Below are 60,279 nucleotides of genomic sequence, written 5' to 3'. Positions count from 1 at the left end.
CCAGTTTAGGTGTTACAATTAAAATAAGCATACTCTTGCATTGAATTTGCTAGTCCGATCAGAGTAGGGTTTGGGTAAATCGACCTGTTACTGTTTAACTATGCTGCAACTGTTTGTTTCTATAACATAGCCAGATGTGTCAAAAAAAAAAAAAAAAGGCACCATCTTTTGCGACTTTTAGTTAGACGATACTCTCGAGTCTCAAAAAACATTTGATCATTAGATTGATACTAAAATTTGCAAATAATGAGTAATGTGGCTTCAAGAGCCCAATCTATAGAGTGTTGATATACCATAACACCACAAACTCATATTGAACGGTAACAACAAAGTATTGGTAGCGAAAATGCAAAAATCCCATTACATACCGAAGAAAAAAAAAACATAAAACTAGAGGTCCAGATGCATGAGAAAAAATCCCCAAAAGACAGACATAGCATTTGCCTCTCTTATAGAACAAATAAGGAAAACGCATCAACTCAACCTCTTTCTTTCGATCAATAATATTTAGACAATGCTCTTTTTAACAAAGCTAATGGCTCCATCGTGTACCTAGAAAACAAAAACATACTCGATGGTCACTTTGGTTTCAAATGGAAAACCAAACACAATATCATAATCACAATCCCAAAAAAAAAAAAAAAACAAAACAAAACAAAAAACAAAAAACAAAAAACAAAATCCAATAAAGCTCGGTGAGATCTGAAGAAATGTGATGATAAAATAAACCTACACTACCATAGAAACCTAATTCTTCAAATTAAACAATAAACACTGCTAAGTAGAAATTGTATGACTATCAACCTGGTTGACCCGTTCCAGTTCATTTGACCCCTTCCTCATCTTATATAAAAACTATAATTTCACCTATTTGACCCTTCTTGAGAGTTGTCACAACAAACCAATATGTAGACAGCCAAAATTGCCACTACTAACTGTACCCTGAGTTTATTAAGTTCACCCCTCAACTCATCCAAATCCAAACCAACACTAACACAAAATTATAAAGTATAGTAACAAAAGCAACCACTTAAAACAAAACAAATAACACAAAAAGAAAATACCTTCTAAGTTTCAGCAATTACATCCTTGACTTCCACCTCATCCTTAACTCCAATTTCATCCAAAGCATCACCATTTTCAGCAGGAGGCTGCACCTGTTCATCTTCAGGTAACGGTTCTTCAACATAATCATTCTCAAACGCATCAGCAGGCACCTCATAAATCCTAACTTGCGGCTTTTGCGGATCCTTAACCAAAACATACTTCCCTTCATTCAACTTCATACACAAATCCACAATCGCCTTCACAATTCCCCACATATTTGAAGTATTCAAATTAATCTGCCCTGCAAACTCCTTCGGTTTATACCCAACAACAGCTAATATCACATGATTAAAATGATCTCTTGGATGAACCCTAGTCACATACCCCAATTTCATCATATCAGCATTAGCTAAAATTGCTTGTGCAGTCCATTTCGCAATCTTATTCGCATTATTCTTCAATTCAGTCGCTAAAACCGCACCCCTTTGAGTATCTAACTTCCTCCTCCAATCCACACCCGAGAACTTCGGGTCAAACTCATTCAACGCGTTCAAAGTCAAATACGATTTCTTATCATTAACATCTATATAACTCTGAACCTCACATCTAACAACCAAATTCGTATCATTATCAAGCTTCCACCTCCTATAACGATACCCAACCGAAGCAACCTCCTCACCTTCACTCGCAAACGGATTCGGCTCATCGAAACTAACCTTACCCCCATCCCTAACCAAAACCTGCTGCGAAAAATTCTGATTAATATACGCAGCTTCAACCGACAACGAATGAGCCGAGTTTATATCATCTTTCGCTTCAGGTAACGGCTCCTGCGAAGTCTCATTAACCGACAACAAATCAAGCTGCGAACCATCTCGTTTATCAAAAAACAACTTATTACCAACACGTTGAATCACAATATCCCACGAATAAACCGACCTAGGCGCGCACATTAAGGTCGAAAGTATCGCATCAGTAGCGAAAACAGTCGCTTTATCCTCATTCGCAAGTCTACGAATAACCGGATCATCAGTTGTAGTAACTTTAAAAAAATTCCGATTTTTAAACCGCTCTAAACGTCTTTCGTTTTTCGGCGTCGTCCTATCGTAACTCTTATCATAACTTTCGATCGAACCACAATTAACTAAATCCTCAGGCTCAGGAACAGTAAACGATAATTTCGTAAACGTAGAAAAAGGTATTTGATCTAACATATTCCATTCAGGTTGAATATCAACAGACGATTTAAAAACAGCAGATTCACGCCTAGGGTTATTACCTCCTGTACGATTCGCGTTATACAATCGATCACGCCTAGCGCGTTGTTTTTCAGCTTCACGCTTTTTAGCTTCAACTTCTTCATCACGGCGTTGTGGTAACTGATTGCGGTTGTTTTGAAACCGCCATTTAGGGCCGAATTTAGGTCTAGGTGGTGGTTTGCCGTCAACTAAACGGAACGTGTTGTCGTCGTCAGCGGTGAGTCCGCCGCCGAATGAATCGTCGGTGGTGAAATCGAAAGCGGAATCGGCGGCGGTGTTGTGGCGGTGGATGTTGCGGTTGTTAGGGTTGTTGTAATTAGATCTGGTCCAATCGGCGATACGGCCGAGTTTATCGGAACGGGAGAACGGTGCAAACGGAACGTTGACGGGATGGTTTGGAAGGATTGGGAGTGAGGAGTCTGTGAACTCCGGTGGGCCCCAGCCGTCGGGGTTGAACGGAACATCGCCGATTTCAAAACCTACCATGATTAGGTTGAGAGTGAAAGAGTGGTGAAACTTCTGGTATTTTCAGAACAAAAAAACCCTAGCTGCTTGATGAATGTGATATTACACATAAGCCCCCAATATATCATGGTATTTATATCTGTTGCGAATCTGTGCTCTAGCCCACCAACGGTTTATTTAATTTGGGTCACTTAGTTTTATTTTGGCCAAGCTAAATAATTTTCAGTCCAATTAACGTGATTGATTTGGTTATCAATTTTTTTTTTAATATCAATTTTGATTTTGATGTATTTAAAAATGTTTTTGGAGAATGGAGTAGTGATTAAAGCACTCCTAACGGGAGTTTCATTGTTCCAACCAATTTAATTGTCAAAACCAGTGTTGCAAGAAACCCAATCCTCACCGATTAATCTTAGATTAATCATTTTTAAGAGACACTCATTCCGTTTAAAATCTGTTTAATTAATCGGTGAACGTCAATTAGTGGGTTAAAATCAAATTTGGTAATCAAAGTCGATCAAAGTTAAAATTGGTCAGCATTTTAACATGTATTTAAACTAGAAATTTGTAGTTTTTGAACAAAATGAACAAATTTAGACAATTATGTTAAAGTTAAAGTTTATGTTTATGTTTATGATCTTCTTCTATATTTACACATATAATGTTTTAAAATTTAATATTAGAATGCATAAAGTACAGTCTGATTAATCTCTGAATTGCAGATTAATCATTTCAAAGTCCCGACCGATTAATCCTCGATAGCGAATTTTGCAACCTTGGTCAAAACCATAATACCATTGGCAACATGTAGTCAATGCACTGTCAATGTCCACTTGCCAATCATTTCGTCTATTTTTAGCTTTTTTGAATTCCGAGTGTGTGTGTTTAGTTTACTTGTACATATAGCATTAATAATTGTAAATTGATTTTATTAATTAATTTAGTGGGTTTGTCATGATTGAGAGTAAAATGTGATGAGCTATGAAGATCATGTTCCGGTTGGTTTACAGTTGACCTTTAATCAGCTTACCCAAAACTCACAAACTCGTTCAATAATCTGGGTCGGGCTTAGATCAAGTTCTTGGTTAAGTGTAGGGGTGTTCATCAGTTCAGTTTTTGGTTTTCGGTTTATTCGGTTCGGTTTCTTTGGCTTAGATCAAGGGATTGATGACATATATTGACATACACACATATATTCGGTTCGCTTCACATTTGTGTACAATTTATATACATATATTTGGCAAGCAACAAAATGGGCAACATCGTACGTTTTATGGAAACACCGAAACCTCAATATATTTAGCAAGAAAGTTTGGTGCACCAACACAATCCTATGCGAAATACAAGCCTAAACATATGCGTGGATATCGAAAAGATCAAAGAAATCAACTCTCGAATGGCACAAATGTCTCATCAATCCCTTCCACTACACATCGTCTAACCCGCAAAGAACGGGCACTGGCTAACTCTAGTTTAAAAGCCCCCTTAAATAGTCGTATAGCTCACGGATGCTTGTCTTGGGCCGCATTATACACTTGGTTAAATGGGTAGTATCGTCCAACTTTGTCATCGCATTTGCGGTACTGTATGGGCGTTTCTCCCCAGCTCGAATTATTCAAGTGCCGCGGTGTATAATGTTCCCTCGATAAAGTAGTTCGTGAGATGTAGTTTTATACTCCAAGACACAATGTATAGTATATAGGGCTTTGTAAATTCTCCAAGTTCTTAATGAAATTTTTACTTGCTTTTCAAAAAGAAAAAGAAAAAAAAGTCGAATTGAAATGGTTAAAGTTTCAAAAATGTGAAGCGAAAGAATTTAGAATTTAGAAAAAAATAAGAAATTAAAGTTTTAAATGGGATTTTAAATCCAAGTAAACATACTCTTACTTGAAAAGTTAAAATATCTAATCAGAACCATATATAGCATATGTATACAAATAATATTAATAACTTAATATATTTATTATATATTGTAATTGTAATATATTTATTATATATTGTATAAAAATTGAATATTGTTTTATACTCAGTTTTCGGTTAATCAAATTCAGAATTTTCAAAACCGAAAAACGAACTTGAATCCAGTTTTTGGTTTCGCTCTATCCGGAAACCAATTTTCAAATTCGGTGTGATTTCAATTTGGTCTTCGATTTTGAATGGTCTCAAACCAAATATTGAATAATCCTAGTTAAGTGAAACATTTTGTATATAGTTGACCTGTAGTCGTTAGGATCAAGAACGCACATTGAAAACTCTTGAATACTTTTTAACTATCAAAAAAGCGAAAAACAGATATTTTTGGCAAAAATAGAACACGGGAACAAAATAGAAGGAATACAAAATGTGTAACATATGCACTACACCAAAACAGCTTCAATTAGAGTCATCTTTAAAGATTATTTCAGTTAGTTCTAACTTCCAATGAGCAAATTAGTATTTAAAGTGACTATCAATTAGTATCATCATCATTTACCAGTCTACAAAAATCTACATAAACTGAAATGCTATTTCTAGCATGACGACTTCGTAAGAGATTTACCCCACCAGATATCATAAACAATATCATCAAAATCTTAAAAGTATTCAATCGCTTTTTGTTGCTACTGTTCATTTGTGTCCGTTGTCAATCGTTATTCTCCATATAAATACGTTCCTTGCTTGATTCTGCATCCCAACAACGTTCTCTTATGAAACACAAAACAGATTTATGTATCAAATTTAAGGTTTCAACAAAAGAATGTTTAATCTAAGGTTTCAACAAAAGAATGTACATAAATTTAATGTATCAAATTTAAGGTTTTAATCATTATGTCTGAAGATTCACGGATTAAATGACTAAGGTTGTGTTTGATAAAACAGAATGGTTCAAAATTTTAATGATTCAAAGGTTCTAATTGAATGACAAGAACGTGTTTGATATTATTCTCAATAAACACTAATGATGTAAATCACCATATTAACCTTTTATTCAAATGATTCAGAGGTTCTAACCATGTTTGTATTTCTTATATAATCAGTTAATCTATTATTTTAATGGATAAACAAATCATTAAGGAATTACTATAATTACTAGTATAAGCGAACTAAATATGAAGAGAAGAAAAGATAGATTACCTCAGTCATCAAAGATATTTTTCATCGCATCATAATTAATTTTTGAGCTTGGCTTCTGCAACAAGACCAATATAACAAGTTGATTAAGAAACATTGTTGAAACAAAGGTTTTGTTAGTTTTCAGACAAAACATTTCATTAATATTATGTGCATGAATATCTTATAATTTGGAAACAAACCTCCTTTTTGAATGGTTGAACAGTATCTTCTGAATCAGTTTGGGCAGCCTCCGATTCTGGATTATTTTCGTCCGCCTGATTCAACATCGGACAAAAAGGCATGAATACCACCAGAAAGTTAACAACCCATGTATAAAACAATGTAGTATTAGTTCTATACATAAGTCTTAAAAAGTTTATTTATAGCGGCCCATTAATACATAATTTTAACATATTTGTCTAAAAACATAAGCATAGTCGTTCATTTGTTCAAAAACTCCAAGATTCTAGTTTAAATTTATATTAAATTGTTAACCAATTTTGACTTATACCAACAAATCTGATTTTGACCCATTAACAGACGACGTTTGGCCGATTAATTAAACGGATTTTATCGGTATATTCTTAAAAAGGAGTAATCGGAGTTTTTTACAACAGCAAGTTGATAACCAAGATTATATCATTTTAATGAACTATAACATATACTATAATACAGTAATTCAGATCTAGCAATAATAATGTTACACTTATGACACATACTTTGTCCTAACTTAATCGATTTAACATTCACATCGTTTGTCCAAAGAAACATGAAACGATAGTATACGTTTATATATTTAGTCATTCCTTAAGCATTTAAACAGAGACGAAACAATCATTCTATTGTGTAGTCTACTTTATTAAAGCAATATAAACAAATGATCCATTCCAATAATCAAACTAAAAACAATGAAAAGAAGAAATTGAATACCTCGTCATCAAAAATATTTTTCAACGCATCATAATTTATCTTTGAATTTGATTTCTGCAAGGAAAAAAATACGATGAAGAAACAGTAATTACAAAATCCGGGATGTTTAATATGAAAGTAATAATAATACAAACCTTTTCTGCAAACACTTTAACAGCAACATCTGCAGATTTCTTGACCTCCAATACTCGCTTCCTTTTATTTTTCTGGTTTCAAATTGAACAACATAAAACTCAGAGGTGACAATTTCAACCCATTTACTTATGAATGGGTCGATTCAGTTTATGTCCAAATTCTCATAGCTCAAATGGGTATTATGAATAAGATTAACTTAAAAACAAACAAGCAAAGTGAGTCAAACGGGTCGAGAGTCAGCAAGATGTCTTTTAACCATAAAACCTCATAGATCATTCTATTCAAGAAAAAGTATATTAATATCAAAATAATATACATTTAGAGATCATATTTGACACAATAATAATTAATAAAAAGCATTATTATGTTAGCAAAAACATGTATCAACATTACCCCTTTTGACCCGTTATCAACACGGTAACCCACACCGCACCCAATTTGCCACCTGTACATAAAATCTACTCATCAATATATTTTCCAAAAATATATCTTGATGTGAAGTTATAGGAACTAAGAAAGACATGCCTCTCTTTTGCTTTCGCCTATTTCCTCTGAAGTCCCCGTATTAAGCTTATGTGAAACACCTTGTCCCTAAAAAAACCAAATTACTTATTTCATTAGCCAACATATTTCATTCCTCTTAAGTACTAAAAATAAAGAAATCAATAACTGTATTACCTGCACATAATCCTTGTTCATACGTTCCCATATAATCTTCTTATACTGACTTTCTTTCTCATTGTTAAGATATGAACTCATCTACACAGCACATAAATGTACATATATAATGTTATCATGACGCCAATATAATTGCCAACTATCATAGTATTAACCAACTTGTTTTATGACAGATATTGCTACTTCAACTATCATAGTACTAATTTATATCTTCTGAAAGATTTGTAAATGTTAGAAAATAAATCCCAAATGGAATCTAAGTTCAATTTTGTTTAATACAAATGTTGTAAAAAAAATTGTATATGTTTGAGTCTTAGATTAATAAAAAAAGAATTAAAAAAAAAAATAATAAACACAATTAAAAGAAATTTCCCTTCTTTAGGTGTCATAAAAACTAAGCTTCAGCACCTATGTATGTGAGAAATTTAATTTTCAGTAATTTCTTGAAATAACTGGGAGTAAATATAATAGACATATATAATATATAAATATAAATACAAATAAATCAATAACTGGTGATGCAAATAGTTTGGGGTACCTCGGAATCATCGATATCAGATAGGGTATCTGTTTCGTCATCATCAAAAGTGGAGTCGCTAATTTTGTTGAGTTTTCCAGCTGATTTATAATGATAATAATGTCAAACAAACACACAAAATCAAAAAAATAATGAAATCAGAGAAAACAAAACAAATAATAAGGAGACAATAACTTACAATCACACTTATATGATCGTTTCATATTCGCTTTGAGTTCAGTCTTAAATTAATCGAGTAACAATTATAGGGTTTATGATGAGCTAGAAGTTTCGGCGGGAAATATACGATATCAGATGGGAATATAAAACATTTTGGCCTGTTTTGTTTTTTTCGTCATTAAGTCCTGAATAAATAAAAATAAATAAAAGATATTTGTGTGTAATTTTTTTTCAGTTTGGATACCCAGGTTAAAAAAAAAAAAAAAAAAAAAAAAATTGTGGGGAATTTGGTGGGCAAGATTGTAGATTAGTTAATGAGCCTTTTGGTGTGGATAATGGGCCTGTACAGGTTGCTGATTCTGGTGGGCCGAATGGTCATCTTGAATGACTGGTTGATTTTGTTGGGCCAGATGGGCAGGCTTATTCGGAATTGGGTTTCAATATGGATTCGGTTGTTGTTGGTCGGTTGAAGAATAAAGGTGTTTTGGTTGGCTCGGGATGCGTTTGTGATGAGGAGTCCGCTCCAGCAGGTGAACTCTTCGAAAGCTTTTAAGGGCTCCCTGGATCGGTTCTTGAAACCCCTCCAGTCGTTGGTAAATTGGTGGGACTATCGTCGGGACCCTCTTTTGAATCTCCTAAGGACTATGCATTCTTCTCGCGCGGGAAAATAGGTGTTTCATCGAAAGAGTGAGGGCAAGGTTTCAAGGAATGATAAAAGAGGAAAGTAACTTTGCTCGCAGTCATTTTTTGGTCGAATGCGAGTTGCGTCCTTTCCTTTGTTCGCTTGGTTATGGGATGTAGTTATTTTATTGGTTTCTCTTAGTTATGTTTTGTCGGTTTCCGTTTGGCTTCTTGGTCGGATGTTTTTGTGACATTAGTCGGGTTTTCCGTTGTTGTACTTGTTTATGTGTTTTGTTTGTTTGGCTTCGGCTAGGTAGGCTCGCTTTTAGATGACTGTCAGGTTTAGTTTACTCTAAGTTATGCTTTCTACATGCGAAGCGGCTTGGTGCTTTTCTCTGTATCGTTTCATAGGTTCTTTCACCGTTTAATGAACGTCCCTTAGTTAGAAAGTTAAAGTTTTTCGTCCAAAATAAAAAAAGTGAGGGATAAATTATCATTGTTTAATTTATACTACTCTTATTCATAACATATGTCTTCACAATCACACTATGCTACAGCAGCGCCAACTCACCATTTCCTTCGCATTAGACCATATATATCAGTCTGCCAGTTTGAGGCGTTAGATGAGATGTAACCAACATGGCAAAACTAACAGAGCCTAACGACGCGTCAGTTGTGGGCGCATTGGACTTTTGACGCAAAAAAAATCATCACTTTCTTTTTCAGCCAATCACTCATTTAATAAATATTTTTACTTTTTTATTTTCCCACCTAATTTTCAATCAAATTTTATCACATCACTCTACCCAATTAAACGATAAATCAACCGAACAAACACCCAACTACACAGTAAACTAACCGAACAAACACCCTAACTAATAACTACTCTGTATGATTATGATTAAAATTACTTTTCGATTATTGATTTAGATTTACATGAGGATATCATATAATTCTCTCTACAAATCAACCATTAATTATTTGAAATTTTAATAATAAATTTGAACTTAACACTTGTAACATACTCAATTAAAATAACAAGACCAAAAACAGTTTCAAAATTCATAAAGTTAATATGAATCTTATACACCATTTCACGATCAATATATAATGCTAAACGTATAAACTTCCTCTTACTATACCTATAGTAAATTATAAATTTTAACAAACATAATAAGATAAGAATAAGAAAAAGAATAATATTTATAGTAGAATATCTCATCATACTTCTTGTAATCAATACTCAACATATGCCTCATCACCATCATAATCATAACCATAACCATTCACTTGGTGTTCATCATCATCACCTTCAATTTCATCATCATTATAATCCATATCATTTGTATCTTTACCTTTATTGCTTGATTCTACATTCTCATCATCAACACGGTTCTTTTTCATACTTGGCTGAAAGAACACGAATAGGATTTTTTAAAAAAAAAATAAAAAAATAAAAACAGATTCCAACAAAAACATGTTTCATCCATCTAAAAATATAGATAACTCCATCCAATGGAGAAAATTTCAGACCCATTTGACCATTACAAAAATTGAATGTATTCAATAATTCATATAAGTCACAAACATACTTTCCTTACTACAGGATATTTTTGATATTCTAAAGCAGTGAAAATGATTATGACTCAAGACTCAAGAGTAAAGTCAAACTAGCTACTCTTTTATCATAAACCGTAACATGTATATACTTATGAATAGAATCTACAAGGTTGCAAAAATGGCTACTCGGGCAGTACTCGGTCAGGACTTTTTAGGGAGTACTCGGCAACTCATGAGTATTCGCATGTTGACCAAGTTTGACTTTGACCAAGTTTGACCGGCTTTCCAAGTAATAACGATTTTTGACCGATTTTCCGCATAATCCTGAGCTTTGGCCGAGTTTTACAGAGTTTGACCAAGTTTGACCGAGTACTCCCCGAATTGCAAAAAACGAGTACCGAGTAATTCCAAGTAATCTAAACCAAAGTGGACAGATCAAACAGCTAAAGTGACTCTTGAATCATATTTGTACTACTAGTCGTTTTTTAAGTATACTTGACAATTGTTAAGCTATTTAATTTATAGATTAATTTATGAAATTCCACCAGCAAACTAATAAAGGAGAAAATAAGAATTTGCTTACCTCGTCATCATCAAAGATATTCTTCAATACATCATAATTAATTTTTGAACTCAGTTTCTGCAGCAAGACCAAAATAAAGTTGATGAAACACATAGATATAGTTTCTTTTATATTCCATGCTGGAAATTACAAGTGTATAATAACATATACGCATTACCTAATACAAGTGCGTGTTGTGTGTGTGTGTGTGTGTGTGTGTGTATATATAGGGGTAGGATCAAGAGGGAAGTAACCAATCGGGGGGAAGCGGGGGGAAACAAAACATGAAGAAAAAAAAACGTTCATATTCTTCACGAACAATATTATCTTGAATGTTATTTTTGCCGATCGTTTTCCCGCCTAAATAATAACATTCATCACGAAGTGTCTCTTCTAAATGTTCATATTTTCGTGTGATCTTGATGCCAGAAAAAAAAAAATTAGAAAAACGAAAAAAAAAAAAAATTTTGCTTCCCCCCGATTGGCTGCCCCTATATATATATATATATATATATATATATATATATATATATATATATATATATATATATATATATATATATATATATATTAGATCTTGGGACAAACCTTTTTTGTGAATAGTTGGCCGGCAGCTTCCGCAGCAGTTTGGGCAGGTTTAGCGTTCTTAGCCTCCAGTTCTCGCTTTTTTTTATCTCTCTGGTTTCACAACAACAAAAAAATAAAAAAATAAAAACATGTAATCGAGGATAACCATTAACTAACCATGCATGAACTGATGTGGCCCAAGTTCTATAAAAAATTCTGAATTAATTCCTATAATTATTATCAACTAACCATGCATGAACTGTTGTTCAAACTTTGAATAGGTACAACCAAGAGTTGTAAATATCGACTTTGAGTTCAAATAGAATACTTAAGGTGGCAATTTCGACTTGTTTACTAATTGATGCTTGATTTGAGCAACTCTGGATGTACGGGTAAAACAGACGAAATTACAGTTAGACTGCGACATACTATTGATCAGATATAATATTAAGAGACAACATGTTTCGGGTCACCCCATTTCGGTCCCTGCCGAATTTTGCCAAATTTAAACAGTTACCCAAATTTTACAATTTCCACCTCCGAAAACTATTTACACATTGACCCAATTTCCAAATTTATAAATTATAACATCAAAAATAAAATAAAATATGTGTACCTCTTTTTTGGTTGCAACTGCTTCAGCTGCTGCAGCAGCAAGTGCCTGTGCTTCACGTATTTCCTCTGAAGTCCCGGTATATAGCTTACGTGCAGCTGCTGCTGCTGCTTCCTTAGCTGCTTGTTCCTGAAAAACCACTTTACTATTTTAATACATATATATATATAATATATATATATATATATATATATATATATATATATATATATATATATATATATATATATATATATATAGTAGAGGGATCAAATGAGAACTTTTTTAGTGTGAGAACCCTGAGAACCAGGGAATTCGAGCAAAAAAAAGTGGCGGCCGAACAAAAAATCAACATATTCGAACATTTTTTTTTTTTTGGCGGCCGAACAAATTTCCAGATAGTCGAACTATTTTGGCTAGATGCAAGTTCTATTTGTGTTCTACATCTTATGTAGAACAGGATGTACAACACAGCATGTAGAATATGCTATTCTACATCAATTTTCATCAAATTAAGTTAGGGTTTAGATTTAAGGTTTAGATTTTAGGGTCTAGGGTTTAGATTTTAGGGTCTAGGGTTTAGATTTTAGGGTCTAGGGTTTAGATTTAGGGTTTAGAATGAGTTTTTTACACGAACGGTTTAGAGTTTAGGGTTTAGGGTTTAGGGTTGAGGGTTTACGGAGTAAACCCGATACCCTAAACCCTAAACTCTAAATCGGGCTAAATAAAAAAAAAATTTGATTTTTGAAAAAAAAAAAAACAGGTGAAATTCGAACAAAAAAAAGAAATTCGAACGTGTTCTACATTTTTGTGTTCTATCTTATGTATTCTACATGCATGTTCTACATGTAGAATCAAACAGATATGGTGATATTAGAACAAAAAAACTAGCGGCCGAACAATTTTTGTTCCAATTCGAACGAATTTGCGTTCTACAATTTTGTAGAATCAAACACAAAATGTAGAACATGTGATTAAATGCATCTAAATATTTGTTCGACTCAATTTTTTTTGTTCGTCCGCTTGATTTTTTGTTCGAATTTCTTTGTTTTGTTCGTCCGCCAGTTCTCAGAGTTCTCACAGTACTAGAGTTCTCAGTGGATCCTCTCCCTATATATATATATATATATATATATATATATGTATATATATATATATGTATGTATATATATATATATATGTATATATATATATATGTATGTATATATATATATATGTATGTATATATATATATATATATATATATATATATATATATATATATATATATATATATATATATATATATAGAGAGAGAGGGGGGGTTGCAGAAGCGGGTTGGGTTATCTAAGAGACTGATGAGAAGTTTAGACTGTAATGTGTGTGTTATGTGTTTTGAAGGTGTGTAGTATGTGTTTTATGTAGTGTTTGTTTATGTAATAAATAGGAGATATGATAGGTAACAGGAGGGGGAAAAAATCAATAGATTAACATAGTTTAAGAATTTGACCAAATTTTGTTTTACATAATAGTAAATATAATCTATTTATTTCTACAATGACTTAGACCACAACAACAACAACAACAATACCCAATCCCACGAATGTAGGGTATGGGGGAGGTGGAGTGTAGACAATCATTCCTCGTACTCTAGACTAGAAGGAAATCCCTACTCCACTTGCGGGTATAGAACCCGCGACTAGATAAGATCGTCCCTCCCTCTACTCGAGAGCCAAGAGATTGCTTCCTAAAGGACCTCCGGCCAGAACTGCTCATCCAAACGAAATAATGCGGACATATGTACCTGTAAGAGTTATGTGCGCCTAGGGAGATGCAACCATACGAGGTAGCCATAAAAAAAGACTAATATAGTAGTGAAATTAGTTAAGGTAATTACCAACACTAGACTACAATACTAAGGTAATGAAATTAGTTAATTACCTGCATGTACTCTTTGTTCATCCGTTCCCAAATAATCTTCTTAAGCCGACTTTCTTCCTTGTTGTGCAGGTAGCAACTGACCTACTCCACAAAAGTAAGTAAACTAGATTTAGATACATTAATTTCAAAAAAAAAAAAAAAAACATAATTACTAAGATAGTCCCTGTGGTTTCATCCAAATTGCTGAAATAGTCCCTGGGGTTTATTTTTGATCTACTTGGTCCTCGTGGTTCTCAAAATGTTACTGAGATAGTCCCAGTGGTTTCACCAAATTTCTGAAACTCCAGGGACTATCTCGGACTATCTCAGCAACATTTTGAAACCATGAGGTCTATCTCAGTCAAATAAAACCCTAGGGACTATTTTAGCAATTTGAGTGAAACCACAGGGGATTTCTCAGTAATTATGTCTTTTAAAAGTTTATAATTTTGAAACTTAGACATGTTTATACAAGTTGTACCTCAGAATCATCAATGTCAGAAAGTGTATCTGTTTCATCAACAGATGTTTCATCGACATCAGCAGGTGAATCTTTTGAGCTTTCGACAGTATCTACGTTATCACTAATTTTGTTGAGCTTTTCAGGATTGCGAGCTGATAAGATTATGTCAAAAAAAAGTATATAAACGTACGAACATGTTATCCTCAACTTATATTTAAAAAAAAAAAAAAAAACAAAAAGAATAAAAAAAGAGTAATATCACTTACAAGCATCTTGGGCCTCTTTAAAGGAGCCTCGATCATTTTGTTTAGTGTTGACTTTGAGTTGACTATTGTATTGAGTTTCCTGCATAATATATGAATAACAAAACACCTCAACACAGCATGGAAACCATAATTAATATTGTACATGCACACATCAGCACCACATAGTATTAAACAAAAAACAAGCAAGCAGAACAATATTACCTTTTGTTAGATGATATTAAGGGTTCAAATTTCGACACAATTACTTTTAAAAAAAGAAGAAAAATCAAATCGGTTGTAAGTCGTAGGAAGTGTATGTTCACATCATAAAGCTTACCAAAAAACATCACTCAAAAAATATACAATTTTAAAAAATAAATAGTTTCTGCAATTAAGCTTAACCTGCAATGCAATTAGAGAAAATAAATAAATATGGATGTTGACCAAGTTTGACCAAGTTTAAGAAAAAATCGCTACTCGGGGAGTACTCGGTCGGGAATTTTAGGGGAGTACTCGGCAACTCAGGCAGTACTCGGATGTTGACCAAGTTTGACTTTGACCCATGTTGACCGAGTTTTGACCGACTTTGACCAAGTTTGACATAAAATCCCATTGCTATTAACATTATAAATAAGTTGAAGATGAAAGCCAAGTGTTTTAACATCTTCCCGTACATTCCCGTTATTCGTTGACTTTGGGCAAGGCTCAATGCCAAGAGTTGACTCGGTCAAACTTTCCACCGATTCCTTGGATAATCTTGCCAATTCAGCACGTTGAAAAGCTGGAGGTTCAGACCCATCAAGCCCACCACAAAACTCCAAATAACAATTTTTGCAAAGCCCAAATCCAGATTGAGCTAAACTACTTTTGTGCTGACACACCACTTCTGTTGTTCCAGGTAGCTTTAAATCACTTTCAGATTGTTTGCAGTTCTTCATTTCGTTCTCGAAATCCTCGGCGTTTTGTGTGAACTCGTCCATCTAGTCAGCAATTGAAATAATATATGAGTTATACCATAAGTAAACTAATCTACAAAGGTGTTGTTTGGTTTTTAAGATGTTTTTGTCTGAAGATCAGCGGACCATAATGCTGAATAGTGAAGACTGCTTGTTTATATGTCTGCAAAATAGCTTAATCCTATCTGCAACACTTAATTAAAAGTATATTTTTAAGTCTGCGATGTTGAAGATAAAAAAGACATTATGTTATCTAATGTCTTCAAGAAAAACAAACAGTCTGCAGTAAAGACGTTTGCGAACATAAGACATAATAAGATCTGCAAACTGGAAAACAAACAACACCAAATAAATAAAAAAATCTCATCTTTCGATACAAAAAGTGCTTATAAAACTTACTGTTAAACTCCCGGCCGCTGTGTTTTCGAATTCGATTAATCTCTTTGTCAATGTTGCTTCACATATGTGTACAACTTTAACCTAAATACAAAAAGTATAAAAAGATTAAATTCGCATAGTGATTAACAATATAATTCAAATATTTAACTAGACTAGATTATAAAACTATTCATATCCAAATTATTTAGCAAAAAAAAAAGTAAATTTAAGAGGACTGAGAACACTAGAAAAATTATATATATACAATCATATATGGAATCGTAAGTTATATACTTCTATCTATAGTTTTAGAATTTGGTTATACTTACAACATCTGATCTTGAAAAATTATAACCATGCAACACTGAAGAAACATATATAGCTGCTGCACATATTCCACTAGGTTTCCTCCCAGTCTTTAAGAAATCAATGAAAAGGAAGATGACTTATGTAAACAAAAACTTAACAACTGGGAAACCAACTTATTATCAAATTTCAGAAACGGTCAAACCTGAATCCAATCTCTTTTCATGCTAACTACAAGGTGCAATGCAGTGTTCAAAACATTCGTTCTACCATCCCCCTCTATTAGTTCTGCCACACAAAGTACAATCAACTATTAGCAAATATACTTGAAATACATGAAAACAGTGTTGCAGAACTCGGAATTACTCGGCGAGTACTAGACAAGTCCTCGGTCAAACTCGGTCAAAAATCCATAAAACTTGGGATTACTAGGAAAAACGATCAAAACAAGGCCAAAACTCGGTCAAAACTAGGGATTACTCGAAAAATCAGTCAAAATCGGTCAAAGTCAAAGTTGGTCAACATCTGAGTACGCCATGAGTTGCCGAGTATTCCTAAAAAGTCCCGACCGAGTACTCCCCCCAGTAGCGGTTATTGCAACCTTGCATGAAACTAACTACAAGGGAAGAGACACTATGGTACATAAAACATATGATATCTACTATATCTTTTGAATATGAGCATGTACTTGATAACCTAAATTATATATCACATTTAACGAGCAAGCATATATAATCAATGACATAATTAGACCCTCAAAAACAAAAATCTCATAAGCATATATAATCAATGACATAATTAGACCCTCAAAAACAAAAATCAATGAGATAATGTGACCCTCAAAAACAAAAAACAATGAAGTTATAAAATTATAAAAAGGGTGTGGGTGATAAAACATAATGATTAAGCCCTAAATGGTTCAAAATCTTAATGACTCAAAGGTTCTGATTGAACATGGTCCTGAACGACAATAACCTGTTTGATATGTTTTGCAGATATGATAAATGTTTAGCAACTTAAGAAAATAGAACATGGAGATTTTAAATGACAATCAAACTTACCACTTGTATATCTATACATAAAGAGGCTAGGATCAACTGGCTTTTGAACAAAGGGATGATTATGGAAGTTCAATAACCTGATAAGTTGTAAATACACAGTGCCTAATTCATAACTACAAATATAAAATTTCACTATTAGTTTACTAGAAATATAAAAAGATACTCAGAAATATTTAATAGTTAAGAATAGCATCCTTACACACTAACAGCCAATTCACTTGAAAACTCAATGAGCAGAAAAGCTTTATCCTGTTCCCTGTATAACATAATAACACCAACCATCAATTGATAACTAACTCAACAAACCAATCACAATGTTAACAAGTTTTAATGTTCACAAGGGTAAAAAGGTCTTTTTACAATTTTCCCATCTTTCCTTTTTTTCTCTGTCGCTGACATCATCATGACGTCGTCCCTCTTATTTTTTCCCTTTTCTTGTATTTTTTGGGCTTTTGTTTTTGCCCCAATGAAGTGGGGCCTGTATTTGACTAGTTTAGTTATTAACATGGTTCAACCATGCCACATACACAAAGCATGTGCTACTAACTGCCATGAGACACGCCATTAGGCAAAAGTAACACTAAATGTACATAACATTAAATGGAACATAACAATTAAATATGTCTTAAGTTGACTATCTCTACATGAATTTAAACTCTTCCTAAAAAGAAAATGATTATCTCCAAGTTTACATTACTTAGTATCATATCATTATTATGGCCTTACATTAGGAATACTAAAATTAAGCTTTTGCTTATATGAGAACACTAATGATCCAAAATACTTTACTCAAAAAAAAAAAAAAAAAAAAAAATTAATAAAAAAATACTGACCGGCACGCAAGATAGAGACAAGCAGCTGCAACTAGGGATCTTCTACGTCCTTTTGTAAAGTTACGTTCAACAGCTATCTATAATCATAAACGAATTAAAAAATTTTACATTTCTTGATAACATGCACCAAATATTTGTATATCATCACTTGGTACTCTAATTTTCTGATTCAATTCAAATTTATATCCAAATTATGTAATAAGCATTAACCTCGTAATATTTAGCAGCATGATTAACATTTCGAATCCCATATTTGTCTACCAACTGATCTATTATTGCATACCCTGTAACAATATCAACATATATTAGCACCAATTCCCTTGATACAGGATATAACAAAGTTTAAAAAAAAAAAAAAAAAAAAAAAAAAAAAACACACACACACACAATATACCCACCTTTCTCCAAGGTTCTTCTATGTGACTCACCGCACGAACTTCCTATTTTAATAAGATTACCTGACAGATGAGCCTGTAATGAAATATAAGACACAAAAAATAACATTGAAATCATTTAATAATCGAGTAGATATAAATATAAACTACGTTTTTATAAAATGTAAACTTACCCCTCCTGATGAATCTTTAACAAAAGTAGCATCTTCGGTATATAAATCTTGAGATATAACTCTTCCACAATCAACACATGATCTAACAAACAATGATGCATATATCGTATAGAAATTAATCAACTAGACAGAAATTTACAATACGGATACTGTATAAGTTAAGTATATCCACAAGATTATAATGTACGTATCACAATTTTACTTGTTATTGTAACCATATCACCAGTTTAAAAGTTATATTCATATAAATTTTATAAAAGCAATAATTAAAATATTACATACACTAAAAAAAATGTTAAGTTTGTTACACACGATATAATTTGGTAAAGCTTGATGCATTTTCAGATAAATAAACATTAAATATATACGTACACGGTGCCGGTTGAATAATCACGATATGGCTCGCTATTTTTGGCACAATGAACGCACCAAGTCATCTCTTTTCACCTGAAACTTACCACAAAATCCATTTACATTGTTGTATTTCGTGTTTTAGGTTAATATACTATAAGATGATAACGCAATTGAAAAGGTACTCAAATTAGCATATTAAAAAGGCAGTTAACATCTTCAATTGAAACTGAGATACGGATTTATTAATATTAAAATAATATTTTGATATATCTTCAAGAGTTAATCACTACTACAATGTTCATCTAAATCTAGTCACTTAACTAACAAATAAAAAATTTATAACGAAAGAATTAAAAACAATTTTACATTTCAGAATAAGCAAGTTAATGAACCAAATCGTTTCGGTAACGATTACTCGCTGACCCAGTACCAAAAGGACAATAATTTGGTTAACAAACCAAACTATTGAAGTTGGCTTTAAAGCTGTAAAATTCTCAAAGTTTCTTTGGGGCATTTTATCGAACACTTGGTGCTCATATACAAAAGTATACAAATTTATCAATAAAAGAAGGATGTTGCAGCATAATAACTTAACAAATATTGTCTACTGTCGAACCTTTTAACATAAGTTCAATTTCAAATATATTATATCACAATTCTTCTACTACATGTAGCGAATTTAAGACAAAATACAAGAACATAACATACCTAAAGATAATAACATAAATCGAAGGTCACAAACAAGTGCTATTTGAAGTCATCAAAAACCCTTTGGGAGTACGAATCTGAAGACCAGCTTGAAAACTGTCAGGAAAAAAAAAAAAAAAAAAAAAGGGCAGAGATGAGAAGAACAAAAGTAACGCCGTTTACGTTTTTTCATAAAGAGCTCTTAACAAAACTTATTCGACTGATTCGGTCAGATCATGCTCATTAAGTTCGTTTACTTGTATCTTATTTTTATTTTCGTCAAAATTAAAAGAAAAACTTCTTGATGGTCGTCCTGTGTTTTATTCCAAATTTTACAAGGAGTCCATATAATTTTTCTTTAATTGGGTGGTCAGTGTAATTTACCAATGTCACGTTAACAGACGTTAAAAAAGTTTGTTAAGTAGATATTTTGGTGGTCCCTGATGTTAAAAAACCTTAACAATAATAATTATAGTTGATTTGTAATAAGTGAAAAGTGATGTAGTTGATTGTAATAAATGAAAACGTAAACAATAATAATTGTGATTGATTTTAATAAGTAAAAAGTTATGTATGATAAGATGGTGTGAGGTTTCTCTCAAAGATTTAGCTCGATTTATAGTTTAAGATTTAGGACCCTCTATCCTAATTCATATACGGGCCTTATCTTACAAGCACCCATATGAGAGAAGGACTTCTTACAAGCGTCAATGTGGGCAATTCACCCAGTTACGGGTCTCATCGCTCGGGGGCTCGTCACCCAAGAATTTTACTCGCTAGTGGGAACCTAATGTGGGTGTTGCTAGGAAGATTTCTTATGCGAAAAAAAGTGTTAGCACATATTTTATTTAATTATTTTTCTTTATTAACAAAATATAAATATATTTTAAATATTAAAATTATATATAAAGTATATATAGGCCTCGTTTGATTTTTTTTCTTATTAAGTCCTGAATCTGAATAGATATATGATGTCTGTGAGGAATAAGTGATGAATAAATAATTTGTGTTTGTTTTATGTGCTGATGTTTTATGTGCTGAAAATTTGTCTGAATAATTAAAATTACTAAGTTAACCCTATATGCGAGCAATTATAATAGCAGTTATTAACACGTAAAAACTTAAATGTAAATTCACACTTAATTCAGTTTTTTCTATTAAGACGCGTCTTATTTTATAAGTTAAAAACAAACACCCCTTCATGACTTTTTAAGTTAAGTTTCATATATATGAAAACTATTTGAGTCAAAAACAAACATTGCCATAAAGTATGACAAATATCAAAGTATTAGTAAATTGATAGGCGTGCCTTACTTATCACTTCTTCTAGTGTTACATTCTGATTGTTTTGTTTTTTTGGTTTTAGTAAAATGTAAAGTTGATCTTTTAGATATTCATCCTTGAATGTACGTCATAACACAATATTCATCACTTAATTCGTTAATTTTCATTCTAGGGTTTTCTGTTTGTCACCAATAGGTTCCTCTCTAATTCCACCATAACTATATACTACGGAGTATTATTTATTTTTAATTTTATTTAAAAAAAAAAAAAAAAACAAACTTACACAGACCAATTAACCACAAAATATATATATATATATATATATATATATATATATATATATATATATATATATATATATATATATATATATATATATATATATATATATATATATATATATAGTGGTAGGATCAAGAGGGAAGTAACCATTCGGGGGGAAGCGGGGGGAAGCAAAAACTTTTTTTTTTTTCGTTTTTTGAAAAAACTTTGTTCACGAACATTATAGATGAGATGAAAATATGAACATTTAGTAGAGACACTTTGTGATAAATGTTTTTATTTTGGCGGGAAAACGCTCGAAGAAGTAATATATAACAATTATCGTGTTTTTCGAGCGTATTTTGAGGTTTTAGCTATTGGAGTTTAGATATTAGGGTTTAGATATTAGGGTTTATAGGGTTTAGATATTAGGGTTTAGAAATTTAGGGTTTAGGGTTTAGATTTAGGGTTTAGATTTAGGATTTAGATTGAGTTTTTAACACAAACGGTTTAGAGTTTAGGGTTTAGGGTTTAGGGTTTGGTGTTTTGGATTTATGGAATAAACCCAAAACACCAAACCCTAAACCCTAAACCCTAAACTCTAAATCGGGCTAAATTTTACTTCACAAAACATGAAAAAAAAAACGTTCATATTCGTCATGAACAATATTATCTTGAATGTTATTTTTGTCGATCGTTTTCCCGCCTAAATAATAACATTCATCACGAAGTGTCTCTTCTAAATGTTCATATTTTCGTGTGATCTTGATGCCGGAAAAAAAAAAACGAAAAAAAAGGGAAAAAAAAATTTTTTTTGCTTCCCCCGCTTCCCCCAGCTTGGTTACTTCCCCATTGATCCTGCCTATATATATATATATATATATATATATATATATATATATATATATATATATATATATTCGTAAGTATATATATATATTCGTAAGTAGGACTCGAATTATCAACCTCATGATTAAAAAGGTTACCTCGATACCGCTGGTCAAATAACGCTTTGATATACTTGTAACCATTTAAGATGAGTATATACGAAGGGAAAAAATTATGGGCCACGAATCATCATTGTCAAACATATCTTTTATAGTAAGTGATGATTAGTTTGGGGAGATGATATATCCACATCTATTTTTACTTCATCCATCATCATTTGAGTTTTTTTCCTCAAAATATCCCTCAATAATATTTAACAGAAAATTTGTATAAGTTATCATTTAAGGGTATTTTAGACCATTCAAGTGGAAGGAGTAAAAGTGAGGGTGGATATATCATCTCCCATTAGTTTGTGACTCATAAAGGTTAAGGACTTAAGGTTAACAAAGGCCAACGTTTTCGTCCATTGAATTATGCGATCAATGGCTCAGTATCATTCAATCTTCATACATACCAGTACATCTTAAGTAAAACGTAGTTTGCATGTAAAATAAAACGTTACGATTTTGGAACCATTGATCACAGAAATCTACGGCCGGATCATTTGTCCATCTTTTCCTTCAAAAATGCAATGCCCCTCTAATCTAACCACTGGCGAGTGGGGTTCTTTAGATATCAAAAGAATTTGTAACGTGGGGCAATCAAACAAAAAAAAACCTTCGGTGCCTATCCATCATTAACATTATTTTATTTTTTTTTAAAGTTGATTAGTGCATATATGTTGCTTTCCACTTTGTCACGGACTTATCTCAATAAGCTCACGTGCGGCACTTAGTCTCTACTAAGTCAGCCTTACTCGGACCTTATAATGATTCAAGTAACCAAAAGAGAAAATATTATAGAACAAGTGGAATTGAAGAAAATACTTATATTGCTTGAGAATGCTTTACAAGAGAGAATGTTTGAGATTTGAGGTGTGGTGTGCCAAATGAGACCACCCCTATTTATACTACTTCTAACACAAAATGGATGGCTAAGATTAATCTAAATCAATGGTTAGGATCTAAGTACTAGAAACTTCAAGTATATACATGGAGATAGATATTTCCATGAACATTCCATACCATTCCATGGAAGAACTCATGGGAAAGTTCTAGGGAGCTTCCATGATGTTCTTGGGCCTTCCATGAAGTTCTTGGGTTAAAACCCTTAATTGGGTCATAATCTTAGTGGGTTGGGCCACAAACTTATTGGGTTGTGACATTCTCCCCCACCTAAGCTCGCGACGTCCTCGTCGTGTGATCCTCGTGATACTTCTTGATTTTGTCTGTGAACTGCCACAATAAGTCTTCGGCTTCCCAGCTTGCTTCACTATCGGGCAAGTTACGCCACTTAACCAGGTATTCTCTATAGCTCGGCACACCTCGTCTCCGTACCGTTCGATGCAACAAGATATCTTCCACTTCACGATCGAACGAAGTCGCAACTGCCATTGGTGCTCGTTTGGAAACTCCTCGTTCTGGGTCTTCCTCGTCCCCATGATAAGGTTTTAGAAAACTTACGTGGAAGACTGGATGAATCTTTAATTTGGGCGGTAGTTGAACTCGATAAGATACATTCCCAACACGTCCAATTACCGGGAATGGGCCTTCATATCTCCGGATCAATCCTTTGTGCACCTTCCTAAATGTTTTGAATTGTTGAGGTAAAAGCTTCACCATCACTTGGTCCCCAACTTTGAACTCAACATGTCGTCTTTTCTCATCCGCCCATTTCTTCATTTTCTTGGCCGCCTTATCTAGTGATGCTCGCGCCAAGTCGGCTTGTTCGTGCCACTCCTTCATCGTTCTATAAGCGGCTGGGCTGCTTCCATCATATGAAGCGGCCAAAGCATTCGGGGTCAATGGTTGGCGTCCTGTCACCAACTCAAAAGGACTCTTCCCCGTGGACTCACTCCTTTGCATGTTATAAGAGAACTGAGCAATATCAAGAAGCTTAGCCCAATCATGTTGATTTGCACTTACATAGTGTCGAAGATAGAGCTCCAATAGTGCATTCACCCTTTCCGTCTGTCCGTCTGTTTGGGGATGAAAACTCGTGGAGAAATTCAAGTCCGTCCCCATGATCTTGAACAACTCCGTCCAAAAACGCCCTGTGAACCTCGGATCTCGATCACTTACTATCACATGCGGTATCCCCCAATACTTCACCACATTCTTGAAAAATAGTTTTGCGGTTTCATCCGCGGTAACTTCGGATGATGCGGCTATGAAGGTACCATACTTAGAAAGCCGGTCTACCACGACTATAATACTCCCACACCCTTCCGACTTAGGTAAGCAAGTAATGAAGTCCATGGAAACACTCTCCCATGGTCCTTTCGGTGTAGGTAGCGGCTGTAATAGTCCTCCTGGTTGGCGTTGCTCTATCTTATCTTGTTGGCATATTAGGCATGTTCGCACGTACGTCTCTACGTCGTCTTCCATCCTTGGCCAATAATAAGTGCCTTCTACTAATGCCAGTGTCCTCTTGATACCTGGATGACCAGCCCACTTTGAATCATGACACTCCTTCAAGATTGTCCGTCTAAGATCACCCCACTTAGGCACATATAACCGGTCTCCTTTGGTGAATAATAGATCACCCTTGAGCCAAAACCTTCGCGTTTTCCCATCTCGAGCCAATCCAACAAGGTTTTTGGCTATAGAATCATGCTCTAATCCCTCCTTTATACGATCTTGAAGGAAGAATTGTGGTTTTGTGATCGCTGCAAACTCCGTCTTACGACTTAGGGCATCAGCTACCACATTGGCTTTCCCAGGCTTATACTCCAACACATAGTCAAATTCGGCTAGGAAGTCTTGCCAACGAGCTTGTTTGGGACTCAACTTCTTTTGGGTTTGAAAATAACTCGTTGCCACATTATCCGTCTTAATCACGAACCTTGATCCCAAAAGATAATGCCTCCATGTCCTCAGACAATGAACCACTGCCGTCATCTCCTTCTCCTGCACAGTGTACTTCCTTTCCGCCTCGTTAAGTTTTCGGCTTTCGAACGCGATTGGGTGACCCTCTTGCATTAGAACTCCTCCAATAGCAAAGTCCGATGCGTCTGTGTGTAACTCGAATGGAATGGTCACATCCGGAAGTCTCAACACCGGTTCTTCCATGACCGCTCCTTTCAACTCTTCGAATGCTGCTTGACATTTCTCATCCCACAACCAAGCTTTGTTCTTCTTTAACAATTCTGTCAATGGAGCCGCTTTCGCCGAGTATCCCTTGATAAAACGACGATAGTAGTTTACTAAACCAAGAAAAGATCGTAAATCAGTCACCTTCATTGGTGCCTCCCACTCTTGAATTGCCTTGACCTTAGCCCCGTCCATGAGTAACTTCCCATTTTTAATTCGATGTCCAAGAAAATCCACCTCCTCTAATCCGAATGAACATTTCTCTAGCTTCACATACAACTCGTTGTCCCTTAGTACTTGGAATACTTGCTTCAAGTGCCTCACATGATCTTTCATGGTATCGCTATACACGACTATGTCATCCAGGTACACCACGACAAACTTGTCGAGGAACGGGTGGAATAATTTGTTCATCAAAGTACAAAATGTGGCAGGGGCATTGGTTAAACCAAAGGGCATGACTAGGAATTCATAAGCGCCATACCTCGTCACGCATGTGGTCTTAGCCTCATCTCCTTCGGCAATTCGGACTTGATAATATCCCGATCTCAAGTCTAACTTGGAGAAGTATCTCGCCTTCCCAAGTTGATCGAACAAATCAGCAATAAGTGGGATTGGGTATTTGTTCTTGATAGTTACCTTGTTGAGTGCCCGGTAATCTATACACATCCGCAAGGACCCATCCTTCTTTCTTTGAAATAGCACCGGAGCACCATACGGGGATTTTGACGGTCGGATGTATCCCGCATCCAGCAACTCCTTGAGTTGTCTTCGCAACTCCTCTAACTCGGGTGGTGGCATTCGGTATGGGGCTTTGGAAGGTGGTTTTGATCCCGGCTCCAACTCGATCGCATGGTCAACCTCCCTCCTAGGTGGTAACTTCTTTGGTAACTCCTTGGGCATGACATCCTTGAACTCATCGAGGACCTTCTCAATCTCCTTGGGTACCTCTAGTTTTCCCTTATCTTCGACCGTCTCTTGCTTTGCTACCGCTAAATAGCATGTCTCATTCTTGTTGTACCCCTTCTTGAATTGCATGGCCGAAAGTGACTTGGATGCACTCTTGCTTCCACGTTCGGTTGACACCATACAAGTCTTCTCACCATCCAAGATACACAGTGAATTAGCAAACGGCATAGGGAAACCGCGTACCTTATCTAGGAACTCCATCCCAAGTACTAACTTGAAGTCGTCCATAGGCACGACTGAGAGATCAATCATTCCTTCCCATTCTCCAATCTTCACATATACGTCTTTAGCCACCCCACTAATCGGTCTGGCACTCGTGTTCACCGTCTTCATCATGCCACTCTCTTTTGTTTCCTTAAGTCCTAGCCTTTTGGCTTCATCGGTGGAGATAAAGTTATGAGTTGCTCCCGTATCCACCAAAGCTCGTACCCGATCTCCACAAATGTTAATATCTACGAATTGGAGTCCTTTAGCCACTACCTTGGGTATCTCCGTCTTGGCCTTGATTGCGTTGAGGATATGCATTGATCCTATGCACCGCTCCTCATCCTGACAACCCGCCTTTTGAGCTTCCATAGCATGAAGGCTAGCTTTCTTCGGACAATCTCGGGCTCTATGCGGTCCATCACATATGAAACATCCATCATTCTTGTAAGAAGTTTTTATGCTCTTGTTATTCCCGGTTGGTGGCTTACGTGTATTATCATTCCTTGATTGGGCGGGCTTATCTCCCCCACCTTTCTCATGGCTCACTTTCTTATCTTTTGACTTGAACGAATCTTTCCTATTAACATGGTCGACTAGTGCCTCCGCTTGAGCAATTGCGGTGGCAAGGTCTTGGACTCCTCGTCTCTCCAACTCCGTTTTAGCCCAAGGTTGCAAACCATCGAGAAAATAGAAGAGGAGAATATCATCGGGAATATTTGGGACCTCCAGGCTAAGGTTCGTGAATTCTTTAATATACTCCCGAATCGTCCCGGAATGATGTAATTTACGTAGACGACTCATCGCATCCTTTTGAGCATTCTTGGGGTAGAATTGATTCTTAAGTTCAGTAAGGAAATCATCCCAAGTATCAATAGTAACCGTACCTTTCTCGATATCTCCATATCGACGACGCCACCATAACGCTGCGGTATCCTTCAGGTAACGGGTTGCCGTCTTGATCTTCATTGCATCATCCACTATGTTGACTCCCTCCAAGTATTGTTCCATCTCCCATATAAAATCATCAACCGCTCGGGCTTCCCGCTTCCCCACGAACGGTGACGGCTTGGGAACGTCCACCTTCGGATCATTGCATCCAGTGTTGCTACCCCCACTAGCCATGAATCTCAAACAAGAGTTCATGTTGGTTTGTAAATCCACGAGGCGTTGGTGAATAGTGGAGACCTCCCCCTCCATTTCGCCTCGCAACCTCGTAATCTCACCCATGAGCATACCCCTTAAGTCATGGATCTCACGTCGCATGTCAACGTCTAGCACGTTGATTGCACTCTTGCAATCGTCTTTCAATTCGTCAAAGTCCCCGTCCAAACCATCCAAACGTTGGTGGACGTCTTCGACCTTTGCTTTCACGTCGTCCATGGATGTCTCTACATCCATGATCCTCTTGTCCAAGTTTGCGACAAAGTCTTTGGACATACCTCGGTTCTTCTTGGCTCCTTGTCGAGTCTCTACCCGACCACGAGTCTCATCACCCATCACACCACTTGTTGCGCTCACATTCTTCTCGGTCTCGGTTGCCATCTCCTTGAATCGACCTTGCTCTTGATACCAAATGTCACGGACTTATCTCAATAAGCTCACGTGCGGCACTTAGTCTCTACTAAGTCAGCCTTACTCGGACCTTATAATGATTCAAGTAACCAAAAGAGAAAATATTATAGAACAAGTGGAATTGAAGAAAATACTTATATTGCTTGAGAATGCTTTACAAGAGAGAATGTTTGAGATTTGAGGTGTGGTGTGCCAAATGAGACCACCCCTATTTATACTACTTCTAACACAAAATGGATGGCTAAGATTAATCTAAATCAATGGTTAGGATCTAAGTACTAGAAACTTCAAGTATATACATGGAGATAGATATTTCCATGAACATTCCATACCATTCCATGGAAGAACTCATGGGAAAGTTCTAGGGAGCTTCCATGATGTTCTTGGGCCTTCCATGAAGTTCTTGGGTTAAAACCCTTAATTGGGTCATAATCTTAGTGGGTTGGGCCACAAACTTATTGGGTTGTGACAACTTGATACCTTTCCACCGAAAAAAATAAAATAAAATAATAAATATATATAGTTCGCATGCTTTTGAATAGCTGGAGATCTTAATCTTTTTTTTTTTTTTTTTTTTTTTTTTTTTTATATGGTGGTTTGGTCCTACAGCAACTAAAAGAAGTATATATATATGTTAAACATGTGTGTCGGGTTTTCAAAAGCAAATAAAGAAGAAAAAAAATTAAGGTGGTGGTTAAAATAACAAGCATTGGTGGTGGTGATTTATATGATTAAAGCTGTGATATTTTGAATGTGGTGCAAGTCATGGGTGGTGTAGTGTAGAGTTCAAAATGGTGGGTTGAACATCTAATTTCAACGAAAAAAGAAAATAAAACGGTTATAGGTTTACGGATAACTACTAGTGAAACAGTAAATTCGTTTGAGGTGGTGTTTGGACAGAAACAATGATAAGCGGTTTATATGAATGGTGAGTGTTGAATGATTTGCAGCCGCAAAACAACAACTCAAACAACGATGAAGGTGGTTGATGGTATTTTATGGCGGCAAACAACAGAAAACGTGTGTTACCAGTTGGTGTCTTAAATGGGTTTTCCATGGTTGATTCTAATATAAACAGAAAATAGATATGGTGCAGCGGTTTAGTTGTAGTGTTTAGTGGTGATGTTGGTGAATGGCATAGGAAACAAAACTGCATCCATGGTGATCGATGGCGATTTGAAACGGAAGCCAAAATATTCACGAGTTATGGAAGAGAGATATAGAGAGAGATAGAGGTGAAAGGTGAAGGCGGTCATCGGTGGTTGTGGGTTGCCGGAGATGGTGAAGTGGTGGAGATGACCGAGGGTTGTCAAGTGGTGATGGGTTTCGATATAATGAAGGTGGACAATTGAATGACTTCCTGAATTATATTGAGTAATTTTAATTGCTTTAAAGTGAATACAGGATTTTAGAGAATCATTCGAGCACACAAAAACAAAACAAATAATAAAGCTAGAAAAAGACTGATAACAAATTCGTATGGTGTCCTTGGACTTTAGTTGATCGAATTGCATCAGATATGATTGGAGTAAAGATTGATAGAGATTTGTAACAAACTAAAGCGTAATTTAGCGGTACATAGATTCTTCATATAATTAATATAAGTATATTAATAATATTCATAATTCTAATTAATAATAATAATAATAAAACGGTTGGGTTTGATATTTTAGGTAATCCGAGTGAGGTCGCTGCCCCAATACTCATGAAGAAATTGGCAGATGTTTATTTCACAAAGGTTACCGCTTCTGCAGAATCCACTTTTTCGTTATCTCTCCGACAATCGGCCTTATGGAAATCACAGCAGAGTGATCACACCTCTGCTTGGCTAAGGGCAGTCCCTATTTTGGGGTTGGGTCAGACGATGAACGCAAAGACTTACCGATGTGTGTTGTGCTACTGGTTAGGTGTTCCATTGTTCTCTATCTCGACGGCATGCTCTGCCTGTTCAAGGGTTTTTACTAGGGATATTTTCGGGGATCACGCGGTGTCTTGTGCTGGTATGGTGGGTATTAAGCATCGACATAATATTGTCCGGGATTCCCTTGTTGATGTTTGTTATCGATCTGGGATTTCAGCGAGAAAGGAGGTTGACATTGGGTTGTCTGGAGGGAACGACAGGGCCGTCCTGCAGATGTGTTACTTTATTCCTGGGATTGTGGTCGCGATGTTTGTGTTGACTTGACAGGGTCTTCTCCTTTGACACAGTCTGGGCTTTCTGACTTTGTCCCTGGACGTGCTGTGATTGATGCGGCTCGTCGGAAGCGGGTCAAGTACGAATCTAGTTGTCTGGCGTTTGGTTATGGTTTCATTCCTTTCTCATTTTCTTCCCTTGGGGAATTAGAGAAGGAGGCTGTTTCTTTGCTAAAGCGGGTTCAGAAGAGTTCGATGGCGCAAGATATTGGTGCCAGTGCTGCTGCTCATATTTTTACTAGGATAGGTTTTGCTATTGCTAGAGGTGTGGGGGCCCAGATTGTCTCTAGGCTTCCCACTAATTTTTTGTAAGTTTTAAAACTTTTAAGTTTATTATTATTATAATAATAATAATAATAATAATAATATAATAATATTAATAATAATAATAATAATAATAGAAATTCTAATATTATAAATGATAAAAACAACCGATTGTATTATTTTCTAATACTCACAAATACAATAATAATAATAATAATAAAATTTATAATAATAATAATAATTCTTTATAAAATTGATAATAGTAATATTTAATATTTATAATAATAATAATGATATTAACAATGATAGCAATGATATTAATAATTATAACTAATCAAATCGTATCACTTTTGTATTATAATTTTAATAAAATTAATAGTATTGCTATTGCTATTAATATTGATAATAATAATAAATGTAATAATAATATTACTATATCTGCTCTACTTAATATTTTATTATCATAATTTATTTCCTAATTAATGTTTACTTAATTATATAATGTATAACTTAATATTTATATACTACCTATATTACAAAATACATTTAATATTAATTATACATGGAAATCATATTTATTTATATTTACATTATAATTATTTTGTATTTTGTTTTACATTTTCATTATATTTTATTATTTCAAATTTTCATATATCCTTACATTTATATAAAATATATACATATTTATTTTCAAACGTTTGTTCGTGAATCGTTGGGAATAGTCAAAGTCAAATGCATTCATGTAAACTGTTCCAAAGTTTTCGAGACTCAATATTACAGACTTTGCTTATCGTGTTGGAATCATATGAAGATCAAGTTTAAATTTGATCAGAAATTTCCGGGTCATCACAGTACCTACCTGTTAAAAGAAATTTCGTCCCGAAATTTGGTAGAGGTCGTCATGGCTAACAGTAAGAATGTTATTATGACGAATATAAGCTGATACATAGAGTTTTATCATGATTAAGAAATACGGATAAAATAATTCGATTTCTCGAAGCGTATGAGTGAAGCTATCGTAAAAGAGTGAAATGAGTAAATGTAGAATCGTTTTAACCGATGACGCAGTTATGATTGATTTCCGGAATTCATGGGATTTAAAGAAAATCTTGCGTAATAAAATTTGGTTCTTCGGCGATTAAGGAAATCAGGATTTTCTTTGATTAAATGCGATAATCTGTTTCGATTGCTCTGTCGGATATTTCACTATAAATCCACCTCTTTGTTTCCTTATTTTCCACAACTCACACCTTCTATTCTTTCTCCCTTGATTCATACTTTAAAGCATTCATCATTATGCTCCATCCAGTACTGATTCTTGATATACTCCTAACTTTCATATCTGTCATTCTTCTCTTTTATCTGCCGCCAGAAGAATCTATTCACTTCTACTATTACCTTGGGGTTATAGTGTTTTTAATTCTCCCGTGTCTTTATGTTGCGATAAACATTGATATACATGGTTTGTAATTTATGCGTTATTGTCGAGCTTTATATTTTCTTTTATATTCAAGAGTTCTATACTTTTGTCTCCTCTTCCCGACTTCGAGTCAAGCGAATAATGGTCCGGAATTCATAGGTATGGATTTTGAAATGAACATAGTTAATGTTCTAAGAAGAGATCGTCATTGCACGATCTTGATTTGGTAAATTACCAGAATATCCGAACAGATATGTCTATCAAAAAGGTATGTTCTTAATATGTTTGGAGGTTGGGTAGAATGTAAGAGTCGTGTAAATGGCACATGATGACGATATGTTCTGTGAATCATCACGTTCTATTAGAAACTCAGCATGAATTACTGTAATATAATCACGTTGATCAAGTGTCATTATATTATACTAACTCATGCATCAGTTCCCAACACTACTTCAAAAACATTCATATTTAGACTCGAATTTTATAGAAAGATAGAAACTAAAACAGTTTCTTTTATGATTTAATACGGATAGCGCAGAGAGATAATTAATATCGGACGAGAATATTTATGAAGATATCTTCGGAAATATTGAGGATATTAATAAAGAAAGGTACGATGATATCTTGGAATGTTAGAACTAAATTGTGATGAAGAAATTCATTCACGATTATTTAGAGCGATTAAGGAGCAAGGTATTCGCTAAAAATTTCATAAAAACAGAATCATCAGGATTCTTTAAATACGGGGTTTGGTCCTTGCATTTATTCTTGGTCTCCTTCATGTTTGCTCGATTCATTTTTCAAAACTCAGAGATCTGATTCGTAATCTAGAGTGCTCTTCAGAATTTCAGAATGAAAGTTCATAATTCTATGAGATAAATGTTATATGTATATATATAACTGTTGATGTAGAAATGCTACGAGTTTCAAAATACTGATTGCTGATTTCCTGTAATTGGTATGGCAATTCTCGTTATAAGATATGGATGAGTATATGGTAAGGTTTTAATGAACAACCATAATGGTTCTTCGGAGAGACTTAAGTCAATGAGTAATGAAGTTGCTGCTAAGTTTTCTGATAATGTGATGGGGTGTAAACAGTTCCCCGGTAACGAAGACGAAAGGCAAACTTATAAATCAAGGTTATCATAAGGCTAATCTGTCTGAAAAATTTTAGTTGACTTGTTGGAGCTGTGACAAAATTGGCTAATTTGGAAAGAATTGCAATGTTATTTATGGTAATAACAACGCTAAAGGAGTTAGCACAGATACGTGGTAAACGTTTACTCAAGTTCTGAGTGTTTTCAGGTGCATAATTATATACATAGATCTTTTCTTCTATAGATGAGATGCAGTTGGTTCGTTCTCTTGATTGAGGTGTTTTCAAGAATCATGAAAGGTTTGAACGCAAATTGTAATCGTCAAGATACAAATGAGGTTTAAGATGAAATCAAGTGGCAACTTGAGGAAGTATTTAACTGTGGTAGATGTAATTTATTTACAATCTTTTAAGTCGAAATGTGTTGTATTTAATATTTCCTACTCTTTTAATACTTTTTAATTGTCCATAATAGTAGTTCAATAGTCCAATAGTTCAATAGTTCAATAGTTCCACCAAAACTAGTATATTTTAAGGAAATAGCCATATATGAACAGTTAGCTAGGGACAGTTAGCTAGGATTTGGTTAATATAGTTTTAGAGTTTTGTGTAACGACCCGTCCTTATCCCCCGGGACGAAGTCATCAACATTTGGTCCCATTGCGATGATCGACTCCAAGTAATGTCCTTAAAATAAGCAAATGCACAGCGGAAGACTTAATTCGTACCTGAGAAATAACATGCTTAAAAGTGTCAACCAAAAGGTTGGTGAATTCATAGGTTTATCATAATAATCATTTCAATATGTTAATAGACCACAAGATTTTATAAACATAAACATAATACACTCGCAAGTGTATGTAAAGCATTCTAAGTGGTTGAGCACTTGGTAACCATACTTAACATTTAATCAACGTCGCATATTCCCTTTATTATGAAATCTCCCTACACTGTACCAAGTGTAGTAACGAAACGAAGTACTGTGCAACCGTTGAATACTGGTCGTCCAGTCCGGTTGGGGTTGTCAGGCCCGATAGATCTATCAACAGGATTCGCGTTTACAATACCCATGTAAATATTAGTTACCAAGCTACAGGGAAGTATGCCAGTGGTACAACTCAACGTAGAATATATTTTAAGTACTTGTGTCTACTTCGTAAACATTTATAAAAGCAGCGCATGTATTCTCAGCCAAAAAATATATTTTGCAAAAGCAATTAAAAAGGGAGCAAATGAAACTCACCTAATGTATTTTGTAGTAAAAATACATATAACGTCATTGAACAAATATAGGGTTAGTCTCGAATTCACGAACCTATATCATTTATATATATATATTAACACATATAATTGAAATTGAACAAATTTATATCTTTTTATAAGTCATATCTTCTTTATATTAATAACTTATATATTTCCTAAATATATTCATTTTACATATTTTAAATAAAAATATAGTTATGTTTTATGTATTAAGTATAGTTTTATATAACTAGTAGTTATTTGATAAAATAATATTAATAAATAATAAGTAAGAGTTGTATCTTTTTATGATAATAATGATAATACTAGTAATAATAATTATAATAAGAATGACCATAATAATAATAATAATGTTAAAAATAATGATAATAATGATAATAATATTTTTTTAATGATAATACTTATAATAACAAAAATGAAAATTTTAATAAAAATACTTTTATCAATAATAATAATAATAATAATAATAATAATAATAATTTAAAATGATAATTTTTTTATAATAATAATAATAATAATAATAATAATAATAATAATAATAATAATAATAATAATAATAATAATAATAATAATAATAATAATAATAATATTATTATTATTACTACCTTAAAAGAGATTATATGCTTCCATAAGAATAAAACATCTCTACCCATGTTCGAACACACGACCTCTCGTATAACTCCCAACACTCCAAACCAACTAAGCTGTCTTGCTTTTCTGTTATGAATTGCACCCCTATCTTTAAAACCCTCCGATTCTATTTTTAATAAATATAATAATAATAATATAGATAAAGATATATATAATATTAATATAATATATAACAATAATTATACCTAAAGAAAACGCGTGGAATAAACTGGAGTTCGACAAAAAGGGAACAGGTCGATCCTAATTCATTATCAATTATCATTATCGATTGTTTCGTCATCAATCTTCATCACGATTTCATGTATCCTCTTATCATTCATAGAAAAAGAAACAGAAACAGAAACAAAAATCTAGTAACCACAGTTATTGGCGACCGTGTATGGTGGTTTGGGTGGGGTTTTCGTTCGAACAGGAAGAAGAAGAACCACGCTGCATAATAGTAATCGGACAGGTGATAAAACAGAAAATAAGTAGGTTTTTGAGGTGTTAGGAGGTCGATGGGTATCGACGATGGATAGTGGTGATAGGTGTTTTACGGCAACAATAACAGCAATTCTTGTGGGTTGTTTTACTCATCGGGCAGAAACAGGAACAACCATGTCTGTTGAAACATAAATCAAATAGGAATAAGGGTGACGAATTAAATGGTTTTTGAGCAAGAATGGAAGAGAGGGAGAGAGAGATAACTCGATGGTGGTTGTGGGTGTTGGTGGTTTTCATGATGAACAAGAAATGGAAAGGTGGTGACGGTTGTGTAGATCGATGGGTCATGGTGATCCTGTTTCTTTTTCTTTTCAAACCGAACAAAAGTTACAGCTGCAAATGTTCGCATAGCAGCAAATCATGATGGGTATTTGGTTGGGTTTTGTAGATGATGGTGATTAGTTGATGGTGTTCGGTTATTGAGGTTGTGGGTTTCGTCCGAGAGCAACAACAAGTTTCGATGATGGGTTTGCTCACGACAAAAATATAGACAGGTTTGATGGTTCAATGGAGGTGAGGTAGATGCCGGCGGTGGAGTGATTCCTGATGATGGTGACGAGCTAAGTGTGGTGGCGAGTAGAAGAGGGTGGTGTTTGATTTGGGTTCGTGTTTTAGGTTGTTCAAACAGTTATAATACATGTGGGTTTAACACGATCAACAAGATAGGAGTAATAAGCCTCCGGGTTGATATGGTAGCGGTTTAGGGTGGTGTTCTTCGTTTGTAACTACACCGAATGTGGATGTTTAACGAGTGTGTTCGTTGATGGTTTATTAGAAACAGAAACAATGAAGTGGTTCACAAAATAAGTAAAAGAGGTTCAATAAAAATAAGGCTAGATGAATGTGTATATATATATATTTATATATGAAAAGCATGTGCAATTTGAAAAGAATTGAAAAGCATATTATGCTGTCAATCATGCACAAATAGTGAACAATTAGGATAGCCATCGATAAATTTGATTTTATTCTACCGACAGTTTTCCCCGACTGTGTTATAACGTGGTTCATTGCTAAACATTTAATGTACAAAAGTGTTCCTAAAAATTTCAAATTTTTATCTTAGATATATTTAATTATTTCAGCCATTAACTGCTTGAAACTTGATCAAAAAGGTTCGTTAATTATTTGTTTTTTTTTTATTTCCAGATAATATGTACGGGTTACTAAAACTTAAGTTAACAAAGTAGAAATAGTTTTAATAAGTCTTAATATTTATGTAGTCTATAAATAAACTTACGTTTATTTTTAAAATCACATAGGTTCGAATTAAACTTATCAAAATAATAATCGAAACATCCATCAAGTATTACAATCATTAAATAATTATTTTTAATATACCCTATACATATATTTATTTTTATTTTTATATGTATACACATTTATTTACAAATAATGGTTCGTGAATCGTCGAGAATGGTCGAAGGTCAATTAAATATATGAAACAGTTCAAGATTTTTGAGACTCAACCTAACAGACTTTGCTTATCGTGTCAAAGATAATGAATCGTATCGAGAGTTTGGCTTAAAATTAGTCGAAATTTTCGGGTCATTACAGTACCTACCCGTTAAAGAAATTTCGTCCCGAAATTTGAATACGATCGTCATGGCTAACAATAAAAATGTTTTCATGACGAATATGAGTTGTTAGATAGAGTTTTATCACCGGTGAGTAATATGAATAATTCAATTACTCGAATAGTGCGAATGAAGCTATCACAAAAGAGTGAAAAGTTTCGTCTTAACTTTTGACGTTGTCTCGATTGAATTCCGGAATTCAAGGGATTTAAAAGAAAATCTTGGAAATCTATAGGATATGATTCCTCAGAATTTATGGAAAATTAGGATCCTCTTTAATTTAATGCGATTATCTATCTCGATTGCTTTGTCTGGTATCTTCTCTATAAATGAACTTCTTTCCTTCCATTATTTTCACCACTCCAATTCTTTCTTTCTCGGTCCATACTTTCAAACGATTGTGAAAATGCTTAATCCAGTTCTGATCCTTGTCCTCATCCTTACTATCGCAACATTCATTCTTCTTTTTCAACTTTCACCAGAGGAATCTACTTTCTTTTACTTCGCCTTTGGGGTTATAGTGTTTTTAATTCTCCCGTGTCTTTATGTTGCTATAAACATTGACATACACGGTTTGTAATTTATGCGTTGTTATCGGGCTTTATATTCTCCCTTATATTTCGAGGCTCTATGCTTTTGTTTTCTCTTCCCGGCTTCTAGTCAAGCGAATAATGGTCCAGAATTTGTAGATATAGAATTTCGAATGATTATAATGTTCTAAGCAGGAAGGAACGTGATAGCACGATTTGATTTTCAAATTTATCAAAATTATTGAAGATAGAACTGTCAAGAGTATATTCTTCTTGATATGTTCGGAGGTTATGTAGAATGAAAGAGTTAGGTAACATGACACATGATGATGGTATAATCTACTGTGAACCATCATCACATTTCATTAGAAACTCAGCATGACTTACTGTAATATAATCACGTTGGCCAAGCGCATTATATTATACTAACTCATACTCCAGTTCCCAACACTTCCCCAGAATTCATTCCTAATTTATACTTAAGTTTTACAGAAGTTTCCAATATAATGGTATGCAGAAAACACGAAGAGATAGATAATTTCGGACAAGAATATTTATGAAAATATCCTCAGAAATATCGAAAATATTTATGATGATATTTTGGAATTTCTAAGTTCGAAAGTTGATAAGGAAAATTTTTTCGCAAGATTTTAACGTGACTTTGGAGCATGATATTCTCTAAAGATTTCATCAGATCCAGAATTACCTGGATTCTTTGAATATAGGGTTTGGTCCTTGTATTTGTTCTTTGTTTCCTTCACGGTGTGCTCAATCCGATTTTTTTTTCTCAATATCAAATTTTCTATTGAGCGTTCCCAACACTCCATTCTTTATCATCAAACTCTTGGCCATTAGGCCATCTACAAATTTACTGTTTCCTCTGCATTTAATGCGGCCATATCTGAATTCATTGGTTAGTAATCCGAGGTGTTTTCAAGAGAATTGTGTGTTTTTTTTTTTTTTGATGATTAAACGCTGATGGTAATATGTTGGAATATAAAAGGTTCCTCGGTAGCAATAAAGAGCACGGGTATATATCAAAGTTATAATAAGGTTGTTTTGAATGAAAAGTTGAAGTTGTCTTGCTGGAGCTGTGACAAAATTGGCTACTTTGAAAATGGATTGCAAGTTACTTTCGGTAATAACAACGCCAAAGGAGCTAGCACAGGTATGTGTTAAACGTTTACTCAGGTTTCGAGGGTTTTTAGATGCATAGCTATATGCATCGATCTTTTCTTCCGTAGATGAAGTGCGGTTGGTTCATCCTCTCGATTGAGATGTTTTCAAGAATTATGAAATGTTTAAACGCAGATTGGAATCGTCAAGATACAAATGAGGTTTAAGATGAAATCAAGTGGCAAACTTGAAGAATTGTTTAGTTTCATATGTTATAATTAATATTTTAATTCATTTTTTTTAATTATCCAATGTTGATAGTCCCAATCGATAGTCCACAGTTAACAGTACAATAATTCATATATAATTTAATTTATAATATTCGAATTAATTAATACGTATCGTGACCCGTGTACATGTCTCAGACTCGATCACAACTCAAAGTATATATATTATTTGAGAATCAACCTCAACCCTGTATAGCTAACTCCCGCATTACTGCATATAGAGTGTCTATGGTTATTCCAAATAATATATATAGATGCGTCGATATGATATGTCAAAACCTTGTATACGTGTCCCGATATTTAAAGTGTGTAAAATAAATAACAGAAATTAAATGACGATAAATTAAATGCGTAAAGTAAATAACAGAAATTAAATGACGATAAATAAAATTGCGATAATTAAATTGTGATAAATAAAATGTAATCAGTTAGCTAGGAACAGTTAGCTGGAACAGTTAGCGTGGTTTCTTAACAAAATTTCAATTAGTTAATTCGTTTGTTTCTAACAAATTTTATTTTGTCCAATGTTTTCTTCATTATGCCACTTGTTGGATTCTGATAGGTAAAAATCCAAATATGAAATTTAAACGGAAATGGTTATTCTGTGGTGAATGGATACGTATATCGGTGGTTGTACATAGGATAGTAAATGACCGTTGAATCAGATTCGAAGAATGTATAGTGCAACTTATTAATGTGAAATCTAAATATTCCTCGGGTATTACCTATCCGTTAAAATATTTTCGCCATTAACAGTTTGTACGAAAGAATTTTTAATTACAATCTTTATGAAAATATACATACATATATATATTTTCTTCAGATGTAATCATGGATTTTATGAGTTAATATGATATTAACTCATCTGATTTACCGTTAGAACAAGAATATATAATCTCTAAAACATTAGAGATTACATAATCACTATGTCGAACTAAGATAAATGATGTAGAACGTCATGTAGAACGATGATTATACTCGAGGTGTCGAAGCTGGTGACGCGAATGTTGTTCTTGGTGGTACTAGTGCTGTTGGTGCTGAGGCTGGTGATGTTACTGGTGTTGATGATACTGCTAGTGCTTGCAAATTGTGTACCGTGCTCTCTAAAGTTAACACTCGAGCTCGGAGTTCTTTAACTCCTTCTACTAACCCTGGTTGGTTATCAGTGTGAGGTAGAGGTCGGATATCTTCTCTAGTTCCGTTAATGGTAGCCTCAAGACGAAAAATTCTTGCAAAAAGGGTATAAACGGTGTTGCGAACAGTTTCGCCGGTGAGCGGGTCGAGCACTCCGACGATAGGTGGTAAGTTCGGCTCGTGATATGGAGTACCTTCTTCATTTCTCCATAGGGTAAGTATTTCGCGAACCCATCCCCACTTTCTAAAGAAATCACGGTAGTTGATCGGTTGGTGCGCTCCCGTCACGCTATCTTCGGAGTCAGAAGAACTTGGTCGATTCGTAGAGGCCATCGTACGTGATCACAGAAAAGATTTTTGGTATGAAAAGCTTAGTGACAGCAAATGATAGTTGGATGGTATTCTCAATGCATAATATGCCTAGATATATATAGTACCAGGATCCCTTAAATTACGGAGAAATTTACGGAAGATATCAGGCAAAGTTTACCGTAATAGATACGCTAAGATATAAATTTGTCTATACACTATCTATGCAATAAAGGCAGTAAGGCATGTCTAGACTTAGGAATGATTAGCGGGAAATTTTCCACTAGTAATGATATACAATACTTATAATATGCAGCTAAGGTCGAAGTCCAGACTCGCTAATGCATCCTAACAACTATCAGTTAGACACACTAATGCAAGACCTGGTTCGCTAGGACCAACGCTCTGATACCACCTGTAACGACCCGTCCTTATCCCCCTGGACGAAGTCATCAACATTTGGTCCCATTGCGATGATCGACTCCAAGTAATGTCCTTAAAATAAGCAAATGCACAGCAGAAGACTTAATTCGTACCTGAGAAATAACATGCTTAAAAGTGTCAACCAAAAGGTTGGTGAGTTCATAGGTTTATCATAATAATCATTTCAATATGTTAATAGACCACAAGATTTCATAAACATAAACATAATACACTCGCAAGTGTATGTAAAGCATTCTAAGTGGTTGAGCACTTGGTAACCATACTTAACATTTAATCAACGTCGCATATTCCCTTTATTATGAAATCTCCCTACACTGTACCAAGTGTAGTAACGAAACGAAGTACTGTGCAACCGTTGAATACTGGTCGTCCAGTCCGGTTGGGGTTGTCAGGCCCGATAGATCTATCAACAGGATTCGCGTTTACAATACCCATGTAAATATTAGTTACCAAGCTACAGGGAAGTATGCCAGTGGTACAACTCAACGTAGAATATATTTTAAGTACTTGTGTCTACTTCGTAAACATTTATAAAAGCAGCGCATGTATTCTCAGCCCAAAAATATATTTTGCAAAAGCAATTAAAAAGGGAGCAAATGAAACTCACCTAATGTATTTTGTAGTAAAAATACATATAACGTCATTGAACAAATATAGGGTTAGTCTCGAATTCACGAACCTATATCATTTATATATATATATTAACACATATAATTGAAATTGAACAAATTTATATCTTTTTATAAGTCATATCTTCTTTATATTAATAACTTATATATTTCCTAAATATATTCATTTTACATATTTTAAATAAAAATATAGTTATGTTTTATGTATTAAGTATAGTTTTATATAACTAGTAGTTATTTGATAAAATAATATTAATAAATAATAAGTAAGAGTTGTATCTTTTTATGATAATAATGATAATACTAGTAATAATAATTATAATAAGAATGACCATAATAATAATAATAATGTTAAAAATAATGATAATAATATTTTTTTAATGATAATACTTATAATAACAAAAATGAAAATTTTAATAAAAATACTTTTATCAATAATAATAATAATAATAATAATTTAAAATGATAATTTTTTTATAATAATAATAATAATAATAATAATAATAATAATAATATTAATAATAATAATATTACTACCTTAAAAGAGATTATAAGCTTCCATAAGAATAAAACATCTCTGCCCAGGTTCGAACACACGACCTCTCGTATAACTCCCAACACTCCAAACCAACTAAGCTGTCTTGCTTTTCTGTTATGAATTGCACCCCTATCTTTAAAACCCTCCGATTCTATTTTTAATAAATATAATAATAATAATATAGATAAAGATATATATAATATTAATATAATATATAACAATAATTATACCTAAAGAAAACGCGTGGAATAAACTGGAGTTCGACAAAAAGGGAACAGGTCGATCCTAATTCATTATCAATTATCATTATCGATTGTTTCGTCATCAATCTTCATCACGATTTCATGTATCCTCTTATCATTCATAGAAAAAGAAACAGAAGCAGAAACAAAAATCTAGTAACCACAGTTATTGGCGACCGTGTATGGTGGTTTGGGTGGGGTTTTCGTTCGAACAGGAAGAAGAAGAACCACGCTGCATAATAGTAATCGGACAGGTGATAAAACAGAAAATAAGTAGGTTTTTGAGGTGTTAGGAGGTCGATGGGTATCGACGATGGATAGTGGTGATAGGTGTTTTACGGCAACAATAACAGCAATTCTTGTGGGTTGTTTTACTCATCGGGCAGAAACAGGAACAACCATGTCTGTTGAAACAGAAATCAAATAGGAATAAGGGTGACAAATTAAATGGTTTTTGAGCAAGAATGGAAGAGAGGGAGAGAGAGATAACTCGATGGTGGTTGTGGGTGTTGGTGGTTTTCATGATGAACAAGAAATGGAAAGGTGGTGACGGTTGTGTAGATCGATGGGTCATGGTGATCCTGTTTCTTTTTCTTTTCAAACCGAACAAAAGTTACAGCTGCAAATGTTCACATAGCAGCAAATCATGATGGGTATTTGGTTGGGTTTTGTAGATGATGGTGATTAGTTGACGGTGTTCGGTTATTGAGGTTGTGGGTTTCGTCCGAGAGCAACAACAAGTTTCGATGATGGGTTTGCTCACGACAAAAATATAGACAGGTTTGATGGTTCAATGGAGGTGAGGTAGATGCCGGCGGTGGAGTGATTCCTGATGATGGTGACGAGCCAAGTGTGGTGGCGAGTAGAAGAGGGTGGTGTTTGATTTGGGTTCGTGTTTTAGGTTGTTCAAACAGTTATAATACATGTGGGTTTAACACGATCAACAAGATAGGAGTAATAAGCCTCCGGGTTGATATGGTAGCGGTTTAGGGTGGTGTTCTTCGTTTGTAACTACACCGAATGTGGATGTTTAACGAGTGTGTTCGTTGATGGTTTATTAGAAACAGAAACAATGAAGTGGTTCACAAAATAAGTAAAAGAGGTTCAATAAAAATAAGGCTAGATGAATGTGTATATATATATATATTTATATATGAAAAGCATGTGCAATTTGAAAAGAATTGAAAAGCATATTATGCTGTCAATCATGCACAAATAGTGAACAATTAGGATAGCCATCGATAAATTTGATTTTATTCTACCGACAGTTTTCCCCGACTGTGTTATAACGTGGTTCATTGCTAAACATTTAATGTACAAAAGTGTTCCTAAAAATCTCAAATTTTTATCTTAGATATATTTAATTATTTCAGCCATTAACTGCTTGAAACTTGATCAAAAAGGTTCGTTAATTATTTGGTTTTTTTTATTTCCAGATAATATGTACGGGTTACTAAAACTTAAGTTAACAAAGTAGAAATAGTTTTAATAAGTCTTAATATTTATGTAGTCTATAAATAAACTTACGTTTATTTTTAAAATCACATAGGTTCGAATTAAACTTATCAAAATAATAATCGAAACATCCATCAAGTATTACAATCATTAAATAATTATTTTTAATATACCCTATACATATATTTATTTTTATTTTTATATGTATACACATTTATTTACAAATAATGGTTCGTGAATCGTCGAGAATGGTCGAAGGTCAATTAAATATATGAAACAGTTCAAGATTTTTGAGACTCAACCTAACAGACTTTGCTTATCGTGTCAAAGATAATGAATCGTATCGAGAGTTTGGCTTAAAATTAGTCGAAATTTTCGGGTCATTACATTTTGCGTAGTTAATTAATTGGTTACTAATCAATTTTATTTTGTTCATTATTTTCTTCATTATGCCACTTGTCAAATCTTGACTTGGATTCTGATCGGTCAAAATCCGAATATGAAATTAAATTTGAATGAAAATAGTTATTCTTTGGTGAACGGATACGTATATCTGTGGATGTAAGTAGGATAGTAAATGACTGTTGAATCAGCTTTGAAGAATGTACGGTGTAACTTATTAATGTAGAATCTAAATATTCCTCGGGTATTACCTACCCGTTAAAATATTTTTACCATTAACAGTTTGTACAAAGGAATTTTTAATCACAATCTTTATGAAAATATATATACATATATATTTTCTTCAGATGTAATCATGGATTTAATGAGTCAATATAATATTACACTCATTTGATTTTCGGTTTGAGCTAGAATAAGTAATCTCTAAAACTATTAGGATCCACATATTCTTCGCAGAATATTAATGAAGTTATGGTTCAATACTTCATTGTTAATTACTGTTGGTACTCCTTGGTATCCATGGTGCGTATGATGTTGATGTTCGTGGAACAAATTGTGAAATTGAGGCTTGAGATGCGAATGTTGTTGTTGGTGGTACTGTTGATGTCGGTAATGTTGCTGAATCTGGTACATTTTTCACCATATCTTTCAAAATCATTACTCAGGTGCGAAGCTCGTTGACTTCTTCGATTACTCCGGGATGATTTTTGGTCGAAACGAGCGGATGTATAAGGTTTTGAACTTGTGATAGTATATAATCATGGCGAGATATTTGGGTAATGAGGGTGAAAATGGTGTTTCAGATTGGTTCGCCGGTGAGTGCTTCAGGTTCATCGCCAAGAGATGAATTCGGTTGATGGAAAGTATCGTCTTCTTCTCGTCTCCATTGATTAAGTCGACTACGAACTCATCAAATGAATTGGGGATGACTGATTGATTGATTCATTCCGGTCACACTGTTTTCGGAGCTGGAGTGGGACTCCATATCGGAATCCGAGGGACTTGAACTAGTTGTGAGTTCCATTGCGTACGATTGAATAAAGGATTTTTCGATATGAAATGATTTTCGGATATCGGATGATATTCTAATTACATAGAATACCTATACATATTACAGAAGATCCCGTAGATTACGGAGGAATTTACGGAATATGTCAGGCAAAGTTTACAGTAACAGATACGCGTAGATTAGCAGATACGCTAAGATATGAATTTTGTCTATACACTATTCATGCAATCAATGCAGTAAGATGTGTCTAGACCAAGAATGATAAGCAGGTAATTTTCAACAAGAAATGATAAGCAAAACTTTTGACATGCGGACCAGGTTCAAGTCTAGACTCATTAATGTAACCTAACGACTACTAGGTCGAAGTCCAGACTTCACTAATGCATCCTAACAACTACCGGTTAGACACACTAATGTTGACCTGGTTCACTAAGACCACCGCTCTGATACCAACTGTGATGCCCCGTCCTAATCCATCCGGACGAAGTCCATATCGATTATAAACGATTCATAACAGTTCATTACATCGCGAGGTACTTGCCCTCTATATGATACATTTTACAAACACTGCATTCGTTTTTAAAAGACAAACTTTCATTTCATTGAAAGTTAACAACATACGTACCATTTTATAATACATTCAACTATAATTGACTGAATAATGATCTTGATGAACTCAATGACTCGAATGCAACGTCTTTTGAAATATGCCATGAATGACTCCAAGTAATATCTCTAAAATGAGCAAATGCACAGCGGAAGATTTCTTTCATACCTGAGAATAAACATGCTTTCAAGTGTCAACCAAAAGGTTGGTGAGTTCATTAGTTTAACATAAATAATCATTTCATAATTTTAATAGACCACAAGATTTCATATTTTCATTTCTCATAAACATACGTCCCATGCATAGAGACAAAAATATCATTCATATGGATTGAACACCTGGTAACCGACATTCACAATATGCATATAAGAATATCCCCATCATTCCGGGATCCTCCTTCGGACATGATATAAATTTCGAAGTACTAAAGCATCCGGTACTTTGGATGGGGCTTGTTGGGCCCGATAGATCTATCTTTAGGATTCGCGTCAATTAGGGTGTCTGTTCCCTAATTCTTAGATTACCAGACTAAAAAGGGGCATATTCGATTTAATAATCCAGCCATAGAATGTAATTTTAGATACTTGTGTCTATTTCGTAAAACAGTTATAAAAATTGCGCATGTATTCTCAGCCCAAAAATATAAAGGGTAAAAAGGCAAATGAAACTCACCATACTGTATTTTGTAGTAAAAATACATATAACATCAATGAACAAGTGTAAGGTTGGCCTCGGATTCACGAACCTATATTAATTATATATATTTATATGTTGGTCAATATTTGTCTAACAATTTAAGTCAAGTCATAGTGTACCACAGTCCTAATGCTCGAGTCTAATATGCAAAAGTCAAGTCTAATATGAAAAAGTCAACAAAAGTCAATTTAACTCGAAATGATTTCCAAAATTTATATATATGATTATTATATAATTTAAATACCGTCGTTGTATATTTTAAATATTTTTAAAAGATTTATTAGAGTCACTAATATAATTCCTTTATTAATAAATAAAATTTTATATAAAAATATACTTTTATATATCATAGATAATAAAATTTATAAAGTTCATTGGATATCATAAAATATTATGATGGGTTTTGTTAAGGTAATTAAATTATTTGTATTACATTCTTATTTGATAAAATAGCATTGATAATAATAATAAGTAAAAGTTGTATTATTTTGTATTAATAATTATTATTATTCTCCTAATAACAATATTTTTACGAAAATGATATCATAACAATATGATAATTCTTATTAATAATGAAATTTTATATTAACAATGATATTCCTATTAAAATTAAATATTTTTGTAAAGATAATATTAATAATAGTACTTTTACTAATAATGATAATAAGAATAATGAAAAATGATAATTTTATTTAAATCAATATTTTTAAATTTCGTCATGATACTCATACTCATTATTTCCTAATCAATTTGTTAATAGTTTTTAAATCGTCTTTTATATCGCGTTCATTTTAATGATAATAATAGTAATCATAATAATTAGGTGTTACTAATAATAATAAATATTATGATAGTGATAATATTATTAATTAATTTAATGATAATAACAATAATACTAATTATAACGTTAACGATAATAACGATAGTAATAATAATAATAATAAAAATAACAATTTTTAATGATAATACATTTTAATGATAATAATAATAATAATAATAATAATAAATAATAATAATAATAATTAGATAAAAACTAGAACGACGATAATAACGACGATAATAATAATCATTTTTAATAATAATACAAAAATTCAATTGATAATAACTTCTAATCCGTTCATCGAATCCATTCGATATCTAAATAAAAAATTTATAGTTTTTGCCAGCTTTCCACCGACATACATATCTTATATTTTATCTTAACCGCATATGTAACTAATTCAGGATTTAACATAGCCTATCTAACGGCAATATTAAAGGTACAAGTATGCATAATCCTATATACTCGAGCACTAGTCAGGGATACACTATTAATATATACTAATAATAATAATAATAATATTTTAATACGGAGTAATAATAATATACCATATCAGTTTCTGCTACGAGCCTGCTAACATCCCAACAAACAAAATTTGATCTCAGCCCAACAATCAATCTAAGCCCAACAGGAACAGACCCACACTCTTCAATAATTAGAAAAAAATATATGCAGCCTGCTGGATTCGATCCAGGGACCTCAAGCTTACACCACAACTCTCCTAACCACTCGTGCCATCTTGCCTTTCTGATTTATACCCAACTGATTTACTTATAATCCGTATTTCTATTTGAGCCCAAAGTTAAAAAAAAAAATAAAAATAAAAAAAAATACCCAATAGTAGAAACCGGGACACAATCAAGTGGGGTTCTTTGGATATCAAAAGAATTTGTAACGTGGGGCAATCAAACAAAAAAAACCTTCGGTGCCTATCCATCATTAACATTTTTTTTTTAAAGTTGATTAGTGCATATATGTTGTTTTCCACTTGATACCTTTCAACCGAAAAAAAATAAAATAAAATAATAAATATATAGTTCGCATGCTTTTGAATAGCTGGAGATCTTAATTTTTTTTTTTTTTTTTTTATATATATATGGTGGTTTGGTCCTACAGCAACTAAAAGAAGTATATATATATATTAAATATGTGTGTCGGGTTTTCGAAAGCAAATAAAGAAGAAAAAAAATTAAGGTGGTGGTTAAAATAACAAGCATTGGTGGTGGTGATTTATATGATTAAAGCTGTGATATTTTGAATGTGGTGCAAGTCATGGGTGGTGTAGTGTAGAGTTCAAAATGGTGGGTTGAACATCTAATTTCAACGAAAAAAGAAAATAAAACGGTGATAGGGTTTACGGATAACTACTAGTGAAACAGTAAATTCGTTTGAGGTGGTGTTTGGACAGAAACAATGATAAGCGGTTTATATGAATGGTGAGTGTTGAATGATTTGCAGCTGCAAAACAACAACTCAAACAACGATGAAGGTGGTTGATGGTATTTTATGGCGGCAAACAACAGAAAACGTGTGTTAGCAGTTGGTGTCTTAAATGGGTTTTCCATGGTTGATTATAATATAAACAGAAAATAGATATGGTGCAGCGGTTTAGTTGTAGTGTTTAGTAGTGATGTTGGTGAATGGCATAGGAAACAAAACTGCATCCACGGGGATCGATGGCGATTTGAAACGGAAGCCAAAATATTCACGAGTTATGGAAGAGAGATATAGAGAGAGATAGAGGTGAAAGGTGTAGGCGGTCATCGGTGGTTGTGGGTTGCCGGAGATGGTGAAGTGGTGGAGATGACCGAGGGTTGTCAAGTGGTGATGGGTTTCGATATAATGAAGGTGGACAATTGAATGACTTCCTGAATTATATTGAGTAATTTTAATTGCTTTAAAGTGAATACAGGATTTTAGAGAATCATTCGAGCAGACAAAAACAAAACAAATAATAAAGCTAGAAAAAGACTGATAACAAATTCGTATAGTGTCCTTGGACTTTAGTTGATCGAATTGCATCAGATGTGATTGGAGTAAAGATTGATAGAGATTTGTAACAAACTAACGCGTAATTTAGTGCTACATAGATTCTTCATATAATTAATATAAAATTAATATAAGTATATTAATAATATTCATAATTCTAATTAATAATAATAATAATAATAATAATAATATTAATAATAATAATAATAATAATAATAATAATAGAAATTCTAATATTATAAATGATAAAAACAACAGATTGTATTATTTTCTAATACTCACAAATACAATAATAATAATAATAATAAAATTTATAATAATAATAATAATTCTTTATAAAATTGATAATAGTAATATTTAATATTTATAATAATAATAATGATATTAACAATGATAGCAATGATATTAATAATTATAACTAATCAAATCGTATCACTTTTGTATTATAATTTTAATAAAATTAATAGTATTGCTATTGCTATTAATATTGATAATAATAATAAATGTAATAATAATATTACTATATCTGCTCTACTTAATATTTTATTATCATAATTTATTTCCTAATTAATGTTTACTTAATTATATAATGTATAACTTAATATTTATATACTACCTATATTACAAAATACATTTAATATTAATTATACATGGAAATCATATTTATTTATATTTACATTATAATTATTTTGTATTTTGTTTTACATTTTCATTATATTTTATTATTTCAAATTTTCATATATCCTTACATTTATATAAAATATATACATATTTATTTTCAAACGTTTGTTCGTGAATCGTTGGGAATAGTCAAAGTCAAATGCATTCATGTAAACTGTTCCAAAGTTTTCGAGACTCAATATTACAGACTTTGCTTATCGTGTTAGAATCATATGAAGATCAAGTTTAAATTTGATCGGAAATTTCCGGGTCATCACATTATTGGTATAATGAAAGTTAGTTAAAATTAAAAAAAGTGAAATAATGAAAATACACCTGGTTACTATTCACCATTTTTGTCTATTAGATAATAATAATAATAATAATAATAATAATAATAATAATAATAATAATAATAATAATAATGAATAGTTATTAGATAGTAAAATTTGTGTGGACAATTTATAATGAATGAGAAGTTTTATGGGTAAATTATAAAGTGTGAAAAGTTTGTGGTAAGTTTATAAAAATTATGAAATTAACTATTATAAAGGGGTGTGGTTAAATTATAAAAAATAAAAAGTTTGGGGTAAGTTTGTGGGCGATTTATAATGAATGGGAAGTTTTATGGGTGAATTATAAGGTTTGAAAAGGTTGGGGTAAGTTTATAAAAACTATGAAATTAATTATTGTAAAGGGGTGGGGTTAAAGTTATAAAAGATAAGAAGTTTGGGACAAGTTTGTGAAGCATATTATAATGAATGAGAAGTTTTATGGGTAAATTATAAAGTGTGAAAAGTTTGTGGTAAGTTTATAAAAATTATGAAATTAACTATTATAAAGGGGTGTGGTTAAGTTATAAAAAATAAAAAGTTTGGGGTAAGTTTGTGGGCGATTTATAATGAATGGGAAGTTTTATGGGTGAATTATAAGGTTTGAAAAGGTTGGGGTAAGTTTATAAAAACTATGAAAATAATTATTGTAAAGGGGTGGGGTTAAAGTTATAAAAGATAAGAAGTTTGGGACAAGTTTGTGAAGCATATAAACCTCCCTATTCACTTGGCGCATCTCTTTTAGATATATAGATATAATATAATATAATATATTTATATTTCATATTTATTTATATTATAGTTAGTACTTGGGGCTTACATTTCGTATACGAAGTAATAAACAGTTTGGTTTAGTTCCTTCCATGTCGGCTGAAGGAAAATAATTATGTAGTCCATGGTTAATTAAGCCCAACGTGTTCAATTCAGTCCACGAAAATAAAAAAAACAAACCCACCGAGTTCAATTCGGTCCATGAAAATAAAAATGAGGGATTAGCCAATCCACTTTATCATGTCATGTTATATAAAATGTTAATAAATATATTTACATTTACATATTAACTAATAGACAAAAGTTAAGAATAGTACTAGGGGCATTTTTGACTTTCTACCTTTTTTTTTAATTTTAACTAAATTTCATTTTACCAATAAAGGCCCCCACATTTTTTTGAAAAATTCAAATCGACCCCCCAAACAGGGGGGTAAAGTGTCAAATAACCATTTTCATAAAAAATATTAAATAAACTCCACCCAAATATTCAACGGGTCATATCTTCTCGCTCGCAACGAGCTAAATTTTTCCGACACCATCTTTAAACTCGAAATAATTTTAGGAACACAATGTCACTAGCTATACGCAAAACGGACGCTTTTTAAAAAACGCTAAATATTTGGGTACTTTTCATACACGTTGATTTTGAGTTAAATTTTTAAAAGTCGACAATTCCATAGCGAAACACGGAGATGCACATATATTGTTAATTTAAAATAACATTTAAATCTCTCACGGGTTATACCTTTTAGTTCGACTCGAGTTGCGCTTCAACGACATCATCGTTAGCCACAAAATAATTTTACTAAACGCAATAAAATACATTAAAAATCGAACCCCCGGCGCGAAGCGAGGGTTCAATAATTAGTTGTGACTAAACGTCGAAGAGCTCCATCGAAAAGTCGACGTAACGGTCTCGGAAATATATTCATAGAAATTGTGAAGGTTCACCTGAACTGCTATAGGATGACTCCTTTTCCAAGCAGCCAAGGAATCCTCCAAACCTATTTAAAAGACGTTTTAAGATGCATCGTCAATTATCTCGTCGAATCGTGCACGATATTGAAAATTATTCAACTGGGCCCTATACCCCGATTATTTTAATTTTTAACACAAAAATATGGATGTAGTTAATCGTCAGTTTTTAACATATTATAAAAGTATACATCCACTATACGTCAATTGACCACTATACGTCAATTGACGTATGGTATGTCGACATATATGTTTGATGAGTATTGACATATGAGTAAGAAGACATAGGCATTGTGTTTAGATAACTTTTGTAGATATGTTTTAGATCTATATTATATTATGATATTATGATGAATATTTAGGGAACCATCTGCCACGAATATTACTCGATTATATAGAGCTCATAAAGAAAAACATAATTTTTAAGGGATGTTTGAAATCATCAACTACATGCACTTGGAATGGAACAGTTAACCGCTTGGAATGGAAGTAAAACATGTACGAGCCACATGCAAAATTTAAAAGGTTTCAAGAAAGTGCATGGAATGATTTCGAGTGAAAATTTCTTAGTGTTCTTCAAGGTAGATTTCACATTCTACAAATGACTGACCACTCACACACTAAGAATAAGATGAGATGAATTATGTACACTTGTACGGTGTTACACTATGATATAAGTGGATAATGAGGTTGCAATTAGTTCGTTCGAGGAAGAAATGCTTAATGCTTAACTAAAAAGAAAATAGGCCAAACTTTTTTAGGAATCGGCGAATGGAGCGTGAAATAGGAGATAAAGAAATATGAGATATAATTGTGCATGACAAACTACTTATTTAGAAATTTCTTTCACATTTTACTCATAATAATTAAGTTGTTGTAATTATCTTATATTTAGTTTATTATTAAAATTTAATTTTAGGACTTTATTAATGTAATTTTGGGAGTTTATAAGTGAAATTTTATATATTTTCAATAATCATATTAATTTAGTATCATAGTATTATTTTTTTTATTAAAAATAATATAAATAAATATAAATAAATTTAACAAACAAGAAGAAAAGTAAATTAATAAAAAGTATGACCTACGTTCGATCACTTTTCAATACTACTTCACTTTTACCATCAACTTTCTCAAGTCATCAACATCACTATAAAAAACTCCATCACATTGTCATGTCACTTTCACCATTACAAATTGAAATGTCCCGTTCTTATTGATTAAAAACGTTCCATATTAATTGATTTCGTTGCGAGGTTTTGACCTCTATATGAGACGTTTTTCAAAGACTGCATTCATTTTAAAACAAACCATAACCTTTATTTCATCAATAAAGGTTTAAAAAGCTTTACGTAGATTATCAAATAATGATAATCTAAAATATCCTGTTTACACACGACCATTACATAATGGTTTACAATACAAATATGTTACAACAAAATAAGTTTCTTGAATGCAGTTTTTACACAATATCATACAAGCATGGACTCCAAATCTCGTCCTTATTTAAGTATGCAACAGCGGAAGCTCTTAATAATCACCTGAGAATAAACATGCTTAAAACATCAACAAAAATGTTGGTGAGTTATAGGTTTAACCTATATATATCAAATCATAATAATAGACCACAAGATTTCATATTTCAATATACATCCCATACATAGAGATAAAAATCATTCATATGGTGAACACCTGGTAATCGACATTAACAAGATGCATATATAAGAATATCCCCATCATTCCGGGACACCCTTCGGATATGATATAAATTTCGAAGTACTAAAGCATCCGGTACTTTGGATGGGGTTTGTTAGGCCCAATAGATCTATCTTTAGGATTCACGTCAATTAGGGTGTCTGTTCCCTAATTCTTAGATTACCAGACTTAATAAAAAGGGGCATATTCGATTTCGATAATTCAACCATAGAATGTAGTTTTACGTACTTGTGTCTATTTTGTAAATCATTTATAAAACCTGCATGTATTCTCATCCCAAAAATATTAGATTTTAAAAGTGGGACTATAACTCACTTTCACAGATTTTTACTTCGTCGGGAAGTAAGACTTGGCCACTGGTTGATTCACGAACCTATAACAATATATACATATATATCAAAGTATGTTCAAAATATATTTACAACACTTTTAATATATTTTGATGTTTTAAGTTTATTAAGTCAGCTGTCCTCGTTAGTAACCTACAACTAGTTGTCCACAGTTAGATGTACAGAAATAAATCGATAAATATTATCTTGAATCAATCCACGACCCAGTGTATATGTATCTCAGTATTGATCACAACTCAAACTATATATATTTTGGAATCAACCTCAACCCTGCATAGCTAACTCCAACATTCACATATAGAGTGTCTATGGTTGTTCCGAAATATATATAGATGTGTCGACATGATAGGTCGAAACATTGTATACGTGTCTATGGTATCTCAAGATTACATAATATACAATACAAGTTGATTAAGTTATGGTTGGAATAGATTTGTTACCAATTTTCACGTAGCTAAAATGAGAAAAATTATCCAATCTTGTTTTACCCATAACTTCTTCATTTTAAATCCGTTTTGAGTGAATCAAATTGCTATGGTTTCATATTGAACTCTATTTTATGAATCTAAACAGAAAAAGTATAGATTTATAGTCAGAAAAATAAGTTACAAGTCGTTTTTGTAAAGGTAGTCATTTCAGTCGAAAGAACGACGTCTAGATGACCATTTTAGAAAACATACTTCCACTTTGAGTTTAACCATAATTTTTGGATATAGTTTCATGTTCATAATAAAAATCATTTTCTCAGAATAACAACTTTTAAATCAAATTTTATCATAGTTTTTAATTAACTAACCCAAAACAGCCCGCGGTGTTACTACGACGGCGTAAATCCGGTTTCACGGTGTTTTTCGTGTTTTCAGGTTTTAAATCATTAGGTTAGCATATCATATAGATATAGAACATGTGTTTAGTTAATTTTAAAAGTCAAGTTAGAAGGATTAACTTTTGTTTGCGAACAAGTTTAGAATTAACTAAACTATGTTCTAGTGATTACGAGTTTAAACCTTCGAATAAGATAGTTTTATATATATGAATCGAATGATGTTATGAACATCATTACTACCTCAAGTTTAGTAGGTAAAACTACTGGAAGTGACAAGAAATGATCTAGCTTCAAAGGATCTTGGATGGCTTGAAAGTTCTTGAAGTAGGATCATGACACAAAAACAAGTTCAAGTAAGATTTTTACTCGAATTAAGATAGTTTATAGTTATAGAAATTGAATCAAAGTTTGAATATGAATATTACCTTGAATAAGAAAGATAACCTACTGTATATAACAAAGGTTTCTTGATCTTAGATGATTACTTGGAATGGATTAGAAAGCTTGGAAGTAAATTAGTAAACTTGAAGGGATTTTTGAAGTGTTCTTGAAGTGTTCTTCCTATGATGATTATAGCTTGATTCTTGAAGTGATTTTTGATGAAGATGATGATTAACTACTGGAAAAATACGTTCATAATAGTGTGTGTGTGTTGAGAGAGAATTAGAAAGAGAATTGGAAGTGAAATGGAGTGAATGATGAGTGGTAATTGGTTAGTGGTGAGTGGGGTTAAAAGGAGTTCTAGTTAGTTGACTAGCTCATGGTAGAAGTTAAAATTGATTAGTCATACATGACATAATCAAGAGTGTAATCCCATGCTAGTTCCTATTGGTATATACCCACAGTAAGTACGTTTTGAAGCTGTGTATAATACGGGTAAGAATACGACTAGAATTCTTGATGAGAGAAAAGAATGGGAAAGTAACTGTAACCATTTTCGTTAAGTATGAGTGTTTTGATATATGTCTTGAAGTCTTCCAAAAGTATTTTAATACATCTAAATACACTACATGTATATACATTTTAACTGAGTCGTTAAGTCATCGTTAGTCGTTACATGTAAGTGTTGTTTTGAAACCTTTAAGTTAACGATCTCAATTAATGTTGTTAACCCATTGTTTATTATATCTAATGAGATGTTAAATTATTATATTATCATGATATTATGATATATTAATATATCTTAATATGATATATATACATTTAAATGTCGTTACAACGATAATCGTTACATATATGTCTCGTTTCGAAATCCTTAAGTTAGTAGTCTTGTTTATATGTATATAACTCATTGTTAATATACTTATGGAGATACTTACTTATCATAATCTCATGTTAACCATATGTATATCCATATATATATCGTCATGTCGTTTTTACAAGTTTTAACGTTCGTGAATCGCCAGTCAACTTGGGTGGTCAATTGTCTATATGAAACATATTTCAATTAATCAAGTCTTAAAAAGTTTGATTGCTTAACATGTTGGAAACATTTAATCATGTAAATATCAATCTCAATTAATATATATAAACATGGAAAAGTTCGGGTCACTACAGTACCTACCCGTTAAATAAATTTCGTCCCGAAATTTTAAGCTGTTGAAGGTGTTGACGAATCTTCTGGAAATAGATGCGGGTATTTCTTCTTCATCTGATCTTCACGCTCCCAGGTGAACTCGGGTCCTCTACGAGCATTCCATCGAACCTTAACAATTGGTATCTTGTTTTTCTTAAGTCTTTTAACCTCACGATCCATTATTTCGACGGGTTCTTCGATGAATTGGAGTTTTTCGTTGATTTGGATTTCATCTAACGGAATAGTGAGATCTTCTTTAGCAAAACATTTCTTCAAATTCGAGACGTGGAAAGTGTTATGTACAGCCACGAGTTGTTGAGGTAACTCTAGTCGGTAAGCTACTGGTCCGACACGATCAATAATCTTGAATGGTCCAATATACCTTGGATTTAATTTCCCTCGTTTACCAAATCGAACAACGCCTTTCCAAGGTGCAACTTTAAGCATGACCATCTCTCCAATTTCAAATTCTATATCTTTTCTTTTAATGTCAGCGTAGCTCTTTTGTCGACTTTGGGCGGTTTTCAACCGTTGTTGAATTTGGATGATCTTCTCGGTAGTTTCTTGTATAATCTCCGAACCCGTAATCTGTCTATCCCCCACTTCACTCCAACAAATCGGAGACCTGCACTTTCTACCATAAAGTGCTTCAAACGGCGCCATCTCAATGCTTGAATGGTAGCTGTTGTTGTAGGAAAATTCTGCTAACGGTAGATGTCAATCCCAACTGTTTCCGAAATCAATAACACATGCTCGTAGCATGTCTTCAAGTGTTTTTATCGTCCTTTCGCTCTGCCCATCAGTTTATGGATGATAGGCAGTACTCATGTCTAGACGAGTTCCTAATGCTTGCTGTAATGTCTGCCAGAATCTTAAAATAAATCTGCCATCCCTATCAGAGATAATAGAGATTGGTATTCCATGTCTGGAGATGACTTCCTTCAAATACAGTCGTGCTAACTTCTCCATCTTGTCATCTTCTCTTATTGGCAGGAAGTGTACTGATTTGGTGAGACGATCAACTATTACCCAAATAGTATCAAAACCACTTGCAGTCCTTGGCAATTTAGTGATGAAATCCATGGTAATGTTTTCCCATTTCCATTCTGGGATTTCGGGTTGTTGAAGTAGACCTGATGGTTTCTGATGCTCAGCTTTGACCTTAGAACACGTCAAACATTCTCCTACGTATTTAGCAACATCGAATTTCATACCCGGCCACCAAAAATGTTTCTTGAGATCCTTGTACATCTTTCCCGTTCCAGGATGTATTGAGTATCTGCTTTTATGAGCTTCTCTAAGTACCATTTCTCTCATATCTCCAAATTTTGGTACCCAAATCCTTTCAGCCCTATACCGGGTTCCGTCTTCCCGAATATTAAGATGCTTCTCCGATCCTTTGGGTATTTCATCCTTTAAATTTCCCTCTTTTAAAACTCCTTGTTGCGCCTCCTTTATTTGAGTAGTAAGGTTATTATGAATCATTATATTCATATATTTTACTCGAATGGGTTCTCTGTCCTTCCTGCTCAAGGCATCGGCTACCACATTTGCCTTTCCCGGGTGGTAACGAATCTCAAAGTCGTAATCATTCAATAATTCAATCCACCTACGCTGCCTCATATTCAGTTGTTTCTGATTAAATATGTGTTGAAGACTTTTGTGGTCGGTATATATAATACTTTTGACCCCATATAAGTAGCGCCTCCAAGTCTTTAATGCAAAAATAACGCGCCTAATTCCAAATCATGCGTCGTATAATTTTGTTCGTGAATCTTCAATTGTCTAGACGCATAAGCAATCACCTTCGTTCGTTGCATTAATACACAACCGAGACTTTGCTTTGATGCGTCACAATAAATCACAAAATCATCATTCCCTTCAGGCAATGACAATATAGGTGCCGTAGTTAGCTTTTTCTTCAATAACTGAAACGCTTTCTCTTGTTCATCATTCCATTCAAATTTCTTCCCTTTATGCGTTAATACAGTCAAGGGTTTTGCTATTCTGGAAAAGTCTTGGATGAACCTTCTGTAGTAACCAGCTAGTCCTAAAAACTGGCGTATGTGTTTCGGGGTTTTCGGGGTTTCCCACTTTTCAACAGTTTCTATCTTTGCCGGATCCACCTTAATACCTTCTTTGTTCACTATGTGACCGAGGAATTGAACTTCTTCCAACCAAAATGCACACTTTGAAAACTTAGCGTACAATTCTTCCTTCCTCAATACTTCTAACACCTTTCTCAAATATTCACCGTGTTCTTGGTCATTCTTTGAGTAAATAAGTATGTCATCAATGAAAACAATGACAAACTTGTCGAGGTATGGTCCACACACTCGGTTCATAAGGTCCATGAACACGGCTGGTGCATTAGTTAAACCAAATGGCATGACCATAAACTCGTAATGACCGTAACGTGTTCTGAAAGCAGTCTTTGGAATATCATCTTCTTTCACCCGCATTTGATAATACCCGGAACATAAGTCAATCTTTGAATAAACAGACGAGCCTTGTAGTTGATCAAATAAGTCGTCGATTCTCGGTAGTGGGTAGCGGTTCTTGATGGTAAGTTTGTTCAACTCTCCGTAGTCGATACACAACCTGAATGTACCATCTTTCTTCTTGACAAACAAAAAAGGAGCTCCCCACGGTGATGTGCTTGGTCGAATGAAACCACGCTCTAAAAGTTCTTGTAATTGGCTTTGCAGTTCTTTCATCTCTCTGGGTGCGAGTCTGTAAGGAGCACGAGCTATTGGTGCAGCTCCTGGTACAAGATCTATTTGAAATTCAACGGATCGATGTGGGGGTAATCCCGGTAATTCTTTCAGAAATACATCGGGAAATTCTTTTGCGACGGGAACATCATTGATGCTCTTTTTTTCAGTTTGTACTTCCTCGACGTGTGCTAGAACAGCATAGCAACCTTTTCTTATTAGTTTTTGTGCCTTCAAATTACTAATAAGATGTAGCTTCGTGTTGCCCTTTTCTCCGTACACCATTAAGGGTTTTCCTTTTTCTCGTATAATGCGAATTGCATTTTTGTAACAAACGATCTCTGCTTTCACTTCTTTCAACCAGTCCATACCGATTATCACATCAAAACTCCCTAACTCTACTGGTATCAAGTCAATCTTAAATGTTTCGCTAACCAGTTTAATTTCTCGATTCCGACACATATTATCTGCTGAAATTAATTTACCACTTGCTAATTCGAGTAAAAATTTACTATCCAAAGGCGTCAATGGACAACTTAATTTAGCACAAAAATCTCTACTCATATAGCTTCTATCCGCACCTGAATCAAATAAAACGTAAGCAGATTTATTGTCGATAAGAAACGTACCCTTAACAAGCTCCGGGTCTTCCTGTGCCTCTGCCGCATTAATATTGAAAACTCTTCCGCGACCTTGTCCATTCGTGTTCTCCTGGTTCGGGCAATTTCTAATAATGTGGCCCAGTTTTCCACATTTATAAGAAACTACATTGGCATAACTTGCTCCGACACTACTTGCTCCGCCATTACTCGTTCCGACACCATTTGTTCCTTTCGTTCTATTAACCCCTGGTCCGTAGACCTTACACTTCGCC

General features: G+C 33.4%; 2 protein-coding genes across 4 annotated transcripts; both read right to left on the bottom strand.

The window, feature by feature from the left end:
• Positions 1-1,067: 1,067 nt before the first annotated feature.
• Positions 1,068-2,843, bottom strand: LOC139876640 (eukaryotic translation initiation factor 3 subunit D-like). Its single transcript, XM_071863980.1, has one exon. The coding sequence runs from the start codon at positions 2,790-2,792 to the stop codon at positions 1,068-1,070; it is 1,725 nt and encodes a 574-aa protein (XP_071720081.1). The 5' UTR covers positions 2,793-2,843.
• A 7,134-nt stretch (positions 2,844-9,977) lies between these two features.
• Positions 9,978-20,099, bottom strand: LOC139876689 (transcription factor IIIB 60 kDa subunit-like). 3 transcript variants are annotated; one of them, XM_071864062.1, is made up of 19 exons: positions 19,978-20,099; positions 19,288-19,362; positions 18,916-18,997; positions 18,746-18,818; positions 18,558-18,631; positions 18,348-18,424; positions 17,714-17,770; positions 17,515-17,591; positions 16,659-16,741; positions 16,477-16,563; positions 16,169-16,249; positions 15,488-15,793; positions 14,835-14,913; positions 14,587-14,720; positions 14,127-14,207; positions 12,231-12,356; positions 11,636-11,725; positions 11,069-11,125; positions 9,978-10,335 (listed from the first exon to the last, which is right to left on the bottom strand). In XM_071864062.1, exons 2-19 carry the CDS (start codon positions 19,350-19,352, stop codon positions 10,162-10,164), a joined length of 1,803 nt encoding a protein of 600 aa, XP_071720163.1. In that variant the 5' UTR covers positions 19,353-19,362; positions 19,978-20,099; the 3' UTR covers positions 9,978-10,161. The 3 variants fall into 3 exon arrangements, with proteins under 3 accessions (XP_071720163.1, XP_071720162.1, XP_071720161.1); XM_071864061.1 differs by having other exon boundaries at positions 9,979-10,335; positions 17,515-17,627; positions 19,288-19,368; positions 19,978-20,067; XM_071864060.1 differs by having other exon boundaries at positions 9,981-10,335; positions 17,515-17,627.
• Positions 20,100-60,279: the final 40,180 nt, after the last annotated feature.

This window comes from Rutidosis leptorrhynchoides, chromosome 11 (genome assembly GCF_046630445.1).
Source record: "Rutidosis leptorrhynchoides isolate AG116_Rl617_1_P2 chromosome 11, CSIRO_AGI_Rlap_v1, whole genome shotgun sequence".
NCBI lineage: Eukaryota > Viridiplantae > Streptophyta > Magnoliopsida > Asterales > Asteraceae > Rutidosis > Rutidosis leptorrhynchoides.
This window is presented reverse-complemented; position numbering and strand designations above follow the sequence as displayed.

Coding starts and splice junctions, on each gene's coding strand:
- LOC139876640 (XM_071863980.1), bottom strand. CDS start 2,792: ATGGTAGGTTTTGAAATCGGCGATGTTCCGTTCAACCCCGACGGCTGG.
- LOC139876689 (XM_071864060.1), bottom strand. CDS start 19,352: ATGACTTGGTGCGTTCATTGTGCCAAAAATAGCGAGCCATATCGTGAT. Junction 18,632..18,745: donor TAGAAGAACCTTGGAGAAAG/GTGGGTATATTG, acceptor ATATTGTTACAG/GGTATGCAATAATAGATCAG. Junction 12,357..14,126: donor TGAACAAAGAGTACATGCAG/GTAATTAACTAA, acceptor GTGGTTTTTCAG/GAACAAGCAGCTAAGGAAGC.